This window comes from Nicotiana sylvestris, chromosome 7 (genome assembly GCF_000393655.2).
Source record: "Nicotiana sylvestris chromosome 7, ASM39365v2, whole genome shotgun sequence".
Classification (NCBI taxonomy): domain Eukaryota; kingdom Viridiplantae; phylum Streptophyta; class Magnoliopsida; order Solanales; family Solanaceae; genus Nicotiana; species Nicotiana sylvestris.
Window position 1 is genome coordinate 158,474,004 of NC_091063.1, and position 72,089 is coordinate 158,546,092.

At 39.0% G+C, this 72,089-nt stretch overlaps 4 protein-coding genes across 5 annotated transcripts; 2 read left to right on the forward strand and 2 right to left on the reverse strand.

Annotated features, from left to right (window-relative positions):
• The first annotated feature begins 2,855 nt into the window (after positions 1 to 2,855).
• Positions 2,856 to 8,765, forward strand: LOC104219034 (nuclear transcription factor Y subunit B-10-like). 2 transcript variants are annotated; one of them, XR_011400883.1, is made up of 6 exons: positions 2,856 to 3,050; positions 3,201 to 3,441; positions 4,168 to 4,297; positions 4,414 to 4,590; positions 4,706 to 4,756; positions 8,484 to 8,765. XR_011400883.1 is itself a non-coding variant. In XM_070150588.1 (6 exons), exons 2-6 carry the CDS (start codon positions 3,203 to 3,205, stop codon positions 8,520 to 8,522), a joined length of 537 nt encoding a protein of 178 aa, XP_070006689.1. In that variant the 5' UTR covers positions 2,856 to 3,050; positions 3,201 to 3,202; the 3' UTR covers positions 8,523 to 8,765. The 2 variants fall into 2 exon arrangements, 1 of the variants encoding a protein (XP_070006689.1); XM_070150588.1 differs by having other exon boundaries at positions 4,513 to 4,590.
• Positions 8,766 to 10,553: 1,788 nt separating this feature from the next.
• On the reverse strand, positions 10,554 to 38,587 carry LOC104219033 (subtilisin-like protease SBT6.1). The gene is made up of 11 exons (XM_009769668.2): positions 38,298 to 38,587; positions 36,145 to 37,049; positions 34,598 to 34,726; positions 32,439 to 32,591; positions 15,413 to 15,529; positions 14,259 to 14,443; positions 13,506 to 13,769; positions 12,357 to 13,425; positions 11,279 to 11,773; positions 10,980 to 11,040; positions 10,554 to 10,890 (listed from the first exon to the last, which is right to left on the reverse strand). The coding sequence occupies exons 2-11, from the start codon at positions 36,757 to 36,759 to the stop codon at positions 10,808 to 10,810; spliced, it is 3,171 nt and encodes a 1,056-aa protein (XP_009767970.1). The 5' UTR covers positions 36,760 to 37,049; positions 38,298 to 38,587; the 3' UTR covers positions 10,554 to 10,807.
• Positions 38,588 to 51,835: 13,248 nt separating this feature from the next.
• On the reverse strand, positions 51,836 to 52,489 carry LOC138874017 (uncharacterized). Its single transcript, XM_070152517.1, has 2 exons — positions 52,347 to 52,489; positions 51,836 to 52,142 (listed from the first exon to the last, which is right to left on the reverse strand). The coding sequence occupies exons 1-2, from the start codon at positions 52,487 to 52,489 to the stop codon at positions 51,836 to 51,838; spliced, it is 450 nt and encodes a 149-aa protein (XP_070008618.1).
• A 6,330-nt stretch (positions 52,490 to 58,819) lies between these two features.
• LOC104219035 (uncharacterized) lies at positions 58,820 to 59,795 on the forward strand. The gene is made up of 3 exons (XM_009769671.1): positions 58,820 to 59,131; positions 59,234 to 59,305; positions 59,415 to 59,795. Exons 1-3 carry the CDS (start codon positions 58,820 to 58,822, stop codon positions 59,793 to 59,795), a joined length of 765 nt encoding a protein of 254 aa, XP_009767973.1.
• Positions 59,796 to 72,089: the final 12,294 nt, after the last annotated feature.

A 72,089-nucleotide genomic window follows, 5' to 3' on the forward strand; every position in this document is an offset into this window, starting at 1 on the left:
CATCTATTGGATTAGTCCTTGTTGTATTCTCTAAGTTCAGTAACTATCTCTAAGCAAGTAATAAGACATTTTCAATGATCAAATTTATTCATTTATGCACCGTTTTCTCTCTATGGATTAATACTTGCTATTTTTGGACAAAGATTTTATCAACGTTAATATTCAAGCCGAACAAATCGAAGTTATCGTACCGAATAAACCGAAACTGGGAGAAAAGTCGAACTAAATCGAATTGAATTAAATACGGTATTGGTATATCACTCTAAGAAACTGAATATTGTAAATACTGAACCGAAATATCTAATTATCGTACCGTACCGTACCGATGAACACCCTTAGTGTTAGGTGATAAACAACAACAACAACAACAACAACAACAACAACAACAACAACAACAACAACAACAACAACAACAACAACAACAACAACAACCTAGTATAATCCCACTTATTAGGGTCTGGGAAGGGTAGTGTGTACGCAGACCTTACCCCTACCCTGGGGTAGAGAGGTTGTTTCCAAATAGACCCTCGGCATCCTTCCCTCCAAGAACTTCTCAACTTGCTCTTGGGTAGACTCGAACTCACAACCTCTTGGTTGGAAGTGGAGGTTGCTTACCATCGGAACAACTCCTCTTGTCTGTTAGGTGATAAAATAAGGCAAAAATGTATAACTATCAACCACGATTATATGATAAAAGTTCTAATATTTGTTTAGTGCAAACACTAAGTACGATGGTGAATATACAAATACTATATATGTTAAGTATTTATTTGTATTTTTTTATATTTTACTCAGGTCTAATACCTATTTTGGGACTCGATTAATTTGAATTCGCATGAGCACATTTATAACTGCCTCATCCAACCGCTTAACTAAAATAAATCGTATATATGAATCGATGGACTATTTGGGTAAAGATCCTAATTCTTTTTGAGGAATTTTCAGAAATGACTATTGTTTAGTTGCTATTAACTTCCTATAGCTATCATATACATAATTACTTTTCGTAGCTACCTTCCAGTTGTTATGGTAATGTATTCGATTTATTTGAGTTACTGTATTCATGAATACAGTAGAAAAAATCGGCTAAAAAATAGGACAGTCCAGTTGTCAGCCGCTATATTCACATGTATTCATACCATGTATTCATGAATACAACTTAATAATAGGTCTCTCAAGTTGTTTAATAATGGAAAGCTGCTAATTTGACGGGATAGACTCCCAATATAACTCACCTAAATCAATTATAACAGATAATATTATTAATCCAATTAATGAGAAGATTTATCATATGCTAAACACCAAAAAACTGAGCATTCTTCAGAGTTTCAGTTCCTCTTTTTCTTTCTAATACAGTTCGATTTTTTTTTCCTAACATTGTTTGAGGTTCTGCTCGGAATTGATACAAGTATCTACAGAAATATTTTGAAATTCATTTTTCTGTATACGAATACATCATGTATTTATGCCAGATACAACCTGTGATAGTAACCTACTGCCTGCATATTTCATAATAAACCTAGTGCTTATATTCTGTTGTATCTAACAATTGTGTTCAATATATTCAAGTTTATTTTTGTATTCATAATATTTTATTTATTCCTAATACATGGTATTACTGCTTTATTGAGTATATTTTATTGGTTGTATTCATTGATTTTCTATTTGTATTGAGAATATTTTACCGTATTGTTGTTTTAAATACAGATGAATACAGTTAGGTTTAAAATACAGATGAATACAGTTAGATTGAATGCATAACTAATTGATGAATAACATCAAAATGATAGAACTAACAATGTATTTAAAAACGTTGTCATAAGAGCTCAAATACATACATATATATATATATATATAAACACACACACACACACGCAACACACGCACATCTAAATACAACAATCAAAAATTACTGTACAAAATAAAAGAACACTGTATGCCTTATCGAATACATATAAATACAAGAAGAGAGAATCACTGTATAAACTAAAAATCAATTTCTGCGGACTCGAATACATATAAATACATTTACAATTAGGGTCATTACATATTTTTGTTCTCCTTTCAGCTTCAATGGTTGCTGATGAACCTGCAAATACAGGTTCCTCTTGAGTGATATACAAATTGGAAGATTGCCCTTCGAAAAGTGCTTTAGTGGGTATTCCGCAGAAACTCAATAATGGTGAATATTTAAAAAAAACGTCGAAGAGAAAAAGAAAAACTTTAACCGTCCAAAAACTCAAAAACTTTAGTGGAGAGTGGTGAAAACATGTGTTGATGCTTTACTACTTGCACAATTTCATAGTTCTCGATAGAAGCAAGAAATCATAAATCACAAGGGAAAAAATTTGGTGTCACGCCTCCACGTCCTATGGAATTGGGAAAGAACAATTTTTAAAAGATGTTAAGAAAGCTTGCAGGAAATCATGAAAAAGCTCACTATTTTCATGGCCGAAGAGTAGTGACAACCATGGAAATCATGGAAAAGCTCACCCTTTATCAGAGGAAATAAGTTTTGTGGTTCATATAGGAAAGAATGAGTGAGAGATCGTGAGAGAGAAATAAGATACTATGCGTGATTTTGGGAGAGAATAAACTGAAAGAATGAGAGAGAAAAATATTAGATAACGTATTTAATGGCTTAACAGTAGGATATGATCATAAATACATATTTTGCTATAAAACTAAAAGGTAGCTATAAAAAATAATATTTTAAAAGAATTTTTATTTATAATAAATAGAATAAAATTTCCATTCTTTTTCCAACCATGTGACCCGAATGGGACCGACCCAGCAGACCACAGAATGTAGAAGAATCCGAATACATGTGGAAGAGTGGAGACGTGTCTACTTTCCCTTTTATTAATAAGCGAAAAACCAAAAGGGAAAGGAGTTAGAACCAAACCAACGGTGTTGATAGGGCAAACTCAAAAACTCTGCCTTCATCTCAGTCGTCTCCCTTTTTCCCACTTTCTCCAGCGTCCGATCCTCCCTTTTCTCCCTCAATCCTTTCATTCTCCTCTCCTCGCGCCCAAATTACAAATCCCCAGGTTTTAATTTTATTTTTCAAAAATTCCCCCTCTCTTTTTCTCTCTCTACATTTCAATGGCTGAATTAGGGTTTTTTTTTCTTCTCTTTCTTTTTCCTGTTCTTCATCTTCAGCTTACTTACTGTGTTTTTTTGTGTGTTTTGTTTATAAGGTATGGCGGATGGACAAGGATCGTCAAGGTCACCGGCGAGTCCAAACGGAGGAGGAAGTCATGAGAGTGGTGGAGACCAAAGCCCTAGGTCTAATGTACGTGAACAGGATAGGTTTCTTCCTATAGCTAATATTAGTCGAATCATGAAAAAGGCGCTTCCTGCTAATGGAAAAATTGCAAAGGATGCTAAGGAGACTGTTCAGGAATGTGTTTCCGAGTTCATTAGCTTCATTACCAGCGAGTATGTTTTTCGATTTCCTTAATTTCCTAATTACGTATTGATTTGATCGTAACTGATTCGAATTGAGATGTTTTTTTTTTTGATATATTCATATATGCTACTTGCTGTGTTAAAATGTACCCTTTTACTTTGCTTAGACGGTAAAAGATTCATTTAATTGATTATGATCTCTTTTCTTTCGTGGCTTCTAGAGATTTACTTTATATGGTAGAAATTTGTCTTGTTTTCTTTTGTAAGTGAACCTCTCATTTTGAAGGGTGTGACAGAATGATTAACGAACTGAGCGGAGAAATATGGTATCTTAGGTTCAAGTCTCAGCGGAAGACAAAAATATTTGGTGATTTGTTTCTACCTACCTAAGCCTTGGTGGGCCTAGTACATCTGCTGGTGGGGTAGCAGTTATCAGGTGGATTAGTAGAGGTGCACAAGCGGGCTCTTCCACCACCATCATAAAAAAACATCTCAGTCTCAACTATTACTTACTTTATTAAAAAATGCATCTTATTTTTAACTTTGTGAGTTAGTATTACTGCGTCATACACAATTTTTCCATCTTCCTTTATTGTAATGTGTTGTGTCTGGATATGCTATATGCTATGGATATCAACCATTTCTTTTCTGTTTTGTCATTTTTGGAGAAAATTTTCTGGTTGATAAGTTGCATTTTTATTGTAAAATAGTTGATTTCCTTAACAACATTGTTATATTCCTGTTGGAATTGTCTAGGGCAAGTGACAAGTGCCAGAAAGAGAAAAGAAAGACTATTAATGGTGACGATTTGCTATGGGCAATGGCAACTCTAGGTTTTGAAGATTATATTGAGCCACTCAAGGTGTACCTCGCTCGGTACAGAGAGGTAATGATTACTACGTTCTTTATGTCAGCTTTCTCCTGTGACCCTTTTCAAACAGAGTATAAATTGACGGATTTGTCTTTTTGTGGTGTACCTGCTCGATGAATGGGTTGTTGCAGATGGAGGTAAGTGAATGTCTAATACAGTGTCTTTATAGTCATTTCCATTTTCTTCCCTTTTTTTTGTTTTGCTTTGGGAGCAACTGATTCATTTGGTAGGGTGATACAAAGGGATCTGCCAAGACTGCTGATGGGTCTGCTAAAAGAGAAGGGATGCAACCTAGTCCTAGTTCACAGGTACTCTTTTGTGTTCTCAGCTTTTTTGTTCTTTTATCAGATTGGTGTCTCAAATTACAAAAGGAAATTGTTGAGTAAAATTCCATTAATTTGCTGTTGCATCATCTTGTTACAGCTTGCACATCAAGGTTCATTCTCGCAAGGAATGAATTATGGAAACTCTCAGGTAACTTTTTCTCTGTGTGTATACATGAAATTTAACTGCTGTATGTCATCTTTCAAAACACGTTATCATGCCTCAAAGTTTCAATCTTCACCTGTTATATAGGGGAAAGATGTTTCAGTCTTAACCACAAAAAGGGTTGCTTTGATGCATCAAGTTGGTTACTAGCCTTATCAATATGCAACTATAGCTTTCAGGAATTAGTCAGAGAATTTGCTTGATAGAACAAACCATTTCTGCTCATGGGATCGACATAGATATTATTCAACTTGTAACTAGATCTTTTATTCATCAATTGTTTCTCCCTGATCATTTTGCTAGCTTAGTGCTTTTCTTGCTTTTATATATCTCCTTATTACTGATTTAAAAAAACTGTTGCTCTTTGATGATCTATTTGAATGAAGTTATATTTTGTAAATTGAGAGAATCATGTGGGGAGGGGTGTTAAGGTTTGGTTGCAAATGTCGTTAGAGGAGAAAGAACTAGAATTTTCCGTACATCAGTGTGTTTGGATAGAGTTACAATACCACGACTTATGGAATTGGGATGGACTATAGCTACATTAGGAGAAAACATGTAAAAGTGCACCCACGGACTTGACATAGCGGTCAATGAAGTGAGAAAGGCCCTCAGAGGCCAAGCTACCGACAAGACAAAAATACCAGGTTATCTTTCCTGCCTGCTTAAGGCTTGGTTGGTGGAGTTTCTTGTATGTGTGCTAGTTGGGAGGTAACATGTATGCAAGTTGTTCCAAACACCACCATTATAAAATATCATGTAAAAGTTGAACATTAGAAGAGTATTTTGAAGATTTTGCAATTTATCAAGTTCTTTCCCGTCTTAAGAAAATAGACCCTATAGAACTTTTGTGGAGAACCGTTAGTGAGAAATGCTATTGCTAATTTCAACCTAACGAAATAAATAAAAGCAGAGAGTGTGATTTCCTAATTTAAATCCAAGTATTTTGTGCCTTTATTTTAATCATCCAATGATTGGTAAAGTTATGTAAGGCCTTTGAAAGACTCTGCTGGGGAGGTTTGTGTATATATTCTTTCGAGACTCGGGGCCTTGATGTAATTGATAACTTTAGAAGATGCCACAATTTGGCCGAACTGCAAAAGGTATTATCATAATTTATTCATTATGGTGCTGAATTGAAAATATACTTCTTGAAGAGTAAAGAGTAAAAGGAGAAAAATAGGAGGCAAATCCATATATGATTTATAGTACCTCATGGTACTCAACTAATGAAATTTACCTTATCTTATCCAACAAAAAAGAGAAGGCAAATCCTTAGATGATGTAAAACAAAGGGTGATAAGATATAGCATTTTTGCACTTACCTTTTTTTTTTTTTGAGAATGAAACTTAGGTATCTGTATTTGTCTTATTAAAACCATTGCAAGTAAATAGTTCAAAGTTGAGCTCATTATTTCTTCCGGCTTTAATGGTGACCATGTTGCTCGGATGGATAAAGGATGAGGGTTGTGGTAGGCTGGTAACCAGTTTAAACTAGCTAAATCACGGTGAATCCTCACAGTAATGTTGGTCTGAGGTGATTTTAAATGGAGAATAATGGTCTTTGAGGACTCATAAAGCCTGCTCCTACTTGTTTGGGATTGTTATGTAGTAGTTGTTTTTTATGTCAGAATTTGCTGAATAGCTGGAGGTTTGGACATGTGTAACTGTCATATGAGTGTCAAGTGCATTGTGGACATAAGTGGGAAAGTACAATGCTTATTGAATAGTTATCCTAGATATATGTTATGATTTGAAGATGTTACTTTGCAACACTTGTATTGTTGATTATCTGATAATTGATAGATCGAATACATTGTTCACATGTTTCTTGAGAACTTAATTGGCGGTAACATTTGAGACTTTTAAGTATGAAATAAATCCTTCCAAAGGTATGAAGGTGGGTGATACCGTTGGAAGCAAGTGTGGTCCTAATTGAACATTACGTCGGAGGTGCACTAAGCTCGTCAACGTTGATCAAAGTACATAAACTAACTAGCCTGGCCCTCAAATCATTTACGTTTTGAGTATTTTTCTAAATGTAAATAGATACAATGTATCGTTTTGAGATGGTTTGGTCATGTCCTCTGTAGGCCTACAGATGCACCGGTCAATAAGTGTAATAAGTGTGAAACTATGGTGAGTGATGGTGTTAAAAAGGGACGGGGTAGACCAAAAAATCACATGGAAGGAAGTTGTCCTGGAAAGACCTATATATCCTTGGAAACAACGCACAAACTTAGCTAAAGATTGAACTTCCAGGATGCATATGGCGGACCATTTAGAAAGAAAAACAATAGGTGATTTGAAGGAAACAACAATTCCTTACAGAAGATCACGATGGAATATCCTTTTCTTTCTTTTGGTCTCACTTTTGGTGTAAGGAAGATTAAGTACATGATGTTGATTTATGCTAGGTATCATAGAATTCCTTTAGTAGGTGGCAGAAGATAGGCATGTAGCTAGTTTCCTTTGAATTCTACAGATGGCTTTAGCAGTCTTTGTGCTGCACATTTATAATATTGTTGCCATTCTCAAAATCAATGGAAGAAAAAGATCCATAAAGATGATATCTACTAGCTAGGAATAGGTTTTTAGACTTTTTAAATATATATAGACACACAAACACACACTCTCATAAAATTTATTTTTCATCTTTATTTTATTTGTTATGATGATAACATGAGTTGAGCTAATATTGGAAGTGAGGATTCACATAGCCGACCTCAACTGAGGCATAGTTGTTGTGTTGCTTTGGAAGGCTCATCAGATTGCTGTTCTTTTAATTTAAACCAATAAATTATGTTGGTGTTTATCAGACTTGAGTATATAGATTGGCAAGTGGTAGGTTTCTAGAAGGAACAATTTCACAAAGGTGCAATATAATGGTCCTCATATTTAGTCTTGATGACAGCAAAAGCATCCTCTGGAGGGAAATATGAAAAGAAATGAACTTATCAGAAAAAATATGAAAAGCAGTAAAGATTTCTGGGTGTTGAGTGATTCGTATTCTTACTAAACTACTTGATCAATCCATATACCATATATTATGGTTATCTGCACTGGGAGGGACAGTTGCTTGTTATTCTCACTTTTCTTGTCTGCCTGTTGGTTTTGCAATGTTGGCCACTTTTTCGACTTTGCATGGAGTGCTCCTACCTCCACCCTTGTTTTTCTTCTTTTTTAGTATTTGTTAGCCTGGAGGGGTGAGTTGAGCCTCGCTATGACCTGCTCAGTTATAGGAGGGCCTTACTATTGTGAACTTGCTCCTTCTGAATTCTGATTGCGCAATGTCATTGATAGCTGGATGAACTAGTAAGAATAAGGAAATTTAAGTCAAAACAATTTTAAGGACCTGCAAAAATGATTTTCTCTCAGTGTCCTGACTCTTCTTTCTGAAGATTCCAGGGTTAAGTACTAAGCCTGTTGCTTAATGAGTAAATTCTACCAAGCTTTTCTCTCTTGTAGCACATGCATTGTTTTAGGATGGCAATAGAAGCCAATCTGCACAAGAGAGAGTTTTGCCTTCGTTCAACTAGGTGAAAAGGTGGGGAGGGGTTGGGTAATCTATGAACTCTAAGCAAGCATATATTTGAAGGCTATTTGGTGGCAATGTTAGACTGTTAGTCGACACATTGATTGTTGAGATTCCCCCCAAGATATTATATGTCAACCTGATGCTTATTGTATCTCTTGAAATTGCTTTTTGCAGGGTCAGCATATGATGGTCCCGATGCAAGGAACAGATTAAAATCCAATCTTCACTCTGTTTGAGATGGTAGGACTTCAAACGTGTTCTATATATAGATCCTCCCCGGTAAGCTCTGTATCATGGTTGATTTATTCAAGTCCGGGACATATGCTATTTAAGTTTGTAAATTTAGGAGATGTTCAAGTAAAGACCTGATTGTTTGTAGTAATAACAAGAACCATTACCTAGTATTTAGGATATTGTTTCTCTTTGGATGAAATTAAAATTTGCCCTTTCTTATTCTCTTTCTTTTCTTTCTGAAGCAAACAAATATGCCTTTTTTTTTACTCTGTTGGTATTTTAACCTTATGCGAGAGAGAGGGTTTCTGGAATGATATTCGTCCACGCATATGCTGTTTGGTAAATGTTGTGATATGATCACTATATAGGTCGAGATCATGTAACATCTGGCCAATTTTATTCTTGTGGAATGGGCATTTCCAGTTCCAGATACATTTGAGAGTTGAGACGGTAATTGCTAGTCAATTTCACAGCAAAAATTATCAGGCAATTCCAAGGTTTATTTAAAGACAAAGTGAACCACAACATGTTTTATCCTTTGGTCGTGGAAGAAATGCAGTGGTCCACTATTTTGTTAGGGAAAATGCACAAGTACTCCTCGTTTCATAGCCGAATTTTTAATTACACACTTTATCTTTGGAGGGATTCTATTATCTCCTTGAATTATTTTTAAATGGAATTAATATCATCTTGATACACGCGCCTGACACATGTATTTTCCACTAAAATTGTTTTTTCGTGTTTTTTTTTTCCATCTACTTCTTTTCCCAACTCACGTTCTATATTTTTAAAATTCTTTTCCCTTTTCACATATCCCACCATCTTCTATCCCACAAGTGAAGCAGCGATATTTTTTGGTTGAAGAAGCAAATCGAAAAATTGTGAGCTCGTGGATTTTTTTTTTTTTGGCAATCAACAATCAAATTCTTCCTTGTTTTCTATTTTATGTAAATTTGATTAATTAAAAAAAAGGACTCTCCTCCCCCACCTCACTACTTGAAACAGTGAAAAGCCGAAGGCCCCAATCAGGAAATGACGAGCATGGTGAGAATATTTTTGCAACTAACAATCAAAACTCTTCTTGTTCGGTCTTTTGTGGGCTTCTTCTGGGTTTACTCAAAAATTAATTTTGGGACGAGTTTTTTTTTTCATTCCTTTTGTGAGAAGCAATTGCAATTGAAATTGAAAATTTAAAAGTGGTGAGTGAAGAGATTAGAAATTGTAGTAATCCTCTATAAAATATAGTAAACATGGAGAGGAAAGAATAAAATCTTCAACTCGATCTCGTTAGAGAATATGGAGAATGCCAGAACTAACTTTCGGTTAATCTATAAGTAACAAAACTGGAGGAAAGAAAAAGAAAAGAAAAAGAAAAACAAGAGAAAAGAACAAAAAGAAAATAGTATATTTTATAAAAATATTATAAAAAATAAAATTTCAGCATTCTCTCTTTCCGCTCTCCAAGGAGGGTGGCATACACTCTCTTCTGCCACATCAGCACTAAGGGTATACTAATTCCATTTAAAAATAGTTCAAGAGATAATAAGATCCCGTAAAGACAAAGTGTGTAATTAAAAATCCAGTTAGGCTATAGATCAGAAGGTACTTATGTATTTTCCCATATTATTACGAATCTCAAAATATTTGAAGACCTCTTTTTTCCCCGGAAAAGGTTGGCTTTGCAATATTTTGTGGATTCTCCGCTGCATATACTTAGAGAAGTGAATTATTTCTTCAACTGCAATTTTCTAGTACAGTTTTTGGTTACTTTTAACTGTAAAATTTTATGATTATGGAACTTTTATGTAAAATATTAGAAATGTAAATTTACTAAAAAATTAAAAGAAAACCTAATACGTATTTGAATTTTCGACTTTATGCGTCAATCCTCACACTTGAGGCAGGACAGGAGTACCATTGAGTTTGGGAAATTTTTCTTTCCGATAATCTACTTCGAGACTGCTGTAATCACACGATAATAATGCTCTCTGTATCTAGACAGATGATAAATTATCAGGCAAACCAGTAAGCCAAAACTCCCACCAAGAGAACCAACTACAGTTCGTTTCATCTTTTCTCTAAGAGAATTTTTGTGATTTACTGTCTAGAAATCAATCTAATGAGGAAAGAAAATGTCAAATTGCTACACTACTGAATACAAAACTCACCTTTTCGGTGATCTAGGCAATGTCCTATGATATTACATAAAACAACCTACAGGAGTATAATAACCTCAAAGAACAAAACCCAATTCATGATTAGGGCTATAAATTAGTAAATCGACCCGAACCAGAACCTCTCCTCCTCCTCCGACGCTTTTGCATGCGCCAGAATAGTATCAATAGACCTGACAGTAATGGTGGTAAGTTTGTAAGAATGATGAGAAAAAACTTTTGAATTCTTCCATCAGTAGTATGCATAAATGTTCACACTCACCTGTGATGGCAATAATTGCTGGCACTAACCAGTGAGTAGCTACAAGCACGGGCATGTCAATCTGCAATCAAGTAAAATGAGATGTGTTGTTAGGATGTATACACTGACAGTTCTAAAAAGATTTAAACTATCAGTGCATTTTGACCCGTTGTAGTAATATTATCTATGGTCTATCATCTAGGTGACCTGACGATGTTAGCAGGTAGTGACATTATAGTCTTTTTCAATGCAGTGTACAGAAGTTAAACTCGTGTTATCAAATGAAGTTTCATAACAAACAACTAGCAAGAGTTTCTTACATCATCTCTGTAAAAGAAGCCCCAGTACTTGTTTCCAGGAGAGTCGTCGATGTTCTGCGTTGTGTTAGTTAATACTAAAACAGGTGTCTCTACTGTAGAATTTAAACCTCTACCCAAGTCAATAACAGGATAGCCAGGTAGTCTACGGTTCCTTCCTCTGACCTGTAAATTGTAACCCTTAGTTCCCCATACTTCAAATCTAGAATCACGCCCGCAGATCAACTCCTTTCCAACAACTCTAGAATAAGTAGAGAAATTCACATCCGTTCTACGGGTTGGTAGCTGGTTCTTATCAGCATATAATGGTTTCTCCTGCCTAACTGAATCTGAGAAAAGCATAGGATCTTTTACATTCCTGCTTGTAAAATCTAGCATTTTCTTCAGAAGCCCATAACAATTGGTAACCATATGGCTGCTGTCCAAGCAGTTAGAGTCGCCGTATACTGCAATTCGACTCCCACCAACCTCCAAAAGACCAAGAATAGGTGTATCTGTCTGCATTCATCAAAACAAATTGCAAGTTAGACCAGCAGCTCAAACACCACCTAAAATATTGAAGAAACTGTCATTAGCATAAGAGTTCTTATTGGAGTGAAATGGACTTTTCTTCCAGTAGTAAGTTGTGAAACTTAAAGTGATACCAAAAATCTATATTCTACAAATGTATTGACAAGTAAAAAACATTCCTTTACCGTAGGATCACCAGTCTCCTCTCCCACAATCCCCTAAAGTAGCAGTATATCTACACTCATTTGTATTTTCCACGTATCTTTCTTTAGTTTTTAAGTGAAATGTTTATCATAATAAGTAGACGATTAGAAGAGCTATGATATTGCAGTATAGAGTATACTCTTCCTCATGTTTCATTATAGAGATTACACTTTGTGCTATATTAGACTACCATATCTCTCCTATTCTTTAAGTTCTAGGAATCAGAGATACTCAGCATTCAGGAATACGCGAAAAGAGAAAAGCTCAAAAGTCGACTTTCTGCTTTTAGTAAAGATCTTGTTTTTATGAATTTAAAGAAGTTCAGTAGGTGGAAACAAAACTAAATTATGACAGCCTTCCAACTAACCTTGGTCATGCCAGACAAAAGGATATTCTGTGTGGCCCCACTCTCTGAGCTATCCATGAAGGGGAAGCTGTGCAAGTATCCACCTCTTGGGAACTTTAGAATATCAGTTCCAGATGCATACCGACTCTGTTCACCGTTGAGGACAAAATCGCCATTCAGAATTTTATTCCCAAATGCAATCCCAAAGGATGCCAAAAGATCATTTAAGGCAGGAATATTGGCACCTCCAGTGACCGGAGTCCACCAGCTACGTGTATTGTCATCAAAGAACCTCATTTTTACCATTGTGTCCACATTGTACCAGTCAGCAAATACAACTACACTTAGACCTGAATTAATGACATCATCTCTCAGTTTCTTGATCTCTTCAGGGAAGTACTCATCCTCAAGATCCACCAGAAGAAGTGTACCATACTGGCGAGCATCAAAGCATGTAAGAGGAGAGCCAAGAGTCTCAATATAGTATCCAGCATCTCTTAGTGTGTCAAACATTATGTGAAAATTTGTGTGCAGATGATCCCCATGCCAGTCAAGAATGTCATTCCGAACATCTAAGGAGTCCCTTGGAATATAACCAGGAGGATATTTGATACTGTGAAATTGATCCCACAATATCCGCACAGATCTTGGTGGAGTAGGAACCACTTTTAATTTCAATTGAAGGACACAGGTACTACTTCGACGACTCTTTTCATCTAGAGCAGGTGGGCTGTGGATCTTGACAGTCACATTACCTTCAATTAACCCTGAAAACTGAGCTCCTTCTTCTTTGATTTGCATGTGCAGTGCAAGATAACCAGTCCAGGGCCAAATGACATCTGAATAGGTAAAATGGATGCTGAGAAGGTTGCCTTCCTCATCAAAGGGGTGCCATGTAGGCGGGCTTTCGACATAACCAATTACACCCATTCCATTTAAAATAGTGGCATTAAATATGACTGGCATGGCACCAGCATAAAGTGGTTGACGGCAAAAAGGCCAAGAGTATGGGCAGTCGGTGAAATCAAGAACACCTGGAAAAATACTTGCTCGGGGTTCATAGCTCTTCAAAATTTCAAAGGACTCCAACCTGTCATTCAAGTTAAATATTGAGTAGAACATAATACGTGTTGATTTAATGTTCAAACTATAAGGATATAAGGTACTCACAAATTAACCCTGCCTGCACCCTGCTCGTATATGTTGGGACCAGGAAGCTTTGCAGCCCCCTCAACCAGTGCTTGTTTGACACTAGCTGGATTAAGAATGTCCTTTCGCTTGTTTTCAGGTATTATGCTAACAAGCAGGCATACTATACCAGCAACCACAGGACTCGCCACGCTTGTGCCAGATAAACTTTTACAACCTGTACTAATTTTGGATCCCATTATCTCACGTCCATACGCAACAATGTCAGGCTTTACACGACCATAACTGTTAAAGAAAAATTACATGGTTACAAGTCTATGAGAAGGCTGGAAAAGCATAAATTATCACTATAACCAAAAAAAGGACAGTAGTTTTTTTCTTTCATATTTACATATCATCTTTCTCTTCATTTTTTCCCTTAGCAGAGGAAAGAATTGCATAAAATTGGCATTCCGACCTAGTTGTTTTATACCACAGTATTTATCATCAAACAGCTTTCCGTTTCTGAACTTGACTAAAAACATCAAAACCATGGACACAAAGCTCATAGACTACATATATGCTTTAGAAGAGCTGATCTTCAAGGCATATGTATTTCTTTTATTCCCTTTTCCCCATAAATGTCACTTGCACATCCAATCAGACTTCTAAATCTATTCGTGCTCACGCATAGAATGGTGAAAATAATTCCAAGAGGTGCAGGGAGGCTAATAATAAGCAAACCTATACTCCAGAGAAAATAAAAGTACAGAAAAACAAAGGAGGAACTGATACCCATGAGGAATCTCCCAGGTACTCATGCCACGAGAGGAAAAAGAAGCTATGTGATCACTGTAATCAATGCCACCAACACCAATAACATCACTTTGATCTGCTGGATTGTTTAGAGTACCATACAGTGGTCCATCATTCCCAATAGCTGAAACCATGATAATATTGTTTGCTGTAAGCTCCCAAACCTAGAGATATTTCAAATGTCATTAATATAAAACTAAAGCTTCCACCGCTAATCCTTAATCAGTATCCTGCTGAGAATATTGGTAAATTCGACAATATGACAAGCTTAACAACTCAAAATCTCTACAACTAAATTGCATGCTAAAGTAAAAATGCAACTCTCATGCTTGAGACCTCCATGAACAGATGCACTTTGCTGAACTAATAGACATGTGCACAGAATCAACTCAGGAAGAGTGCTACTCTAGCTAGTGAAGGGCCAAATATGTGAATACATAAAGGAGCATATCAATATGCAATTTGCACCTGCATTGAGGGTAACTAAATAAGACCAGAATCTACACACAAGTTATTTTTGGATCCCGGTTCTCCTTTACAGTAATGGCTATTCACTTCAGTCTTACGTGCACTATGTCAAGCAACAATGGACACATATCATTCACATGCTGACAGTTGAAACCAAACTTCTATTAATAATGAAGACTACGGATGACACAAAATCTTAAACCAGAATATTATATTGATTAATGCAACAGAAGAAAAATGCATTGATTGCCTAAGGAGAGGATAGGCACCCCGAGCATCATACACATTTACAAGTACTAGCTCCATTTGCATTTCATATGAGGTAGTTTAAGTGGGGGGAAAATTAAAGTTTAATTTTCCATGTATATCGGTTATCATATTGGTTATAGAAGAAACATTACTGTTGTTGTCTTGTTAATAACATATGATAGGGAACATTGCAGCAAAATTAAATTTGAATGGTTGGATGATTTTGAGTTATTCGCCATCAAAAGATGACTCTGAAGTATGTCCTATATCTGATTTTGAAGTCTTGATCTAAGTGAAAGTGTACAAATATTATTGTAGAAGCGTGTCAAACATTTTGAGGTGCTCCGAAATGTAATGTGCAGTATGTATTATGACGGAGAGGGGGCTAAAACAAACCAAACGATCAGTGAGCTCACCTTTTCCACAAAAGGGAGATCTAAATAATCAGGTCCACCGATACTCAAATTCAGCACATCCATGTTGGTTGCAATTGCGTAATTGAATGCATCAAGAAACCATGATGTGTAAGATACCTGCAATGAGCTGAAGACACAATTATCATAACCTTGCAAGTGAACTTTCAAATACTAGAACTAGAAGATCTATCTTTTTCTTTTTCCTAATTGATAAGTAAAAACATAATAAAATCTATCGTTTCGGCAGATTTAAGAAGTATCTAGTCAAGAAAGTGAAAATGAAGCCTTTCTCATTTTGCATATGTTAGGACTTGGCTAATTGCTTCATTTAGTTTCTCTAATTAAGTGCTCCCTCTAAATTATAAGCTTCCATTCAGCATGCAACTCTAACTAATGGAGCATAAAAATTGGCTGTAAGGTCCAATGATTCATTATCAGAATTTCCTTATGTATAGGTTCGGTTTTGAAGAGACTTTATCACAAGATTAATCAAACCCCGATAGTTGAATCTGAACCAACTTTTACCCAGTCCAGTGGAACCAACTGCTTTCACACTGGAAGAACAAGAACGGGAGCAATGACTCCATCAGTTTGGAAGATATCTTGAGAAAAGGGTTTTCGCACCGGTATATTTTTATATGTACTGAAGTTTAAATATTCCAATAGTATGATGCTGTCAACTTCTTGGATTTCTTCACTGAAGCAGGTAAGATGCTTTATAGGAACCCTCTGTAGCCCTAGTTTTTTTTTAAAAGAAACCATGGTTGAGTGATTATAGACCTTTGTTTTTTCTTTCCTTTTATATCTTTATTCTGCTTTTTATCTTTCCTTGCATATTCTCAGTTTCTGAAGGAGTAGCAGCTTGTGTCTCTGGCTCAGGGAGAAACTTTAGCAATAGTTAACCTACAAAGCTTCACTTTAAGATAGCTCAGACAGGCACCCGTTTCGGAAAAAGAGTTGCTTACCTCACCACACCAACCGCCAGCTCATCCATGCTTAGAAACAGTTTCTTGAATCCTTTTAAATTAGTTATGGTAAAGAGTTTCAGAGAAGTATATATTATTATTGAGGAAATAGATTTTTCCGTTTAAAAGCAAGCAGTCTACTCTATCTTGAATGTCCTCTATTGAAGAAAGACTTTCTCCAATCGCCATTTGTACTCATAAAATCAAAAGCTTCCGAAGAATGGAGGTGGACTACAATGATTTCGTTGTACAAGAACAACTGTGATATTCAAATTGCAACAACTATAGGGGTATCAAGCTGCTAGCCACCCTATGAATTTGGAGAGGGTGGTGGAGACGAGGACGAGGAGGAGTATGTCTATTTCCGAGAATCAATTCACATTCATGTCGGGACGATCAATTACAGAAGTTATCCACCTTATAAGGGGATTGGTAGAGCAGTATAGGGAGAGGGAGAGGGACTTGCATATGGTGTTCATTGACCTAGAAAAAATATACGACAAAGTCTCAAGGGAGGTTCTATGGAGATGTTTGGAGACTAGAGGTGTACCAGTTGCATATACTAGGACAATCCAAGACATGTTTGATGGAGCTAAGACCCGGGTTAGGACAGTTGGAGGAGACTCGAACACTTCACAGTCATGATGGGGTTGCATCAGGGATCAACTCTTAGCCCGTTCTTATTTGCCTTAGCGATAGATGAATTGACGTTGCACATTCAAAGGGAAGTACCATGATGCATGTTATTTGTGGATGACATAGTTCTGATTGACGAAACAAGAGGCAGAGTTAGTGCTAGCCTGGAGGTTTGGAGACAGACCTCGGAGTCTAAAAGTTTCAAGTTGAGCAGGACCAAAATAGAAAACTAGGAGTGCAAGTTTAGTGACGCAATTCATGAGGAAGATGTCAAAGTGAGGCTTGATACACAAGTCATTCCCAAGAGAGGAAATTTCAAGTATCTTGGGTCGGTAATCCAAGATAATGAGGAGATTGACGAGGATGTCACACATCGTATTGGGGCGGGGCGGATGAAATAGAGGCTCGCATCTGGCGTCTTGTACAATAAGCAATGTTGTGAAGAGCGTGAAGCGAGGAAAAACGACAACCCTCATTTCGCTTAAAGCGAGAAGCGAAATGCTCGCTTTTTTGAAGTGAAGCGGAATTTAAAAGAAAAAATTAAAATAAATACCGCATAGACAACACATGTAATTGTAAGCAAATGTCCAATACTTCAATGTAAAAACTAAAGAGTAGCATTAATTGAGATAGATGTATAGGCATACTAAAAAAGATAAGATTAGGAACGAAGATATTTGGGATAAGGTAGGAGTGGCCTACGTGGTGGACAAAATGCAGGAAACGAGGTTGAGATGATTCCGGCACGTGAAGAGGAGATGCACGAATGCCCCAGTGATGAGGTGTGAGAAGTTGGCTATGCTGAGTCTAAGGAGAGGCAAAAGTAGGCCTAAAAAGTTTGGGGAAAGGTGATTAGGCAGGACATGGCTCATCTTCACTTACTGATGACATAGCTTGACAAAACTTTTGACAAAAAGGTGGGGAGGTCGAGAAGTAGAGTGGAAGGTTAGTGGATAGTACAATATTTTTCCTTTCTTTATCGGTTGTTCTAGTATTATTCTCGTATTTACTTATTCTTAGACTTCTATTATTATATGATGTTTCCTCTGCATTAGTTTTGTTATTAGCCTGTCGTTGTTAACGCGTCTTTGCTCATGTCTTCTTCACTATCGTATTTCTTTTAAATTGCTATGTTTTTGTTCCCCTTGAGCCGAGGGTCAATCGAAAACAGTCTCTCTATCTGCACAAGGTAGGGGTAAAGTCTGCATACATACTATCCTCCCCAAAACCCCACTTGTGAGATTACATTGGCATGTTATTGTTTGTTGTTGTAAAATCAAAAGCTTGCACAGGGATTACCAGGCGAGTTCCTAGCTTTTGTAGCCATAAAATAAGAAAATATCCCCCCAACACCCCAAGGAGCTGGAAGTCATCATAACATCCTAGAAGAAATAATATTATCCCACTAAACAAGCCAACGGTGCCCTGAAATTCAGCTTTTGAACAAAACTATTTTTGGAAATTCTGATTTTTACCAAAAAATAGACTACTCTTTTTTTTGAATTGATAACTTTTGTATATATTAATAACATCAGTACATAGGTTGTACTGAAAACCAAATTTACAAGTAGGTGGTAAGTAGATGTGCTGGTGTGCAACCTCGCAAGATCCTAGTATGTCTACGATTGTCAATGTATCTTCTGTGTAAATCTGTTTACACTAAAAACAAAAAAGAAGAATACAATTGAGTTTGATCTTCTGTACTGGGTTGCTTCTATCTTCAAAACATCTAGCATTCCTTTCCCTCCAAACTGTCCACCAGATACAAGTCGGGACAGTCCTCCATCTATCTCTGTTAGTTGCTTCAGCACCAGCTTCTTCCCAACTATAAAGAACTTCATTATCCTGCATGGCATTGTCCATGAAATACCCCTAAGACTAATAAAGATTTTCCATAGTTGGTCTGTTGTCTTGCAATGTAGAAATAAATGGCTAACAGTCTCAGCGTTTTCCCCACATAGGAAACATCTTGAACACAGAGAAATTCCTCTTTTTATGAGATTATCCTGGGTTAATACAGCCTCCTTTGCTAGTAGCCAAGAGAAACATGCTACCTTATATGGAATCTTTGTTCTCCATATATGCTTCCATGGCCAAGCATGCATCTATCTGAAGATCATTTTGATTCAAAATCTTATATGCATCCTTCACCTGATAGACCCCTCTGTTGTGCCTCTGCCACCAAAGTGAATCCACCCCTTCCTGTAATCCTTTAAATGCCTCCAACTCTTTGTAGATGTCAGCTAATCTTGTTATCTCCCAGTCATTCAACTATCTTCTAAGAGTGAGTTCCCATCCTTGATAACTCCACATATCAACTATTGTTTTATGCTGGTTTTGTGCCAAACCAAACATATCGGGGTATCTTTCCTTTAGGCATCCATGTCCCAACCAATTATCGTTCCAGAATGATGTGTTCCTTCCATTGTTCACTCTTATGGAAGAGTGAATCTTCATTATAGGCCAAAGTTCTCTGATGGATTTCCACACACTAACTCCATATGATGTGCTGACTTTGTTTGACACCCAGTTATTTTCCTCACCGTACTTAGCTTTGATCACTTTGCTCCATAAAGTTTGAGGTTCTTGAGAATATTTCCATAGCCATTTCATTCTAAGAGCCTTGCTTTGATTCTTCAAATTTCTTATTCCTAAACCACCTTGTTTTTTGGCCATTATGATGGTCTTCCATTTAACTAAATGGAAGACCTTTTTCTCCTTGTTCCCTTGCCAAAGGAAGGATCTTCGGAGTTTGTCCAGTCTTTGTATGATTCCGGCAGGAATTGGGAACAAAGACATCAGGTAAGTAGGAAGTGAGTCTAATACTAAGTTGATTAAAACTAGCCTACCCCCCACTGATAGGTATTGCAATTTCCATCTTGACAGCTTCTTCTCACACTTTTCAATAACTGAATTCCAGATCTCTTTGGATTTGGATCTTGCACCAAGAGGCATCCCAAGGTATACAGTAGGTAGGGACCCTACTTCTACTCCCATTATCTATGTCAGTTGCTCCATGTTATTAACTTCATTAATGAGATAAATATGGCTCTTTCTCCAGTTGATGTGTAGTCCCGAAATTCCCTCGAATAAGACCAAGATGATCCTTAGAAACCTAAGTTTCTCCTCTTCAGCGTCACAGAAGACTAGAGTATCATCAACATACTGAAGATGTGTGATCTCTAGACTGTTTGCCCCATTCCTGTGAACCTCGAAACCCTTAACCCATCCATTGACTTTGACCGTTTTAATCATGTTGTTCAGTCCTTCCATGGCTATAATGAATAGAAAAGGAGATAAAGGATCACCTTGTCTTAGACCTTTGTGTGCATGGAAGAAACTTTCGGGAGATCCATTTATGAGAATGGAGAATGTAACAGTAGATATGCAAAATTTCATCCAACTGATTCATTTCTGCCCAAAACCCATTTGTTCTAACAATTTCAGTAGAAAGCTCCAGTTGACATGATCATAAGCCTTCTCAATATCTAGTTTGCATAGGATTCCAGGTTCTTTCTTTTTGATTCTTGAATCCACAACTTCATTAGCAATCAACACTGCATCTATTATTTGTCTTCCTTTGATGAAAGCCATTTGTTGAACATCTACTAGTTTTCCTACCACCCTCTTAAGTCTTTCCGTCAAGACTTTTAAGAGCAGTTTGTAGAAACTCCCTATCAGACTGATTGGCCTGAAATCTCTTAATTTTTTCGCACCTGTCTTCTTTTAAATCAAGGCTATGTATGTTGCATTGAAGCTTTTCTCAAACATATCCTGGGAATGGAAGTTGTTGAAGGCCTCCATGATGTCGTGCTTCAAAATATCCCAACACTTAATGAAAAAACCCATTGTGTATCCATTTGGACCTGGGGCCTTGTCAGTTGCACACATCTTCAGACAGCTCAGGACTTCTTGTTCCTCAAATTTACTCTGTAAAAACTCCTCCTCTGATTCAGAGATTTTGGGATTGTTTTCGAAATTGACTGTCGGTCTCCACTCTTCAGGTTCTGTGTATAACCCCTTGTAGAATTCAATGATCACATTCTTTATTCTGTCTGGCTCATCTACTGCTTCATCTTGAATCATTAGTTGATCAATATTGTTGTTTCTCTTGTGTGCATTGGCAGTACGATGGAAAAACTTTGCATTCCTATCCCCTTCTTTGAGCCACAGAGCTTTTGATTTCTGTCTCCATGTACTTTCTTCGTTCTTGAGGTGATCCTCAAACTCCATGAGGGTAGCTGCCTTCCTCACTGATTCCTCCTCTGTCAGAGCTCTTAATTGTTGTGTTGCCTCAAAACCTGCCAATTGACTCAGCAATTTTGATTTTTGCAATCCCAGATTTCCTTTACAACTTTTGCTCCATTTTTTTTAGCTTGCCTTTGAGAGCTTTTAATTTGCAAGCTAAAATATAGTCTGGTCTTCCTGAAAATTCAAAAGATGTCCATCAGTTTCTAATTCTGTCATCAAAACCTTCCACGTTCAGCCACCATAGCTTGTTCCCAGGTACCACAGCATAAAGCCACTGGTGAATGTTCAGAAATCAACCTTTGTTGAAAAGTTTGCTTGATATTTCTGAAGCTTTCATCCCATTCTTCTGAAATGAGAAATCTATCAATTCTAGAAGCGGTTGTATGATTATCCCCTTTGAACCAAGTATAGTAGCCTCCTTCGAGTTGAAGATCCATCAACTCCATGTCTTCTATAAAATCCGAGAATGCCACCATCTTTCTGGACCTCCTCGAGCATTCCCGTTTTTCAGAAGGGTACCTTGTGACGTTAAAATCACCACAGACTACCCAAGGGCCTTCCATCAATCCCCTCACTGCACCAATTTCTCTCCATATTGTTCTTCTTTCTATTCTGCAATTTGGAGCATACACTCCTGTTATATAACATTGAAAATTTTGTAAAAGAGCCTCGAACTTGCATGTCAAAGTGTATGCACCCGTCTGTAACACCTCCCCTTTCCATACTCTGCAATCCCATAGTAACAAAATCCCCCCTCTCGTGCCGCTAGCTTCTAAACATGCGTACCTCACCCATCTTCCACCCCAAATTTGATTGACTATTTCCTTGATATCCCCCTCCACTTTTGTTTCCTGCATACAAATAATGCTGCCTTCCAATTCAGCACTTGACTTTTTATGATCTCCCTTTTCTTCTTGTCATTTAATCCCCTTACATTCCATGAAATTAAATTGATCTTCATATTGCAATAATAGATAGATCTCTTCCCTACTCCTTTTCCCATCACTCTTGAATTTGACATCAAAGAAGGTTAATCCTTTTAATTCCAGTGAGCCTTTGAACTCTTCTAACTTGTCTGCAACTGTCAATTTGCATTAGTAACTACAATGCTTCTTCTTTATGGCCTTGAAAATCTATCATGTGACTGAGCGAGAAACCAAAATCGAGGGCCCAAAACCGAAAGAGTTTAGGGGTGAACGAAATGCTCAAGATGTAGATAACTTCCTTTGGAAGATGGAGGACTACTTTGAGCACCTTAACATCGTTGATGAGGCTGCCAAGATCCGTGCAGCAACGATGTATCTTACCGACACCGCCATGTTATGGTGGAGACGGAAGAAAGCTGATATGGAGAAGGGCATTTGCACCATAAAATGCTGGGAGCAGTTCAAGTTCGAACTGGAGCGCCAGTTTTACCCACAAAGCGTTGTCAATGAGGCTCGTCGAAAATTGAGAGAGCTCAAGTAGACAACTTCTATCTGGGAGTATGTGAAAGAGTTCACCAAACTCATTCTTCAGATTCCCAACATGGCAAGCGATGACTGCTATTCTATTTCATAGACGGCCTTCAAAATTGGGCCAAACAAGAATTGCAGCGCTTGTGGCCCCTTAGGCGGGAAAATCAATAGTGAATTGAACGGGTCGGCACACACTCCCCCACTTGAAATGGTGATGTCCTCGTCGCCACAAAGTTTTAAGGAATTGGGAACTTGATCTTTGAACTGCCTTCTCTCCATAACACCCTTGTCTCCAAAGGGTTCCTTTGATGGATTGACATGCCCCACCCCAAGCAACTCTTTAGATTGCTTATTTGAATCCTCCAACTTCGGAAGTGCCATGTGTTTCAGATTCATGGCTGGCGATTTTGCTCCCAATGTAGAGTCCTTATCCTTATTAAGGACTCGTTGTTCGCCTTCACGCAAGGTGTTGTCAACCTTGGTCTCTGTCTTGTCAGCCAAAATTGTGGCGTCTTCCTTCTCGAAGCCCTTCACAATTTGCATTGCGGACAATTGACTATTAACTTGCGACACCCGAATTGTTGGTACCACACATGGACTCCTTGGATCATAAATGTAGATCTGGTCAAGATAAGGGCAAATGAATGTTTTAACCTCGGCCCCAGTACCAGATCGAACACATCGATGGGAGCGACAAAGAAGTTCACGCTCCCCAACCAAGCTCCTAAGTTGAGTTGTACATTGTGAGCAACTCCATATATGTTGGTGGGTTTGGAGTTTACTATCTTCAACACAGAACTGTTGGGACGGAACGCAAGGCCAAGTGACTTAGCTTTTGCTTTAGTCACAAAATTGTGTGTCGCACCGGTGTCCACCATAACGCGAACATGCTGTCCGTTCAGCTTTGCATCCACGAACGGGGATCCTTTCTTCCTCATCTGAGGGCCCTTGCCATTCGCCGTGTTGTCTAACGAACGACCCATTTTGGCAAGGTCAGGCTTTCTTTGGGCAACTTGCTTCAAAGTAGGTTTCTTTACCACAACTGCGCCCAATATCAAGTTGGCAAGATGAGCCAGATCCGGCTGTTGTTGAACTGCCTCCTCGTCTAGTTTCTCAACTTGGACTCTATCATCTGTTTGCCTCTGCTCGCCGCAATCAAGGCTCCAAATTTCTGTAAACTAGGGCAATCTTTGAAGCTATGACTAGGGTCCTTGCAGAGGTAGCAAGCATTGCGCGGACCAACTGCCTTCTTCCTTTGGGTGTACCGGTCGTGCCAATTATGTGCGTTGTTGCCTTCTTTGGAATTGCGGTCTGGGGGAGCAATTTGTTTGCCTTTGTCCCAATAATCGTGGTCTCTATCAGGTTTTGAAGTGGTTGTCCCTGGGTTTTGGGGCTTCCGTCCTGAAATCACTCAAGGATTCAGCCACCGCAATAGCTTCATCGACGTCTTGAACTTGATGCCGCTGCAATTCTTGTTTGGCCCAATTTTGAAGGCCGTCTATGAAATAAAATAGCAAGTCATCGCTTGCCATGTTGGGAATCTGAAGAATGAGTTTGGTGAACTCTTTCACATACTCCCGGATAGAATGGAGATAATGTTGATCTAGGCAACATTCGTGGAAGGGACGAGTCACCAACCCGGAAATCAAATCCGGCGGTAAACCAAAAAAGAGAGGAACGAGCAAGGCGCGAGATCCCGCTATAGCTACAACAAGTGAGGTACCACCCCCACAACAAGTTAGCCATGGTGCAGATAGAGGTTTGGCTGCACTTCCTTTGGAAATACGAGCAAACCTGTTCGAGGCGGTTTAAGTGCTCTAAACCAACGCCTTAAAGTTGTTGAAGAATACTTCTGCTCGCTTGAGTCTACTGCTCTAGAAGAACTGGGAGACGTCAAGGAGACTTTAGATCGTTTGATCGATGAGCACAAGGATGGACTGATCAACCTTGAGCTTAAGTTGACCGAGGTTGTATCAGCATTGCACGGGGAAATTAAAGCCCTAAAGCAACAACTGAAGGCAGTAAGGCTTGCTGGAGGCACAGATCATGTGACTGTCCGTGAAACCAAAATCGAGGGCCCAAAACCGAAAGAGTTTAGGGGCGAACGAAATGCTCAAGATGTAGAGAACTTCCTTTGGAAGATGGAGGACTACTTTGAGCACCTTAACATCGTTGATGAGGCTGCCAAGAACTGTGCAGCAACAATGTATCTTACCTACACCGCCATGTTATGGTGGAGACGGAAGAAAGCTGATATGGAGAAGGGCATTTGCTTCATCAAAAGCTGGGAGCAGTTCAAGTTCGAACTGAAGCGCCAGTTTTACTCACAAAACGTTGTCAATGAGGCTCGTCGAAAATTGAGAGAGCTCAAGCAGACAACTTCTATCCGGGATTATGTGAAAGAGTTCACCAAACTCATTCTTCTGATTCCCAACATGGCAAGCAATGACTTGCTATTCTATTTCATACACGACCTTCAAAATTGGGCCAAACAAGAATTGCAGCGGCGTCAAGTTCAAGACGTCAATGAAGCTATTGCGGTGGCTGAATCCTTGAGTGATTTCAGGACGGAAGCCCCCAAACCCAGGGACAACCACTTCAAACCTGATAGAGACCACGATTATCGGGACAAAGGAAAACAAATTGCTAACCCAGACCGCGATTCCAAAGAAGGCAATAACGCACATAATTGGCGCGACCGGTACACCCAAAGAAAGAAGGCAGTTGGTCCGCGCAATGCTTGCTACCTCTGTTAGGACCCTAGTCATAGCTTCAAAGATTGCCCTAGTTTACAGAAACTTGGAGCCTTGATTGCGGCCGAGCAGAGGCAAACAGATGATAGAGTCCAAGCTGAGAAACTAGACGAGGAGGCAGTTCAACAACAGCCGGATCTAGCTCATCTTGCCTACTTGATATTGGGCGCAGTTGTGGTAAGGGAACCTACTTTGAAGCAAGTTGCCCAAAGAAAGCCTGACCTTGCCAAAATGGGTCGTTCGTTAGACAACACGGCGATGGGCAAGGGCCCTCAAATGAGGAAGAAAGGATCCCTGTTCATGGATGCAAAGCTGAACGGACAGCATGTTCGCGTTATGGTGGACACCGGTGCGACACACAATTTTGTGACTAAAGCAAAAGCTAAGTCACTTGGCCTTGCGTTCCGTCCCAACAGTTCTGTGTTGAAGATAGTAAACTCCAAACCCACCAACATATATGGAGTTGCTCACGATGTACAGCTCAACTCGGGAGCTTGGTTGGGGAGCGTGAACTTCTTTGTCGCTCCCATGGATGTGTTCGATCTGGTACTGGGGCTAGACTATTGGGACGAGGTTAAAGCATTCATTTGCCCTTATCTTGACCAGATCTACATTTATGATCCAAGGAGTCCATGTGTGATACCAACAATTCGGGTGCCGCATATCAATAGTCAATTGTTCGCAATGCAAATTGTGAAGGGCTTCGAGAAGGAAGACGCCACAATTTTGGCTGACAAGACAGAGACCAAGAAGGACAAGGTTGACAACACCTTGTGTGAAGGCGAACAACGAGTCCTTAATAAGGATAAGGACTCTATATCGGGAGCAAAACCACCAGCCATGAATCTGAAACACATGCCATTTCAAGTGGGGGAGTGTGTGCCGACCTGCCCAATTTACTACTGATTTTCCCGCCTAAGGGGCCATAAGCCGAGTCAAACCTGGCTGCCAAATGCCAGGGAATCTTTGCACATGGAAGACACGGTCCCATGGCCCGCCAAGACAATCATGGCAGCCACTCTCTGCCAACAAGAACAAGTGTTGCACAGCTGGGTAAGACCACAATCTGTCAGCACCATCATGGGAGCCATTCTGGGCCAGCAGGAATTAGTGCACAGCAGCTGGACGGGGCCACTAGCAGAAAGTCTGCCAACATAATGATGGAAGTCACTTAGTACCAGCAGAAAGCTGTGCCACACAGATGGACGGATCCACTGCCAGCAATACCCATCAGTGGACATTTTTGTGTATAAATAGATATGCTTAGGCCTTGTTAGAAGGCAAATCTTACATACTTAGCTTGTACTTCCTTTTGTATATCAAGTAAATCCGAAAATTGGCCTTGGCCTCCAAACTCTTGTGTGTCTTCTGCTTCATTATCTTCCCAGCCTTGTGTATTGTGCGCTTGCTATTCCTTAAGCACGAATTTGTGCTTATTTCTTGGTTAGGACAAAAGCTAGGAGCAGCATAAAGGCTGTCTAGTTGTCCGCGCGTAGCTTACTGGAGTTAAGCCCATGACAAATATCTATTTATACACAAAAATATCCACTGATGAGTATTGCTGGCAGTAGACCCATCCAGCTGTGTGGCACAGCTTTCTGCTGGTACTAAGTGACTTCCATCATTATGTTGGCAGGCTTTCTGCTAGTGGCCCCGTCCAACTGTTGTGCACTAATTCCTGCTGGCCCAAAATGGCTCCCATGATGGTGCTGAGATATTGTGGTCTTACCCAGCTGTGCAGCACTTGTTCTTGTTGGCAGAGAGTGGCTGCCATGATTGTTTTGGCGGGCCGTGGGACCGTGTCTTCCATGTGTAAAGATTCCCTGGCCTTTGGCAGCCAGGTTTGACTCGGCTTGTGGCCCCTTAGGCGGGAAAATCAGTAGTGAATTGGGCGGGTCGACACACACTCCCCCACTTGAAATGGAGACGTCCTCGCCGCCACAAAGTTTCAAGGAATTGGGAACTTGACCTTTGAACTGCCTTCGCTCCAAAGGGTTCCTTAGACGGATTGACATGCCCCACCCCAAGCAACTCTTTGGATTGCTTATTTGAATCCTCTAACTTCGGAAGTGCCATGTGTTTCAGATTCATGGCAGGCGATTTTGCTCCCGATGTAGAGTCCTTATCCTTATTAAGGACTCGTTGTTCGCCTTCACGCAAGGTGTTGTCAACCTTGGTCTCTGTCTTGTCAGCCAAAATTGTGGCGTCTTCCTTCTCGAAGCCCTTCACAATTTGCATTGCGGACAATTGACTATTGACTTGCGGCACCCGAATTGTTGGTACCACACATGGACTCCTTGAATCATAAATGTAGATCTGGTCAAGATAAGGGCAAATGAATGCTTTAACCACGTCCCAATAGTCTAGCCCCAGTACCAGATCGAACACATCCATGGGAGCGACAAAGAAGTTCACGCTCCCCAACCAAGCTCCCAAGTTGAGTTGTACATTGTGAGCAACTTCATATATGTTGGTGGGTTTGGAGTTTACTATCTTCAACACAGAACTGTTGGGACTGATAGCAAAGCCAAGTGACTTAGCTTTTGCTTTAGTCACAAAATTGTGTGTCGCACCGGTGTCCACCATAACGCGAACATGTTGTCCGTTCAGCTTTGCATCCACGAACAGGGATCCTTTCTTCCTCATCTGAGGGCCCTTGCCCATCGCCGCGTTGTCTATCGAACGACCCATTTTGGCAAGGTCAGGCTTTCTTTGAGCAACCTGCTTCAAAGTAGGTTCCTTTACCACAACTGCGCCCAATATCAAGTTGGCAAGATGAGCTAGATCCGGTTGTTGTTGAACTGCCTCCTCGTCTAGTTTCTCAGCTTGGACTCTATCATTTGTTTGCCTCTGCTCGGCCGCAATCAAGGCTCCAAGTTTCTGTAAACTAGGGCAATCTTTGAAGCTATGACTAGGGTCCTAGCAGAGGTAGCGAGCATTGCGCGGACCAACTGCCTTCTTCCTTTGGGTGTACTGGTCGCGCCAATTATGTGCATTGTTGCCTTATTTGGAATCGCGGTCTAGGGTAGCAATTTGTTTGCCTTTGTCCCAATAACCGTGGTCTCTATCAGGTTTGAAGTGGTTGTCCCTGGGTTTTGGGGCTTCCGTCCTGAAATCACTCAAGGATTCAACCACCGCAATAGCTTTATCGACGTCTTGAACTTGACGCCGCTGCAATTTTTGTTTGGCCCAATGTTGAAGGTCGTCTATGAAATAGAATAGCAAGTCATCGCTTGCCATGTTGGGAATCTGAAGAATGAGTTTGGTAAACTCTTTCACATATTCCCGGATAGAAGTTGTCTGCTTGAGCTCTCACAATTTTCGACGAGCCTCATTAACAATGTTTTGTGGGTAAAACTGGCGCTTCAGTTCGAACTTGAACTGCTCCCAGCTTTTGATGGAGAAAATGCTCTTTTCCATATCAGCTTTCTTCCGTATCCACCATAACATGGCGGTGTCGGTAAGATACATCGTTGCTGCATGGATCTTGGCAGCCTCATCAACGATGTTAAGGTGCTCAAAGTAGTCCTCCATCTTCCAAAGGAAGTTCTCTACATCTTGAGCATTTTGTTCGCCCCTAAACTCTTTCGGTTTTGGGCCCTCGATTTTGGTTTCACGCACAGTCACATGATCTGTGCCTCCAGCAAGCCTTACTGCCTTCAGTTGTTGTTTTAGAGCTTCAACTTCCCCGTGCAATGCCAATACAGCCTCGGTCAACTTAAGCTCAAGGTTGGTCAGTCCATCCTTGTGCTCGTCGATCAAACGATCTAAAGTCTCCTTGACGTCTCCTAGTTCTTCTAGAGCAGTAGACTCAAGCGAGCAGAAGTTGTCTTCAACAACTTCAAGGCGTTGGTTTAGAGTACTTAAACCAGCCTCGGTGAGGTCCATCCGCACGTCTAAGCGACCTGAGGATGAACCATCACCTTCCTCGCCTTGGCTAACCTGTTGTGGAGGTGGCTCATATGTCATTCCTTCACTTGTTACGCCCAAGGCAGGATCTCGCGCCTTGCTCGTCCCTCTCTTCTTTTGTTTCTGCTTTCTTGTTGGTGACTTGTCTCTCCCACGAACGTTGCCCAGAACAACATCGTCTCCCTGGTTTGCCATGTCTATCACCATGGCTTTGATACCAATTTGTCACGGGCTTAACTCCAGTAAGCTACGTGCGGACAACTAGACAACCTTTATGTTGCTCCTAGCTTCAGTCCTAATTAAGAAATAAGCACAAACTCGTGCTCAAGCTAAGGCAAACACACAAATTCTGGAAGAACAATGAAGTAAAAGACACACAAGAGTTTGGAGGCCAAGGCCAATTTTCGGATTTACTTGATATACAAAAGTAAGTGCAAGCTAAGTATGTAAGATCTGCCTTCTAACAAGGCCTAAGCATATCTATTTATACACAAAAATGTCCACTGATGGGTATTGCTGGCAGTGGACCAGTCCAGCTGTGTGGCACAACTTTCTGCTGGTACTAAGTGACTTCCATTATTATGTTGCCAGACTTTCTGCTAGTGGCCCCGTCCAGCTACTGTGCACTAATTTTCCTGCTGGCCCAGAATTTCAGCTTCTGTTAAAAATTAGTTGGATGGTATCTCAAGCCACGCCCAATTCTATTGAAATTACCAAACTAAACCGTGAGCTATTTTGGGTTTATGACATTAACGAAAAGCTTCTTATGGCCTCAGAAAAGGATACAACGCATGTGTACATAGCTAAGCCTTTCCAAATTTCAGGAGTCAAAATGTTATGAAGTTCGTCTTAGGCATCAAACAGTGAGTTATCTTCATTGGAAGAGAAGGACAAATAACGAGCCAGATAACTTCCAGGGTTTTCAAATCGAATGATGATAAGTAAGAGCTTGCAAAAAACTAAGCTCTCATTTATACGCCTGTCACAATTCAAATCTCATCTCATAGAAGTTTCAACGAGATTTTGGTGACTGAAGTTGATCTTTCAAATAGCAACACGAGTGCAAGGATTTGCAGTATAAGATTTGTCATCCATGTCCTTATGTGAAACCTTCTTTTTTTGACACCTTATACTCTCAGGAAACTACTGGGAGATCTTAAGACGGCTACGTCTGCTATATTCTAGCAACTGAATACTAAGAGGGCTTGCTTCATAGTCACGGGAAACCATTAGCAGCATCAATATCCCATGAACATAAATCCAAGTTATTAGATACATAAAAGCGTTGATATTAAGTCTCTACCTGCATAAATGGTTATAAACCTGGATAAGAGCTTTATCTTTCCTGTTAATAAGGTTGTAGGTTTGGACAGTCTTCTTGGTAATCTGGGATGTCAAGTGGGAAAATTTTCCAACTAGTTACTTGGGTTTACTTCTTGGTGCTGCAAAGAAGGCTCTTTCAATTTGGAAAAAAATCATTGAAAAGACGGAAAAGAAACTTGCTAACTGGAAGAAACAATATCTATCTTTGGGTCCGTAGTCGATAGGTTCTAATTAACACTGTTTTGGAAGCTTTGCCAACTTATATGATGTCTTTGTTTCCTATCCCAGCAATGGACACACGACCTTAGACAAAATTAGAAGAAACTTTGTATAGGAAGGAAATAAAGAAAAAGAGCATACAATAATGTTAAGAAAGGAGGATGGTGGCTTGGGCGTAGGGGTGGCAAATGGGCTATTTGGGCTATATTTGGGCTGGTCAAGATGGATGACTCATTAAATGGGTGATTGCCACCCCTACCCAAAGTTCACTAGGGTTAAGATGGGCTAAACAATAGGTTATAACCCAACCCGCCCAAATTGACCCAAATCTTTGCAATAATCTCAACTTTTAAACAAGCATACATAAAAATTATCTTATGTTTTGGAATAAATGTCAATTCATGCCGAATTATTTCCTTCCTCAATTTGAATTTAGAATTTTATTTGATAGTTCTTCATCTTATAATACTAACAAAGATCAAAATAATTAGAAAATAGTAAAATTAGAACCAATATTTGGCATGATGTATGGATTGGAAATTCCTCTAAAGTTGAGAGCTCCTGATTTAATCAGTTTTGGTGTGGACAAAGAAGCTACAGTTGCACCGCTAAGAAGAGGTAATGATTGGTCTTTCAGTTTTAGAAGGGGTGTTTTGATTGGGAAGTCGAAGGTTCGCTACTAACTCTGGTTTCACTGGATGCTGATAAAATTGATCTCTTGGTCTGGAATGGACAGAGAAATGGTATGTTCTCTATCCATCTTGCTATAAATTTCTGGTATCAGTGGATCGTTTCCATTTGGCCTTGGAAGATGGGGATCCAAAGTGCCTTGTGAAGTTGCTTGTTGGATATTGGCTCATAATGAGTGCCAGGCACAAACAAATGTGCAGAAGAGAGATCTGCAACTATGCAGCAGATGCTTTCTTTGCGGGAAAGGAGTTGAGGATATGTCATGTACCATGGCACTTGTTTTTGCACTGTGACGTTGCTGGTCATCTATGGCAGCTCTTTCTAAACATTTTTGGAATCAAATGTGTCATCCCAGCAACCATAAAACAATTCCTTCACAGCTGGATGTTCTTCAGAGGAACCAAGAAGTTGAAACACATACGGAGCACCATTCGGGTTTTTTTCCGTATCCTCCAGCAAAAGGAATTTGAGGTGCTTTGAGGGAAAAGCTATTTCTCTCTATCTATATACATGGTAAACATATATATAAAAGGACTCTGTTACACAATTTGGATGTTTAAAAGATAAATATCCAACCCTCAAGGGTTGGCCTGGTGGCAATTGACTTGAGCCTTGGGGTTTGCTCCCTTTCAAGGTCTCAAGTTCGAAACCCACTGGGTGCAAACAATTTCTGAGGGCCATCGGACTGGATAAAACCTGAATTAACCGTGGTGCACTAGCGGGAAACTCCTTGCCGAGGGCTTGTGCACCCCCGGGATTAGTCGGGGCTCTTAGAGACTCGGACACCCGGTGCAAATAAAAAAAAAAGATAAATATCCATTACCTGAGCATCTGTGAAAACACGGAAAGCATATATCTCCGTGTCAGGAGCAAAACCAAGACATTCTTCATCCTGACCAGCAATGACACCAGCTACAAATGTCCCATGGCCTAGATTGTCGTTCAGCGTATCTTCGTTGGTCCAATTCGTGCGTTCCTGAAATATAACAGGTATCAACCCCAACCTATGCTAGAAATAGGGTATCAAAATCAACCCGTGTATGCTGGTGATAGGGGAAAGATGGCACCCAAAGATGTACATTAAAATGTACTCCCTCTGTTTCATTTTATGCACATTCTTTTCCTTTTTTAGTTTGTGCCAAAAATAATGACACCTTTCTAATTTCGAGAACTCTTTAACTTTAAACTTCCCATATTACCCTTATTGATATGCTCTTCTAGCCAAAGAAATGTCATGGCATGTTTAAGACCCACAAGTTCTAAGAATACTTCTGCTATGTGTCAAAAGTCTTTTCTTTCTTTTGATTGAAGTGTATGACCATCTCATCTAAAGATTAAGCTGTAAGAAAGAGCACACTTTTATTTACATAATAATGTCTTCAAAACGCCCCCTCATATGCAAGCTTGATTCTTTCTTCTTTTTTACGAGCCTAGTAAGTGGAAATTCTTATGATTAATAGGTGGTGGTGAGACTCAAACTTATACCATATGCCTGCTTCTGATACCATGTTGAAGTGTGTGACCATCTCATGCAAAAGCTTAAGTCGTTGGATAGCACAATTTTATTTACTTAAAGCAAAATAGCCTGATAGACACCTCTATTTGTTCGGTTATCCCGGCGCCCCCTACTTTATGAAGTTTCAACTAGACACCTCAACTTGATCAACATGAGAATTAAACTCCTTCGACTGTTGATCAAGTTTATGTGGCATTTATGTGCCTAAGTTGGACAAAATATGTGATAACTGCTATATATGCACACAATGGGCGTGAATCAATTTAAATACCATAATAAAATAAAAAAATAAAAAGGCAAAAGAAAGGAACCTTCCAACAACAGAAAAAAGGAAAAACCACTCCTTCCTTCTTCAAGACCCAACCCACTCACCCCTTCTTGAACAAATCACGCCACCCCCACCACCACCCATCAAGGCTCCTCCACCATGACCACCACCACCTCCAATATCAATTCAGCTTTCCTTTTAATCTCACTCTCGCTCATCTTTCAAAGAGAATCACCCATCCATCAAAAATTGGACAACAAAACTTATCAGAATAGAAAGAAAAATACTTACTCTCTCTCCTAAATTGAAAGCTCAGATCAGAAAAGGATTTATGTGAAATCAAAAAGAAATAATTAAGAAGTGAAGGATTATGGCTGCTAGTGATGTCTCTTTTAATTTAACCATCATTTCAGAAGCGGAAATTGCAAAGAAATAGAGAACTACATCAGAAAATGAATCAGAACTTGAGCTCGTTCTTGATCGGAATTGTGGGTGATGCTTTCACACTCGGTCCTTATTCTCAGTTTTTCTTGAGAATCAGAGGATTTCACATTCCATTTGATAATTTTTCTTTCCTCTACTTTATTGTTCTTCTAACAGAATCTTTTCTGGTTTTGGTTTTGTTTCTAGATTTTCTTCGTTGAATTTGTTGAAAGTACAGTGAGAGATAAGGTTAGCAGAGTGTGGGGATGGGAAGGTGCGGAGATAGAGGGAGGTGATCTCCGTTTGTAGTCATGGAGTTTAGAACGTTTAGGAAGGTGGAGGAATAAGGTGAAATTCATTCTCTGTTTCTTAAAGTATTCATTATTTATTAAAATACATAGAAACTCACTGTTGTTATTAAATTAATGAGATAATTAAGATGGGGCATTAATTTTTCTACGTGGATACGACGTGTCATTGATGTCAGAGTGAGCGAGGAACACACAGTTCCGGAGGCGTTTAAAATTCATGTTTTGATTGAGTTGAGGAGTTTGCTTGAAACTCCATAGAGTAGGGGACGGGGATGTCAAAACCGAACAAGTGTGTCAGGATATTTTGTCTTTACTTAATAATGTCTTCAACACTTTCTTAAACTCCATGTCACTACCATTTAAATAAATGTAAATGATTTCACTCAAACAACATTGAATTAAAATAAAGCATTTCTTTGATACAAACAAATAAACAAGTAAAAAAGAAAACAAGCGGTACATACCTTAATATTGCGGAAATGAGGATGATCTGACCGTATGCCTGTGTCAAAAATAGCCATTTTAACTTTAGCACCAGTGTACCCTCTCGACCAGAGTGACTCTGCCCCAAAAAGGGATGTGACTTGAGATTTCTACAAAATGAAAATGCAAAGGAGACAAAATAAAGTTTATCAAGACACAAGCAATAACAACAGCTTAACCTCAAATAACAATCAGGAAAAAATATGCATTTAACAACTAATTCTTTACCATTGTAACCCCCCCCCCCCCCCCCCCCACACACACAAAAAAAAAAAAAAAAAAAGGAGAAGGAAAGTATCAAATGGCTTACTTCTCCCACCTAAGGTAGCCATAGAGCACAACAATCTCACCCTATCTCTGTTAAACAATTCGAGTTTGACATAAATGTTTCTATGGAGCAAGTATATGCAGCCCATGCCAATCCATTATTTTCTTGGCAAGTGTATGCGCATTACTTTATGAATAGTGCAGCCAAATTTTAATTTTCAACTTCTTCCTTACGGAAGTACCTAACTGACCTAATAATTAACTTTCCCTATCAACCACCCCAAGTTAAAAAAGTTTCTTTATAGCAAGAAGGACCAGGCACAAAGCAGTACATAACCCAAGCAACACCAACACCAACATATAGCCCCTGACGGAATACAATGCACAGGGCAACTATTCGTCTCTTATACAGCCTTATGCATGTTTTCCTAATAAGATATCCCCTTGTATTTACAACCTTAGTTTCTGCAACCAAAGGTCTTTCAAAGAGCCTAACTGGAGAAAAGACAGCAGGGTGGTGACTGTCAATAAAATAGGTATGCAAAAACATGCGCCAAAATGAAAGGAGAAAGTCTTCTTTTTTTAAACATGAACCTACACGTATATCTTAGCAAAAAACAACTTTTCACCAACGCACAAGACATATATCAGGGGACAGGGATATGCAATTATGCATAAGGAAACTATCCTTCAAGTTTTCAACAGAACTCTGAAACACACTGTCAAAAATACACTTTACGTAATGCAATAGGATAACCCAAAGCACCATTAGAATAAGGAACTTGAGCAGCAAAAAGTACTCTTCTGTAAATTTTATGATGCTTTCAACTTCAAACGTAATGCCAATTACAGAAGAACAGATCCATGATAAGACCCGAAAAAAAGATAAAGATAACATTAAAAAAATTAAGAACGAGGAGATTGATTTCCTCTGCGCATATACAATGCAACATGGTTGATCCTACCATATGTCAATGATGAGCAAAATTATGGCAGAATGTATTCCAATACCGAGGGCTAGCCTTGACGCAAACGGCATAGCTGCTCTATTGGTGAACCTTTAGGTCACAATTTCGAGGTATAAAAATAGCCTATTTGCTGAATTGCAAGAGGAAAGCTGCGTACATATACACCCACTCTCCCTCTACCCTACATTAGTTAGGGAGTACTTCGTGCATGGCTAAGCCCTTTAATGTATTGCAACAGCCAAATCTAGCAGTAAATTCACACGTAACAAAATAGATAATCATCAAAGTCTTACCTGCATCAATAGCTCTCTTTTCCAACTAATCTTCATGTTGCTTGTGTTGGCCACTGCATAGTTTTGATCTTCGCTGAAGGACATAGCTGTAAAAATCTTTCCCGACCTCTTATTCCCATCAATAAAAGCCCCAATCTTTTCATTCTTCTCTTCAAGAACTACCCTTTGATAGCTCAAATCCAAAGAAACATCCTTTACAAGATCTAACTTTCTAAAATTTCCTAACAGAAGTTCTTTCACTGACTCCTCAATTGCCACCAATCCAAAGTCTGTAGGAAATCTTGCAGCAGGATTTTTTCTCTCAATCCATTCCCACCCCTTGAATTTCACATTGTTCTGCAGATAATTACGGAGATCTTCAGCTTCCTTATAATGATAGAATCGGACAATATAGTTTCTGCTACAGGATTCTTGCCTCCAGAGGTGTTGGTAGTCATGAGAGCCACCGTTAGTATATAGCTCAGATGCTGTTGGTGTAGGCAATGCAAGGGTTTGGTTTTGAGGGCTATTCAAGAGGGGAAAGGAAATAGATGGATACAAGCGGAGGAGAGTATATGAGATAAGGAGGGAGATAAGAGAGAACGTGAATACAGATCTTTGAGGAATTTGGGGCATGTTACAAGAATGAAATATCCCTCATCAAAGCACGGAGGGGACGTTTAAAGATTTTTCCCCTGTACTTAAACACAATCAAAATCCTCCGTTCGAGTAGCAATTGTACCGAATCAAAATTGTTTGCTTCAATGGAGATCTACAGATCCTAATTGACTGAAACCTATGATGCTCTGCACATGATCAGCCTTTAACTGACAGTAAAATGTCCACTTCAACCAGTAATCACAACCATATGATAAATACAAGCTGATTTCCTGTCTAACAAACTTGAGATCCTGCCCTCTTTTAGCCTGAAAAGATATATAGCATTAATTTGAGACAAATTCAACAACGAAAATAAAAGGCATGCAGTAATGGACTGCAAATTAAGACAAAGTGATTAATCGAAAAGAAGAAACATAATTGTGGCCGTAAAGTGTATCCAACTGACCTTTTTCATGCGTAAGGATATCAAACTGACTTGGTGCATGTGAAAAGCTTACTTTTTAGCATTATAATGCAACAAGATTCACTAACTAACATTTCTTAGAACGTGATTCAACATAAATGTCTCCGATATTTCAAACTTCCACCACAATGACAGTTGAAAACCAAAGCCATAAGACATGTAATATCACGAAACCTTTTGATTTCTTTACCAATAAAGTGCTCTCAAATAAGTGCCCTGGATGCTCATAAAAGCTCGAGCATTTGAGTCCAACATAAGAAAAAAGACTGTTTTACATTATAATCCATCATTAGATATATGGACTAGTTTGGATAATTAACAATACAACCAATAAACCAAATGTTTATAAGATTTCCTTAATCATGTTTTGTCACCCCAACTCTTGACAGCTCTCGAGCTCTCAGTCTCTCCATTTTACTTTCCTAGAGCAAAGGCCAGTATTTTACTCAATAACCGACTCTGAAATTATTAATTGCCACAATTATCAGACAAGAAATGAAGCTAATAGAAACAATTTAGTAACAGCAAGCTGATATATTCAAGAAGAACTCGCTAGTGTCAATCATCTATGCTCGATCGCAAACTAGTTGAGCTCCGTTATTTGAAATCGTCTATTTGTATTCCACTTGATTCAAGCCCATTTTTTGGATTGGAGTTAGCTATCCCTCCATCCCAATTTATGTGATACTTTTTCCTTGTCCGTCTGTCCAAATAACATACATTTCTATATTTAGAAACAGTTAGAGTTAGCTACTCGCTCCGTCCCAATTTATGTGATACTCTTTCCTTGTACGTTTGTCCCAAAAACCATGCACTTTAATATTTAGAAACAATTTAACTTTAAACTTCTAATGATTTGTAGCCGGGCCCCGCTAAACAACATCAGTATATGAATTCTCCGTATCCATTTCATTCCCAAAAAGGCAATTTGTGATTTCACTCCCAAAGAGTAAACTTTCAGAATCTAATCAATTGTTCCAAAAACAAATATAGTAAAAATATGCATATAACAAGCATAATACAATCTGATCAAGAAAACCTAAAAAGAAATAGTAATTAAAATGAGATTTAAAAGGGTGATGAAAGAAACCTGAAGAAACAAATCAGTTTGTATTGTAAATCAAATGCTATCGATTTCCACAACAGTCCAATTCCATCAAATTTTCTCGAGAAGTTTTGTATTTCCAGATTTTTCCGGTGACCGGAAACTGTGACGGAATATTGGGAACCGGCAGAGTAAAACGTCCGGAAATTATAATGGAGATTTGAATCGCTGTTTTGCTTTGCAGTTTGCTCTCTGCTCTATTTTCCTATGTTGTCTTTCCCCTTCCGAGCTTTGACTCTTATGATTGCCGGACCTATAAATTAGTAACTTTTTAAATTGTGTGATGCTTGTTTGGGTGGTCGTTGCCCGTTCTATTTATATTGTATTGTTAGTTTAAATATAATCTTTGTTTTGATTGTTACTTAAATTTTATTGTATCATATCGTTATATAACGACGAAATGTGCCACTTTATATAACTACCGATTTGGTGTGGACGCGTCATTACATTGTCTTTTCTCTCAATCTCACCATTCATTATTATTAAATTATTTTATTTTATCATTTACCCTACCTTTATATAATATTTTTACCATGTATCATAATTTTTCTTTATAATATTGCAAATTTATTCTTCATATTGCTGGTGCGTGATATCATGAAATGATGGCAAATGACACAATCTATCCAAACATTGTATTTATCAAACGATACAATACAATACAATACGATGTGATATATTATGAAACGATTCGTAACAATCATCCAAACAAGTTGTTAGTAATTATAGTTTGATAGTATTCGTTGCACCAACGAAGGAGAAATACAGAATACAGAACTTATTGCGAGTTGAATTGCCACACCCCGAACCATGGCCTGGGCATAACACGGCACTCGGTGCCTGCATGTGACCGAGCGAACCAATTGTATGGTTGGATCAACATGTGGTCTAACTGTAAGCTAGATGTAAATATATAACATGATGATCTACTAAAGAGTCTGACTGAAATATCATAGATATGGAAAATACTGAATAGTTTGCAAGTATAAACGAGTATCCGACAAGGCTAACACATAAAAGCCTGTTAATATCTGACTGATTGGGTTATAGCCTACGAAACCTCTAAAGAATACTAAAAATGCTAACTGTTTACCTGGACAAGGTCCCCGGTATACCTTATTAACTGAAATACTATAAGGATAGAATGAGAGAGGGATAATGCCCCGAAAGATTGGGGCTCACCAATAGCTGATACGAGATGTCCTAGCAAGCAGAATCGTCAACCTGTAAATCGTTACCTGCATCGCGAGATGCAGGCCCCGGGCAAAAAAGGACGTTAGTACATTTGAATTGCACGGGTATGTAAAACAATTGAAGGAAAGAATTGTAAATACTAAAACTGAAACTGAACTTCTAACTAATAACTAAACAAGGAAGTAAGGATATGAATACTCCCTCTTATGAATGATGAACAACCTGTTTATCTGATAAACTACGGCCTCATGCCCAATATATATATGTGCACAAGCTATGGCCTCGGACCCAAGTATACGTATACATAACTACGGCCTCAGGCTCAATGATGCATAAAGCATAAACTACGGCCTCAGGCCCAAATACAGATGTTCGAGATTTAGGATTTAAAATAAGGAACTGATAATCATGATGCAATACATGATACTAAAATACCGAAACATACTGACTTACATAATACTGAACTGCCGAATAAGAATCAACTGGAATGTGTATTCGTAATAAAATGATATGTCATAACTGAGACTCATGGGATATTGAATGAATTATGAAACCACATCATCTAGAGAATAGAAGTTCTACAACTATTATGGAACTGAGGCATAATTACTTTTTAAGGAAATTTGTAATAGTCATAATAATGAGACATAGGGAGAAACATAAACATTCCCAAACGTAGAGAGTTAGGCCCACATATCTTAACTTCCTGCTCTTGAGCGTAATACAACGTTTGTCAACTCTTTCAGCTTTAATCTATAGTAATACAAGTCAAAGGGATTCCATATTAGCTATGATACTCATGTTTTGGTCACTTAAGCATTTTATCAAATACTTGGTGAGAATAAAGATTCATAGTCCTTATTAATGGTGTTTCTACACCTAATAACCCATTCTCTTTCTCATAGATAAATTCTAAAGTCTTAAATAGTTATAATCAACATCATTCTTCATCACCCATAAGGTGAACAACACTCTTAACCAATAATCAACAATAAACAACCCAAACCTATAGCCGTTCATGCTTTTATATCAAACTCATCAACTCATATCTCAATGAACTAGAGTCTATAATCATTAATCCAATGCTAGAATCAATTATAGGGTGAAGACATTACCTTTTTGAAGTTCAATCCCCTTGAATTCTAGTTTTAAGGTTCATCATCTCAACAATGATGTCCTAATCGAATATCGAATGATATGGAGGGTTTACCCATGTTAATAAGATGTTGGGAAGTTGAAATTAACTTAGAATCGCCATTAGAACTTATCTTGGATGGTGGAGGGACCTTTAAGGAGTTAGGTTATTGAGAGCTTCCCTTTCTAGAGCAAGTTTTTGTGTTTTGGGGTTGTGGGGGACAAAGTCGGGCTTTAAAATGGCCCCCCGAGTGCTCCCCCGCGCACCTGAAGGCCTGACCGCGCAAAATGGCAGTAGCACTGCCATAGTGTTCTCTTTGCTCCTTTGTTTCACCCTCGTACACATCAACATTGTGGACCCGCCCCTATTTCCAGCAAAGGCTTCCCTCCGACATACGTTTGTTCTTAATTTTTCTCGTATATGACTGAACTGAAGGAAGCCTACAGTGTTCTGTTTGATGTGTCTTCCTCTTTAAGTGGCATGCTCGGAGTTAAAACTTAAAAAATTATAGGTAGATTGTTATTTTTTTTTCAACCAAAATATTTCTAACTACTTAGCAAAGGAAAGAACTGCTTGCACGTTAAGTGGCATGTTGAGGAGTTAAAACTAAAAAATTTATAGGCAAATTATTTTTCTTCTTTCTTCTTTTGTTTTTCTTCTTTTTCTTATTCTTCTTTGGCAATTTATCGAATCGAGTTGCTGGCTGATTTCCTCATAATGTTGAATTATTATTCTTGCAAGACTCATAAGATTTATTTCACAAGTCTTAATTAACTAAAATACTAAAATATTTAATAGATACAACTGATTCTTATGTTACTGATGAGAGGGGTTATCAAGACTAAATCTTTTGTTCAAATGCTATGTTTAGTTCTCTTCATATCCATAGTTAGTGTTCTGACCTTGACACTGATAAGGCATTCTTTAGTTTCTCTCCTAAAAGTAGGAAGAGTCTATTGTAGTAGCATGTTTTTCCTTCCAATAAAATTTTCACAGAGTATACAAACTACTTGCTGTCATTGCTAAGCTAGCTAGTTGCACTAGCAATACAAACACATGAACTGCGATGAATGAAAAACTGAATTATGATTATAGTTTAATTTTCTTGGAAGTTTTGTCTATTTGTTAAATCTTGTCGATGGACAATTTCGAAATGTAACTTTCTGAAAGTAAACCATTGCATATTGATAATAATTGATGTGTATCTTTTTTTTATATATGAAAATATTGTCATTTCTTAGTCATTTCTAGCAATGGAAAAAGTTTCGGATTGATTTTGTGTTACAAATAAGTGTACATATCTCTATGTGTGTTGTTTGTGTGGGCCTTTACATACTATGTACTTGCTCTATATGTAGGCTCAATTATTAGTAGAGACTTCGTATATATTACCAATTTGCATTTAGTCCTCTATGTTGAGTCTGTCTACTTGAGACCAGCTGCAGATGTGTATAATGTAACTGCACTCTGCACATCCCTACTGCTAGTCTCTGATTTTGGTTGCCTAAATAAGGAGATTCAGCTGATTGAATAGCTGCATAATATTAAAGTTGAAAGTTGAAAGTTTGGGAGAACTTGGAGTTTGGATCCGCAGTGTTTTAGCTTCTAGCACTTTGTACCTTTATTTCTGGTTATTAGCATTGCACAATCTAAATTATTTTGGGAGTAAGCTTGCATTTGGTTATGTGTATGACCTTCAATGAATCTTTCTTGTGGAGTGAGTACTGATATACATGTCGGTTAATCTTCAACAAAGTTTTCATGTCCTTGAGTTGCTAATCTTAGCCTGACATGATGTGGCCAAGTAGATTGTACATGTATAAATTCAACGCCCTTATTTAATTCAAATATCGACCACCACCTGGAATATGAGCTGCTCATCTAGTGTAGGAACTAGTGTTCTAGTTTATATTGCAGACAATCGACTAATTGCAGATAAATAAGGAGGCTTATCTAGTGTGTAAACATTTGACAAATTTGCTTTTGAACATAAACCAAGAAATTAAAATTCTGCTTGCGTGCTATAATTTCCATGGTGATGTATTGCACTGCTTTCAGTTGTTATGTTGGTTGGTGAGATGAAATAAATGTCTGAATGTTAAATGAATGTTTGGTTGCTACCGAAATCATCACGACTTGTTCCTTTGAATGTCAAGTTGAATATCGTGTTTTTTTTCTTTTTTTTCTTGATTCTTTGGACTATGAGCATTATTAGATTGGATTCTCTTGAAGTGTACTGACTTTATTTATCCTCTTTTGTAGGTGGAGCAGATGAAGAAAGTGAAGATGGAGGCAATGATGAAGATCTTAACCTTATTGAAGAAGAATTTTATGTTTATTCTAGGAATCTTTTGTTATCAACATTTTGAAACTTACTCTAACTCTTGAACTGTAAACTACTGCACTTGGGGTAGAACATTTTGCTTTTATGTATGGATGTTATTAGCTTGTTGGACAATTAAATTATGAATAGTTTCATTTTGTGATTTATATAAATTTTAGTGTATTATAATTATTAATATATGTAAATATTTATTTATAACCAGGGCTATATTTTTATCTCAATTAAATTGTTATAATAGCCTAGCAAAACCGTTACAATAGATCCTTAAATGTTCCATAAACTGTTGCCATAGATGGTTCAAACCGATGCAATCGCTCTTTGCTGATTGTCATAGCCTACAAAAAACCGTTGCAATAGACATAAAACCGTTACAATAGGCTAAAGAAACCGTTGTAATATCCCTAAATAGGCGTAACAATAGCTTGCACAACCGTTGCTTAAATGATATGGTAACGGTTATTAACTATTGTATTAAACACTATGGTAAGGGGTTTCAACCGTTGCACTTGAAAAGAATAATCGTCGCGATAGAGGGGGGAAACCGTTGCCATAGATGGTCTATAGCAACGGTTACGTTAACCGTTGCAGAAACCATTGCTCTAGCTCTATTGGCACGCGAGCTGGTGGAACGGGTGGTAAACCGTTACAATAGCTCTATGGCAACGGGTTTCCTATCTATTGCAATGGTTTTACCTACATTGCCATAGGACCATTTTCCAGTAGTGGGCGAACGTGACCCTCCGGGCATGCACCTAGGCGCACATATTGTGCACTATTATGTAAAACGCTCATAAGTTTTTGCAAAAAGATCCGTTCGGGCCTATTTCAAAGGCCTATAACTTTAATGTTTTGAGTTTTCCCATATACCTTACACATTTTCACTAAATACTGTTGCAAGACAAACCTTTTGTAGACTTAGTAGATTTTATCGAATCTTATACACCTCGCTCTTCGTCTTGATTCTAAAATAATTATTTCCACCCATACTCATACCAATAGAACTTCACATGTCCAAGATATAATATTACTACTCATTTAACGCATTCATACCTAAGTCGAATTTACGGGGTGTTACATTATCTCCCCCTTGGAATCATTCGTCCTTGAATTATGGTCCTGACTGCAATTATGACTATCTATGGACATTAAACGGGTGTGATGGTGACATGTGAATACTAAACTGTCATGAATACATGTATATCAAACTGAACGAATACGTGATTATTGAATACTGAGCTGAGTAAATACTGAAAGACATGGAGATTATGATATAAGGTCTAAATAGAAAGGTTAATTACCTTCCACTTTTTTCGTTTGCTCTTAAAAAAGATGGGGATACCTAGACTTCATGTCTTCTTCGGCTTCCCACATAGCCTCTTCAATCTTTTGATTCCTCCAAAGCACTTTTACTGAAGCAATTTCCTTAGTTCCGAGCTTGCGAATTTGACGATCAAGAATAGCCACTAGAATTTCTTCGTAAGTTAGGCTGTCTTTAACCCCTATAATCTCTGTAGGAACCACAAGTGATGGGTCTCCCATGAATTTCTTCAACATGGACACATGAAACACTGGGTGTACAATGGTTAATTCTTTTGACAATTCTAACTCATAAGCCACCTGCCCGATCCTTCGTAGGATTCTATATGGCCCGATATAGCAGGGACTAAGCTTTCCCTTCTTCCCAAATCTCATAACGCCTTTCATAAGCGAAACTTTCAGAAACACCCAATCATCAACTTGGAACTCTAAATCTCTACGCCGCACATCCGAATAGGACTTTTGGCGACTTTGAGCCATCTTCAAATGCTCTTGTATCAAGTTGACTTTTTCCATAGCCTGATAGACCAAATCGGGTCCTAATAACTCCGTTTCTCTAAGTTCGAAACAACCAATTGGTGATCTACACCTTCGCCCATACAAAGGTTCATACGGTGCCATCTTGATACTAGAGTGATACCTGTTAGTATAAGCAAACTCAATGAGAGGTAGATGATCATCCCAATTACCTTTAAAATTGATAACACATGCCCTCAACATATCCTCAAGAGTCTGAATGGTGCATTATGCATGTCCATCTATCTGAGGATGAAAAACGGTGCTGAGGTTCACCCTTGTGCTCATTCCCTTCTGAAAGGATTTCCAAAAGTTCGTTGTGAACTAAGAACCACGATATAAGATGATGGACAAAGGAGTCCCATGAAATCGGATAATTTCTTGGATATACAACTTGGCATAATCCTCGGCCGAATCTGTAGTCTTCACTGGCAAGAAGTGAGATGACTTGGTAAGTCGGTCTACAATCACACAAATCGAATCATGCTTCCGAAACGAGCGAGGTAGACCTGTTATGAAGTCCATGTTTATCATCTCCCACTTCCAAACGGGAATTTCTATACTCTGAGTTAAACCACCAGGTCTATGGTGTTCGACTTTCACCTGCTGACAATTTGGACACTTAGCCACAAAATCTGCTATGTTCTTTTTCATACCGTTCCACCAATAAATCTCCTTAAAATCATGATACATCTTTGTGGAACCTGGGTGAATAAACTACCTGGAATTGTGGGCTTCTGACATAATCCGCCCTCTGAGCCCATCTACGTCTATAACGCATAATCTGCCTATATACCTCAAAGTACTATCATCTTCCCCTTTTTCAAAAGTCGTAGTCTTGTGTTTGTGAATTCCCTCCTTCAGCTGCAATAAGTAGGGATCACTGAACTGTTTTTCCTTCACTTACCATCTTCGGAGTCCAAAAGTCAAACTCCTAGACTTGCTAAGCGGTGGAATTCCTTCATCATAGTTCGCTTGCCTGCCTCAACACGAGCTAAGCTTCCCAAAGAACGCCGACTAAGAGCATCGGCTACAACATTTGCTTTCCCCGAATGATAGATAATATCAACATCATAATCTTTAAGTAATTCGAGCCACCTTCTCTGATGTAGATTCAATTTTCTTTGCTTGAAGATGTACTTGAGACTCTTATAACAACAACAACAACCCAGTAAAATCCCACCAGTGGGGTCTGGGGAGGGTATAGTGTATGCAGACCTTACCCCTAGCCTAGAGGGAGTAGAGAGGCTGTTTCCAGGAGACCCTCGACTCATAGACAATAGATACGTAACAACAAAACCCGAAAAATATTATCAGCAACGTGAGAGAAGAAAATAAATGAAAAATCAGTAACGCAAATATTATGCAAAAGTGTGAAACACAATATAAATCGCTAGCAGAGCTAGATACTGCAGACTCTTGTGATCTGTAAAAATATCAACATGCACCCCATACAAATAATGGTGCCAGATCTTAAGCGCAAACACCACAATGGCTAACTCAAGATTATGAGTTGGATAATTCTTCTCGTGAGCCTTGAGTTGTCTCTATGCGTAGCCTATGACTTTACCATGCTGCATTAATACACATCCAAGACCAACCCTTGAAGAATCACAATAAACAACGAACCCTTCGGTTACTTCCGGTAATGTCAAGACTGGAGCTTAAGTCAACCTCTTCTTTAGCTCCTTAAAACTTTTCTCGCAAGCGTCCGACCATTGAAACTAGACTTTTTTCTGAGTTAATTTAGTCAAAGGGGAAGAGGTAGAAAAAAACCCCTCCACAAAACGCGTATAATAGCCTGCTATACCCAAGAAACTTCTTATATCGGATATTGAGGTGGGTCTAGGCTAATTCTTCACTGCCTTTATTTTCTGAAAGTCCACCTTCACGCCCTCCTCTGAGATGACATGGCCTAAAAACGCTATTGATTTCAACCAGAATTCACACTTAGAAAATTTCGCATATAGCTTGTGATCCTGCAATAAATGCAACACAATTCTGAGATGTTCTGCATGGTCAGTCTCGCTACGGGAATAAATCAAGATATCATCAATAAACATAATAACGAACAAATAAATATATGGCTTGACGAACCTATTCATAAGGTCCGTGAAATCTGCTAGTGTATTCGTTAAACCAAATAACATTACCAAAAATTTGAAATGCCCATACCGAGTCCTGAAAGCTGTTTTTGGAATATCAACTTCCTTAACCTTCAACTGATGGTATCCCAATCTGAGGTCAATCTTGGAATAACACTGGGCACCATGAAGTTGATCAAATAAATTATTGGGAAGAGGGTACTTGTTCTTGATGGTTGTCACACCTCTTTTTTTACTACCCCGAGGGTATATAAGGGAGTTTTTCCAATTTAAGTGACATTATTCGAAATAGGATTATTTATTTAATCAGAGTCACCACTTGGAATAAATTATCTGGTATCCCAAGTCACCGGTTTATTTTAAATCCCAAATCGAGGAAATTTTTTTATTTTTAAAGTCTGCGAACCAGAAATTCTAGATAAGGAATTCTGTTAACCCGGGAGAAGGTGTTAGACATTTCCGGGTTCTGTGGTTCTAGCACGGTCGCTTAGCAATTATTACTTGGCTTAAGTTGTTTAACTACTCATTTTTATGACCTATGTCCGTTTATCTTTTTACCGCTTTTAAATCACTTGAATTATGCGTAATTAAAGAATTCAGTTACGCGTACGTATACTCTTTTCTTTTGGCGCGTCAAAATCATGTCATGCGAATGTGTCCACGATTAATAACACTTTTGTTGATTTATTAAGAAAGTTTGGTTGAAGTTGCGCGAACGCATCCCTCGAGTCTTTTTAGAGTTAAATTTGCAATTATATTACGCGAACGTATATATAATCGCAATACTAATCTAAATCGGGCCTAAAGAAAACTACGATGGTTTAAATTACAAAGAGGTTTGCGAGGGCCATGGAAAATTTAATAATGGCACACTTCGATCTTAAAGAGTTATTACTAATTATACGAGGGCCATGGGTTATCTAATTTTTGCTTATGGTACACCTCAAGTCTAATTGTTCGGATGAATTCTTAGTTTAGAATTATGAGGGCCATAAACTATTGGTGTTATTTAATATGGCACACCTCAACCTAAGTAAACGAATTATTTTAAAACAACGTAATTGAAACTATTGTTTGCACGACTACTAGTTACAGGGGAGCATTGGGCTTCTGGGCTGAACTCAGCCCAAGAGAATGAACGGGTAAAGGGCAGTCCAGATGATTGAGTCCTTTCACCGACTGGGCCAGCATTAGACCCAACTCTCAGAACAAAAATTTATACAAAGTCATTTAAACACATATCAACTAAGGCTTCATGAAATCTGAAATTGAATTAACATTTTAAAGATGAACTTTTATTAAAATCCTTTTCTTGTCGAACCAAGCAAACTCTCTTAGGAGAATGAGCATATACTGAAGGCCATGGGGACCCAGGTCGAGCTCTCAATAGAGCCAAACTTTATGGCTATGGACTAATTTCTCTGGGCCTCACGTTAAGCCCAACAGTCCTTGAAGCTTTGCGCTTTAGCACGTATTGGGAAAACAATAGCCTTTTGGGCATTAAACACTTAACTATTGAAATTACACAACCTACCTTTAATAAAAATACAAAAACATGCTTCTTCTCATTTTCAAAACAAAACAGAACCCTTCATGTTCAAAGAACACATAAACCATATGTATTTGAAAATTAAAACTACTACTAATCATAGTTGAACTCACATACTTAGTGAATCTAATAGTAGAGTATTTTAACCATTAAAATTAGATATAAAAAATGCAATATCATGTTACTGAATTTGTTCAGATACCCAAACCAACATCTAAAAGAGGTAGAAACCACAAATTAGTTAACTGTAGCCTTGTAATTACTACCAGCTTGAACCAATACGATTAAAAACCTAACAAAGAGAGTTTTTCATCTCACCTAGGACCATCTTATGACAATCCACACCAAACACATGACAGAAAGATTCAACCCCAAATGAAATCAAAATGACAAAACCTAAAGTCTAGATACAAACTCAATACACATTTTAACATTCATGGCATAAGTAAATACAATGAGTGATGTAATGAAACATAAACTGATGCATAACTAAGACAGGTTTAGTAATACACATAGGTATTCAGCTAGACTAAGATCTACATCTCCAAACAATGCTTCAAATTCAAGTGTCATATATTGATAAAAAGTCCAAAGAGGTACCTGGTTACAGCAACAAAACAACAAGAAAATGAGCTAGAGATTAAGAAGAAGACAGCAGGAGTGTATCATCAATCAACAACACAACCCACAGTCAGTTTTATACCATTTTTTGCTCCTAGATTAACGCAATTCTGTCGAGTTTTCAATAGAATCTGACTAACAGAGGAAGTCTAAAAGCCAAACCAAGCAAATTTCAATATTTTCAGAATCTCAAAAATGCTTAGCCGTTTCTAAGTTTTTCAGCTTTTTTAATCTCTCTCCCCTGACTTGAGAAGAAAGAAACAACCCTTTTATAGAGACCTCTAGGGCAGCAGAAATGATTCTATTATTTTCCAATTACCCCTTCTTGCAAGTTAATCCCCAATTTTAAATTTTGTTTATTAGACTAGCCCCAAACCCACCTTCCTAGCAGCTTCATATTCAGTTACAAGAGTTTCTTCTTACCCAAACTCCCCACATTACCTTTTAGGCTTCTATTATTTACCCTCAGAATCAGATATGGGTCAAGTTGACCCAACAATCAACCCAAAACCTATGCTTATAAACCCGGACTGACCCCCTTCTTTGGGCCTCTGTTGGTAGAGCCCAATTAGTAAATCAAACCCAACAGAAAACCCAAGAAAATGTCCAATCAGAGTTATATGAACTCCTGAAGCCAGGGATTCCAAATAAAACAAAATAGGAGGGAACTTGAGCGAAATCAAACAATAAAATCAAACACACTAACAAAATGCTGACCAAAAATAACCTAAAATTAATAGGCATGCAGAAATGATTTAAGAAACAGAAAAATAAGAAAGCAAAGGAGAGAAACAGAAGAAGATGAAAATGAAAACGAAAAAATGAAAGAAAGAGAAGATTGAAACACCTAATAGAGGCAGAAAGACAACGAGCTTGACCTGGCTTCATAACCTTCGATTTTGAGCCGAAATTGGCCTTAATCGTGTGTTCTTTTTAAGAATAGACGAACAAAGCCAGTTTCGACCTTAATCATTCGTTGAACTTGACGATTTGGGGAGATTTGGGGTTTTTAGGGTTTTGGCCGAATTGTTTCAATTGAAGATTCGAGATGCTCTAGAGTGATTCGAGAGAAACTGGTCAGATATCGGGAAAGGGGAGGTCATGAGGATTTTGTGGTGTAAATTTGGTGGGGTTTTGAGGCGCCGCCGCCACCGGAGACGGCAAGGATTTGAGGGCGGCGCTAGGGTTCTTGAGTCTTTGATGGAGGAGATGAAGTGAAGAAGTACAAGGGGTTCTGAAAGGATTCAGACAGTTTTAAATGAAGATGGGGGAAGGGTTTCAGCCGTTGGATAAGATGGAATGGAGGGCTCAGATCGATTTAACTTAAATGAACTCCAAACGGTATCATTTGGTCAGGCTAAAAGTTGGGACCGGGTTCAGGTAGAGCTTGGGCCAGGTATGAGACGGGTATGGGGGGAAACTGTTTGGGCTAGTACGAGTTTGGCCCAAAAGAAAGACAGCCTTTCTTATTGATTATTTTCTTTTTCTTTTAATTTTCAATTTTTTTTTCCTTTTCAAGTTAATTAAAACCTAAATTGATTTCTAAACTAAATTAACTTACCAAATTAGATTAATTACTAGTCATAATATTTATAAAAATTAAATAACTCCTAAATTAAAAAGAAAAACTATAAAATTCAAAATTAAAAAGTTAAAATGCAAAGTGAGTATGTTTCGTGATTATTTTTCATTTTTGTAAAACAACTAATTTACTAATTAACCTAAAAATGTAAAAATAAATGCTAAATACAAATGCAATGTATTTTTGTATTTTCATAAATTAAATAAAATTAAACATGCACAGAAAAATGTAAATAATTAAGAAAATTCTACAATAATTCCTAAAATAACAAACAATTAAAATAAAAAAATATAATTCTTTGAAATTCTGTAGGAGTAATTCATGTGGGGCAAAAATCACGTGCTCACAATGGTGACTTTATTCAAATGATGATAGCCAATGCACATGCACAAAGACCCATCCTTCTTTCGGACAAACAACACCGGTGCGCCCCAAGGTGAGACACTTGGCCTTATAAATCCCTTATCTAGAAGATCTTTCAACCAGACTTTTAGCTCTTTCAACTCCGTTGGAGCCATTCTATAAGGCGGGACAGATATCGGCTTAGTGCCTGGAAGTAGATCAATTCCAAAGTCAATCTCTCTATCTGGAGAGATTCCAGGAAGATCTTCGGGAAACAGTTCTAGGAACTCATTTACAATTGGTATCGACTAGAGAGTGGGAATCTAAGCATCTACATCCTTAACTCGAACCAGGTGATATATATACCATTTGGAGATCATCTTTCTGGCTTTAAGATAAGAAATAAACCTACCCCTAGGTGTTACTGCATCACTCTTCCATTCTAAGACTGGTTCACCGGGAAATTCAAAACTTACTATTTTGGTTCTACAACCCACTATGGCATAACGGGACTCTAACCAATCCATGCCCATGATCACATCAAAGTCTACCATCTCCAATTCTACTAAGTCTGCTATAGTAAGACGATGATACACTTTGACTGGACATATCCTATAGATTCATCTTGATATAACTGATTCTCCAACTGGAGTGGACACTTCAAAAGGTTCACACAACTTTTCTGGTTCTATCCCAAATTTCTTAGGAATATTTGGGGTTACATAAGATAGGGTGGATCCTGGATCTATAAGAGCGTAGACATCAAAAGTGAATATGGTTAGCATACCTGTGACAACATCTCCACGAGCCTCCGTATCCTAACGGCCTGCCAGTGCATACAAACGGTTTTGACCACCGCCTGCATTACTAGACTTTGCTGCACCACGCCCTTGATGGGCCTGAGAGTTATGAGGGGCTGCTGAATTAGTGGACTGAGCTACATTGCCTCCATTGTTCTGCTTTATTGATGGACAATCCCTAAAGAAGTGGCCTTGATGACTGCACCCAAAGCAACCATTTGTGCCCAAACGACACACCCCTGGATGCTTCTTACCACACGTGTTGCAAGTAGGGTACTCACCGTCTCTGTAGCCCACACTAGCCTGTGACTGTGAGCCTGTTGCTCTGAAATTTTGGTTTTTCTTGTTAAAATTGGACCTCTGAACTGGTGCACTAGCTGAAGATGGAGCAGGTCCTGATTTTTATTTCCTGAAGAACTGGCGATTGCCTCCTGCTTGAGATACCCCATGGCTGAAATTTCCTGCAGACTTAGCTCTCTTACTGAATTCCCTGTCCTTCTCTCTCTATAGTCGTTCTTCTTCTTTCAACCTGTCTTCGTTCCCTTGAACAAAGGTAACCATCTTAGTAATGGTCATGTAATTGTTCTGAGCAGCTATATTAGTATCAGAAAACAAGTCATCTGAAAGCCCCAATACAAACCGCCTAACTCTAGCCCTCATATCACGTACCATTTCCGGAGCATACTTAGCCAGAGAGACGAACTTGAGTAGTACTCATTCACACTCATATCATTCTATCTGAGTCTCTCAAACTCCAAAGCCTTAGCTTCCAAGACCTCAATGAGTAGAAAATGCTCAAGAAACGCATCTACAAACTCCTTCCAAGTTGCAGGAGCCACATCCTCCCCTCGGGACTCTTCCCATATTTCATACCAAGTGTTGGCAACATCCTTCAGCTGGTACGCATCAAGCTCTACTGCCTTAGTGTCTGTAGCATACATCACTCGAAATATCTTCTGAACCTCATCAATGAAGTTTTGCAGATCCTCATCCTTTTTGGACCCTGTGAAGACTAGAGGTTTCATGTTGAGGAATTCCTTAGACCTGGAACTACTTGTCTCATGAACAAGACTTGTTCCCTGCCTTTGAGCTTGAGTAGCAACAATCTAGGTGAGCAACTGGATAGCTCCTCTAACATCCATGTCTGAAGCACTGGGCACTAGCCCGATGCAACCCCATGGGCCGGAGTGTCCTCCTCCTGAGCAGCATTAGTCGTAACCCCCTGGCTAGTAGTTGAGGCCCTCCTAGTGTACTTTCTTTTTGCAGGCATTTATCTGAAATACACAATTCGCACGAGTTAGAAAGATTCCTGAAAGCATAGCTCTAACTGCACAATCTAGAGTATGAAAGAAATGAAACAATCCTTAATGTCTTGGTGGTCAATTGTTTACACATGTGGCGCGCGCACACACACATAAAAGTGACCCCACTAGACACGACTTCATAGACTCCCTAAGACTCCTAAACCTAGGGCTCTGATATCAAGCTTTATCACGCCCCAAACCATGGCATAGGCGTAACACGACACTCGGTGCCTGGCTTTATGCGACCGAGCGAACCAACTGTATGGATGGATCAACATGTGGTATAAATGTAAGCTAGATGTAAATATATAACATGATGATCTACTAAAGAGCCTGACTGAAATATCATAGATACGGAGAATACTGAAAAAGTTTGCAAGTATAAATGAGTAGCCGACAAGGCTAACACATAAAGCCTATTAATATCTGACTGACTGGGTTATAGCCTACGAAGCCGCTAAATAATACTGAAAATGCTAACTGTTTACGGGGATAAGGTCCCCGATATACCTTATTAATTGAAATACTATAAGGACTGAAAGAGAGAGGGATAATGCCCCGAAAGACTAGGGCTCACCAATAGCTGATACGAGATGTCCTAGCAAGCAGAATCGTCAACCTGTAAATCGCTACCTGCATCGCGAGATGCAAGACCCGGGCAAAAAAGGACGTTAGTACATTTGAATTGCACTGGTATGTAAAACAACTGAAGGAAAGAATTGTAAATACTGAAACTGAAACTGAACTGCTAACTGATAAACTGAACAAGGAAGTAAGGATATGAATACTCCCTCTTATGAATGATGAACAACCTGTTTTTCTGATAAACTACGGCCTCAGGCCCAATATATATATATGTGCACAAGCTACGACCTCGGGCCTAAGTATACGTATACATAACTACGGCCTCATGCCCAATGATGCATAAAACATAAACTAGTCTCAGGCCCAAATACAGGTATTCGACATTCAGGATTTAAAATAAGGAAGTGATAATCATGATGCAATACATGATACTGAAATATTGAAACATACGGACTTACATAATACTGAACTGCTGGATAGGAATCAACTGGAATGTGTATTCGTAATAAAATGATATGTCATAACTGAGACTCATGGGATATTGAATGAATTATGAAACCACATCATCTAGAGACTTGAAGTTCTACAACTATTCATGGAACTGAGGCATAATTACTTTCTGAGGAAATTTGTAATAGTCATAATAATGAGACATAAGTAGAAACATAAACATTCCCAAATGTAGAGAGTTAGGCTCACATACCTTAACTTCCTGCTCCTGAGCGTAATACAATGTTTGTCAACCCTTTCAGCTTTAATCTATAGTAATACAAGTCAAAGGGATTCCATATTAGCTATGATACTCATGTTTTGGTCACTTAAGCATTTTATCAAATACTTGGTGAGAATAAAGCTTCATACTCTTTATTAATGGTGTTTCTACACCCAATAACCCATTAATGATGTTTCTAAAGTCTCGAATAGTTATAATCAACATCATTCTTTATCACCCATAAGGTAAACAATACCCTTAACCAATAATCAACAATAAACAACCCAAACCTATAGCCATGCTATTCTATCAAACTCATCAACTCATATCTCAATGAACTAGAGTCTATAATCATTAATCCAATGCTAGAATCAATTATAGGGTGAAGCCATTACCTTTTTGAAGTTCAATCCCTTGGATTCTAGTTTTAAGGTTCCTCCTCTCAACAATGATGTCCTAATCGAATATCTAATGATATGGAGGGTTTACCCATGTTAATAAGATGTTGGGAAGTTGAAATTAACTTAGAATCACTATTAGAACTTACCTTGGATGGTGGTGAGACCTTTAAGGAGTTAGGTTATTGAGAGCTTCCCTTTCTAGAGCAAGTGTTTGTGTTTTGGGGTTGTGGGGGACAAAGTAGGGCTTTAAAATGCCCCCCAAGTGCTCCCCCTCGTGCACCTGAAGGCCTGACCGCGCACCTGACCGCACAAAATTGCAGTAGCACTGCTACAAGTGCGCGGTCACGCACGTAAGATTTGCTGTAAAATTCAAATATAGCTACGAATGATAAATTTGTTGAAAGTATATCAACGAATGATAAATACAGTGTATATATTTGATGTGTCGCTTAGTTTTCCCTTCAAATTAATAGCACCCACATTGTTAGTCAATATCTTGCGGATAAAAATTTATATGTACTGTATGTTTACATCAATTTAATGAATATAAGATTTGCACATATTTTTATATATATGATTATCACTAAACTATAGTTAATTAAAATATTCTCACTCTAATTTATTATTTAATCATGGTAGTATGTAATCATTAGTAAAAGCCATTAGGGTGATCCATTATACATCTTCCAAAAGGTTCTAACTCGTTCACATTGAGTGTTGTTAAAGTGACACCATTATGTGAATATATTTTAGAGTGCACTAACGTATCATTTTACCAACTATATTATCTGGCATTATTGAGATTATTGATTATTTTTAAATACAAAAAGTTCTCTATAGCCTCTAGGGGTTTAATATATGTGTTTGATGTTTATATCAAATTATATTAATTTATCATGATTAAGTGGTAAATTGGGTTATGAATGTGTATTAATTGATTATCGTTTAGTGATAACATATGTAAAGACAAGCATTATACATTCATTAGATTATAAAATCCGATACTATTAAGTTTTTTTCCCGTGTTTACACGGTCACATTTCAATGTACAAATAGTGTAAAAAATGCTCACTATCATTTGAAGTTTTCTATTACAATGACAATTATTTTGTTTGGTTTCTTTTTAAGGAAAAGTACAGAAATAGACAATTCAAACACAAACTTACCAACCTCGAGCCCAAAATTACACACTTACCAAAAGTATCCCAAAATTAGAGATACGCGCAAGGAAGGATTCTTCCATCCAAGAATCACGCTAAAGATCTTCCTTCCTTTCCCGTTTTTCAAGCGTATCAATTTACCAGATCACGATATTCTCTCCCTCTGTATATCACGACATTATCTCCCAAAAAATTCTCCAAAAGAGCTCCAAATTTCACTCAAAATCGATCAATACATCTTTCGCGGTTCTGTGTAGAAGGAACTGCGCACTACAATCAAAATCAATCAAGGAATTAATGATGTTTGACCTAATTTCAGCTACTTCAATGGCAAATTTACCAATTTTTATCCGGTATGGTGGCTGATGGAATGTTGACAACAACTTTGTAGATCACAATGCAGATGTTGTAATAGTTACTCCAAATATAAGTTTTGAAGATTTTGTAGACATAATTTCGAAACAACTTATGATAGAGACTTCATTGAATGTTATTGAAATCAAATACACTGTTCAAAATAGTTCTCTACCAATAGTGATACACAATAGTATGGGTGTATGTGTATATCTTGAGCTAAAAAAAAGCTCGGAATTTACAATGTATCCCGTTTCTATAACATTGAGTGAAAGGGATATGGACATAATCTGCTACAATTCAAATTCTACTGTGATTTCCTCAGAATGTGGACAAAGCTCAATTAGAGAGGAGAGATACAATGGCGATACAATTAATATTATCGAGTTTGGGGATGGAGAAGACTGGCAGGATTAGGGGTGTTCGTCGATCGGTACAGTATGGTATTTAGACATTTCGGTTCGGTATTTTCGGTATTCGGTTTCTTAAAATCCTATACCAATACCGTACCTAATTAAATTCGGTATGGTTCACTTTTTCTCCTTCCGATTTTGGTTTATTCGGTTCGGTAACTTCGATTTATTCAGTTTGAATACTAACTAGTGCATAGAGCGATAAACTCTAATACTCTTTGTTAAAGTACTCAAAAATACAAAACTGGAAATGTTTGTTGACAAAATTTTTGTCCTAAACTAGCAAATATCGATCCAAATAGAGAAAATTGTACATAAAAGAATATTTGATCATTAGAAATATCTTGTTACTTGTTTAGAGTTAATTGATGAACTTAGAAAATAAAGGAAAGTAAAATTTTAGATTTTTTATATTTATATTATAATTGATAATATATATGTTTTATGTAATATAATATATATTTCGTTACGGTATCGGTATTTCGGTATTTTATTTTAAAATACCAAATACCATACCTAATACCAGTTTTTTTAAAACTTAAACCAAATACCATACCAAATGCCAAAATATCGTATACCAAATACCAAAATTTTCAGTTTCGGTATGGTAATTCGGTATTTACCAAATTATGCACAACCCTAGACAGGATACATAATCTGATGAAAATACAATATTAACTGACCCTCAATACATAGATGTAGAAGAAGGTCAAATTTATAAAGACAAGGCTACGATAGTCAAAGTCTTGAAGCACTTGGCAGTAAAGGAAAATTTTCAGTTTAAGGTGCATAGATCAAGTGAAAGCATGTATCAAAATATTTACTGTATAATTATGTATCTCAATGTATATAATAGTGGATGTTAGAAGCATAATTATGCAGAAAATTAGTTGTTGCTTGTAAGTCTGTGGCTGTACACTTTTAAGTTGTGGTTGTCACCATCTAGTACTGTATAGTCATTGTATTTTTTCATCTGGTATTGTTGATGGCAGTGTGTATCACTATATATCATTGTATTTCATGTCGCGCTATTTATTAATGGAAAAGTTTATATCTTTGTCGCAGGTACTGCCTAGTATGCATCAACAACAACTGTGATTGGTATTTTAAGTCTTCGAGCCTGAAAAAAGCAAAACTTTTCAAGGTCAGAAATTTCAGCAAACTGCACTCATGCCCGCTGAAAGACAGATCTTACGTACAACATCAAGCTACTGCAAAACTCATCGGCAGTTTTCTGATAGACAAATATAAAGACCCCAAAATAATATACACTCCTAGTGACATAATTGGAGACATGAACAAGCAGTATGGTCTTCAAATGACATATATGAAATTATGGAGATCGAAAGAATATGCAATTCAACTACTGAGAGGGAACCCGAGCGAATCATATGAAAAGCTGCCAAGCTACTTTTATACGCTGGTTCTTACAAATCTTATGTTGGTGGTAAGTTTGAAAAAACAGAGGAAGACCTGTTCATATATGCTTTTATTGCACTATATCCGTCTATAAAAGGATGGTAGTATTGCAAATCGGTTGTTGTTGTAGATGGAACCTTTCTCAAATTGACATACAGAGAAACATTATTGATAACATCCACACAAGATCCAGCAAGTAAGCATAAGCATATATATATATATATATATATATATATATATGTGTGTGTGTGTGTGTGTGTATGTGTGTGTGTGTGTATGTGTGTATATGTGTGTGTGTATATGTATATATTATTCATGTATATACTCACACATGTTTATATGATTCAATTTATTAGGTAGTATCCTACCACTCGCATATGCCATAGTAGATTCAGAGAATAATGCTTCCTGGGACTGTTTTTTCGCGAGGTTCAAGGATGCATTTGGGGAAAGGGAGGGAATGTGCATAGTCTTGGACAAGAATGAAGGCATTAAAAATGCAGTGGCAACATTGTATCCACAAGTACCTCACTGTGTCTTCATATTGCACCTATGGAATAATGTAAAAAAAATTACAACAAGAACCATTTGCAGCTCAAAGACATATTCTTTTCTATAGCCAAAGCATACACAATTGAGAAGTTTGATTACCACATGGCAGAGGTAGAGAAAATTGATAAGTGGGTCAAAGATTACTTAATGAACGTTGGGTATGAAAGATGGTCCATAGCACATTCCATTGTCAACAGAACATTGATAATGACTTCAAACATTGTGAAGTCGATTAATGCAGCGCTCAAGGTTGCTAGGGAACTCCCAGTATTGCCTTTGCTGGAGTACATAAGGCAATTGATCGGACGATGGAATGTTACAAACAAAAAGAATAAAATAGAGTCATTTACTGATCTTGGGAAAAGATATGATACAATGCTGATGGACAATCTCGAATTGTCACATCGGATGAAGGTATGACTGGAATCTGTAGATACTTGTGCATATAATATGTAATCATGTCGAATTCACAGATTTGTTATATCTTGAACTCTTTGTGTGATTCTGTTAAACTAGTGTCCACATGTACAAAAGCAAAGGTTTTCAATTTACTGTAGCATCTATGTCTATCCCACTGTTGAAATATTGGTTGGTTTGACATGATATTACGCTATTTTAAATCTTGTAGGCTCTCTAGTATATGTATTTTGAGGGCATCTGTTTTGTCACCACTGATGATAGTTGATAAATTTTGTAGGTGACCCCTTTGGCGAGTTACTTATATTCAGTACTAGATAAGGGTAAGCAGAGAATGGTGTTCCTAAAAGATCGTACTTGCAGCTGTAGAAGGTTTCACTTGGGTGAGTTGTCATGTGCACATGCTCGGGCAATATTAAAATACAAATACATTGATCATACTGAGTATTGCTCGGTGTACTACCCCAGGAAGTACCTATTGAAGACCTATGAAATTCTAATTTATCTGGTTCCTGATAAAAGCACATGGAAAATTCCCGCAGAAGTTCTAGATGAAAAGGTCTTGCCACCATACGTGACTAAAAGAATAGGAAGGCCAAGGAAGGGGATGTGCAAGCCAATATCTGAAAGGGAACAAAAAATGTCGATTTCATGTGGATAGTGGGGAGAAGAAGGTCACAACAGGAAACTTGTAGAAATAATCCAAAGAGAGAATGAAATATATCAAACTTAAAATTACTTGTTATTTTATTTTGCTGAATATCATAGAGATTTAGAAAAATCCAATATATCAAGAACTATATCAATGCAGAATGTCATTTGAATTTTAGATATAAATAAATATTTGATCTATCATTTAAAATTGTGACGACCCGGCCAGTCATCTCATGAGTTATCGCTCTATTTTCTCCATTTCTGCTTCTTATTGCTTTGTCTATCGGTTCTAGGTATGATTGGGTTGGTTGGCTCGGGTTCGGAAAGGTTTTGGTGAGGTTTGAGACACTTAGTCTCTTTTGAGAAGCTTAAGTTGGAAAAGTCAACTGGATGTTGACTTATATGTTATAGGCTTAGATGTGAGTTCCGAGGGTTTGTATAGCTTCGGGAGGTGATTTGAGACTTAGGAGCGTGATCGACATGTGTTTTGGAGGTCCGGAGTAGATTTAGGCTTGAATTAGCGAAATTGAAATTTTGGCGTATTCCGATTGATAGGTGAGATTTAGATATAGGTGTTAGAATGAAATTCTAAGAGTTGTAGTAGTTCCATTGGGTCATTTGTATGTGTGTGCAAAATTTTAGGTCATTCGGACGTGGTTTGGAATACTTTTTGATCAAAAGCGTAATTTGGAAGATTTTGGAAGCTTAGGCTTAAATCTTGTGTGTTTTGGTTGATTCGATGTTGTTTGAAGTATTTTGAAGATTGGTATAAGTTTGGGTGGTAATTTATGATGTGTTTGTACTTTTGGTTGAGGTCCCGAGGGCCTCGGGATGATTTCGGATGGTTGACGGAAGATTGAAGTTGGGTTGTGGCAACTAAAGTTTTCCCATTTGCTATCATAACCACACCTACAGCTAGGGGACCGTAGGTGCAGTCTCGCAGAAGCGAAGTAGGAGTTGCAGAAGTGGAAAGGGCCTAGGAAGGCTGGAGCTGCAGAAGCGGCTGAGGAGCCGCACCTGCGATGGCGCAGGTGCGGGCAATGCATCGCAGATGCGGCGTTTGGGGCATAAGTCAAAAACTGCATAAGCTGTTCATTGACCGCAAAAGCGGTATCGCAGAAGCAGGGAATTGGCCACATGTGCGGAATACCTGGGCCATAAGGTATAGAAGAAATCCTTCGCAATTTTTGAGTTGTTCTTCACATTTTCAAGTCGGTTTTGGAGCTTTTGGGGAGATTTTGAAGAGGGAATCAAGGGATATCGTCTGGAGGTAAGATTTTTGAGTCTAATAATCAATCCTATGGTATTATTTCACGGATTAGATCTGTAATTAATGGAATTTAAGGGTTAAAAATTTGGGAAACTAGGGCTTGGTATTGGAGACCTAGACTTGAGGATTTGAGGGGTCATTTGTGGTCGGATTTGGTACTTTTGATATGTATAAACTCGTGGGGAGATAAGGAATCTATTGATGTGAATTTTATCGAATTCCGAGACGTGGGCCCGGGGGTCAGGTTTGGTAATTTCGGGATTTATGTCGTAAATTGATTATTTTCGGGCCCGGGGGTCAGGTTTGGTAATTTCGGGATTTATGTCATAAATTGATTATTTTCGCTTGGGCTTCGTTCCCTTAGCATATTTTGACGCTGTGATTCTGATTTTGGATAGATTCGACACGAGGGGAGGCCGATTCGAGGGGCAAAGGCATAGCAGGCTAGAGTTTGGACAGGATTGAGGTGAGTGATGATTTTAAATGTTGTCCCGAGGGTATGAAACCCCGGATTTCACATCATGGTGCTATATTGAGGTGACGCACATGCTAGATGACGAGCGTGGGGTCGGGAACCATTAGGGATTGTGACTTAGTCCATCCTGAATGATTGTTTTATCGCGTATTTGATTGAAAACTATTTGTTATCATCATGTTTTGGGCTGAATGCCATATTTGGGCCTCGTGCCAACTATTTGGACCCTTAGGGGATTATTACTGATATTTTCCCACTATTTTGACTTTATACTTGAACTCAGTCATGCTATATTCTACTATTTTCATAACTCAACCATGTTTACTCTGCTTTAATACTTAAAATGATATTGTAAATGACATTTTGGGCTGAGCATCATGTTTTACTGTTGCCCGAGTGGCTTGTGAGATTCTGACTGAGTAAGGCCGAGGGCCTACGATGTGAGGAATACCTGATTATGATTATAACACCGAGGGCCTGAGATTTGTATGCCATGAGGTGGCTTATTGATATGAGGCCGAGAGCCTATGTGATTATGCCACGAGATGGCTTGATATTGCGTTTGGACCGTTAGGGGCCCCTCTAGGAGTCTGCACACCCCCAGTGAGCGCGGGTACCCATTGTGATATGAGATAGAGCCCGAGGGGCTGGTATTGTTCCATGTGTTGCCCGAGGGGCTGATTCTGTTGGTATTGTGCCCGAGGGGCAGTTCTTTATGTGTTTACCTTTATTAGTTGCCTATTTTTTTACTTGCTTAACTGTTTAAAAAGGCAAATTTTAAGAAGCTTAAACTGAACTTAAGTGACTTTACATATTTTCACTGTTTCATTGCTTTTACTGGCTTTTACTGCTTCTTTATAGCCTGCTGATGTGCCTTTACGTGATTTCTTATTTCTCAGTCTGCATTTATTATTATTATACACTGAGTTGGAGTACTCACTTTACTCCTTATACCCCGTGTGCAGATTCAGGCGCTTCAGGTCCTGCTTGCGAGGGTTGAGAGCTTCCAATAGATTCGGAGTTACACTAGGTAGTTGCTCGGTGTTCCCAGCCTAGTGCTTCTCCCTCTATCTTATTTTCTTTCATTTTAGTTATGTAATAGTTGAGTAAACTATTTCAGACTTGTAGTATTACTATAGATGCTCATGACTGGTGACACCCCGATGTCGGGCTATGTCTATTCCTCAACTATAGTGTTCACCTTATTTGGGGATTTTATTATGTTAAAGTCTTAATATTTATTATTATAATTGCTTAAAAATGAATTGGAAGTGTGTCGACTGGCCTTGTCTTCACGAGAGGCGCCATCATGACCGGGTCCGGGTTTAGGGTCGTGACAAGTTAGTGTCAGAGCTTAGGTTACATAGGTCTTATGAGTCATGAGCATGTTTAGTAGAGTCTCACGGATCGGTACGGAGACATCTGTATTTATCCTCGAGAGGCTGCAAAACCTTTAGAAAAAACTTCATATTCTTGAAATTCTTGTTGTGCGAATGTGTTGATCCGAGTACTAAACTTCTGTTATTCTATTCTCTCACAGATGGTAAGGACACGCGCTACCGGTCAGGATAGACGACCACTAGTACCACCAGCTGTGGGCACTAGAGGCAAAGGACGTGGTCATGATCGCGGTAGGGGCAATGGTATGTCCCGCATAATATCTAGGGCAGCACCTACAGATCCTCCACCCGCCCCAGTTCAGGATCAGGTCCTAGTTGCGGACGCTCCAGCAGCACCAACTCAGGCACCAGCTGTGCCCATTGTGATTCCGGGTCTTTAGGAGGCCTTGGCTCAGATTCTATCAATATGCACTGGCCTAGCTCAGGCGGTCTCAGTTACTACAGATGTAGCAACTTCTCAGGCCGGGGGAGGCAATCAGACTCCCGCTGCACGCATACCTAAGCAGGTCGTGCAGGGCCTTCAGACACTGGGGGCACTTCTAGCCCAGCCGATTGCAGCTGCTTAGGACTATGTAGTTCCTGCCATGCCAAAGGAAGAGCAACGTAGGTTGGAGAGGTTTGGTAGACTTCAGCCTCCGACTTTTGGCGGTGAAGAGGGCGAGGATGCCTAGGGTTTCTTGGATAAGTTTCAGAGGATACTTCGTACAACGGGTATTCTGGAGACCAGCGGGGTCGCTTTCACTACTTATCAGTTTTCTGGAGCTGCCTTCACTTGGTGGAAGGCTTTTGAGAGGTGTAGGCCCATTGGTGCAGCACCCCTTACCTGGCAGCAGTTCTCCGTTCTCTTTTTGGAGAAGTATGTGCCATAGTCTCGTAGAGAGGAGCTGCGTAGGCAGTTTGAGTGGTTGCATCAGGGAGAGATGATTGTGATGCAGTATGAGATGAGGTTCTCCGAGTTAGCTCGTCATGCGATTTGGTTGGTTTCGACAGATAGAGAGAGGATTAGGAGGTTTGTTAATGGCCTCACTTATTAGCTTCGTATTCTCATGACCAGAGAGGGTGACTGGTGCTACTTTTGAGGAGGTTGTAGACATTGCTCATCAGATTGATTCATTTCATCGCCAGGAGCAAGAGGAGAGGGAGGCCAAGAGGCCTCTAGGATCTGGTAGTTATAGTGGTGCTCCTTTGAGAGATCAGTTTCAGCACGGCCGAGGCCGTCCATTTAGGCATGCTCAGCCAGCTCGCCCAGGTTATCGTGGGGCATCATCAAGTCATGGTTCTCACAGTTCTCATCAGGGCCAATCATCACTTAGTGCCCTTCCAACTCAGAGTTCGTCCCGTGCTCCATTAGTTCAAGGCTATTCTATGCCAGGTGTATCTGCTACTCATTCCGATGCTAGGGGTTCCCTTCAATCCCCGTCTCCAGCACCCGGGAGTTGCTATGAGTGTGGAAAGATGGGTCATATGTGGAGGCAGTGTCCTCGTCATCTTGTGGGTTCATCTCAGCAAAGGAGTCAACCATCGGCTTCAGCGCCAGCTACTTCATTACCACCCACCCACCCAGCTAGGGGTGAAGATCAGTCAGCTAGGGGTCGCCTTAGAGGGAGAGGTCGATCAGGTGGCGGTCAGGCCCATTTCTATGCACTTATAGCTAGACCCATGCTATTGCTTTCGATGTTGTTATTACAGTTATTGTTTCAGTCTTCCACAGAGATGCCTTTGTATTATTTGATCGCGGTTCCACCTTTTCTTATGTGTCATCATACTTTGCTCGTTATTTGGATACGCCCCATGAGTCTCTTATTTCACATGTTTATGTATCTACTCCGATAGACGATACTATTATTGTAGACCGTGTGTACTGGTCATGTGTGGTGACTATTGGGGGTCTGGAGACCAAAGTGGATCTTTTATTATTATGTATGGTGGATTTCGATGTTATTTTGGGCATGGATTGGCTATCTTCGTGTCGTGCTATCTTAGGCTGTCATGTTAAGACAGTCACATTGGCTATACCGGGTGTGCCACGGATTGAGTGCCGAGGTTTGACTGATTATGTTCCCAGTATGCTAATCTCGTTCTTGAAGGCCCAACGCATGATTGGGAAGGGTTGTCTTTTGTATCTAGCCTCTGTGAGGGATGTCAGTGTAGAGACTCCCATTATTGATTCTGTTCCAGTTGTGAGGGATTTTCCCGACGTGTTTCCTGCAGACCTACCGGACATGCCACCAAACAGGGATACTAATTTTGGTATTGACCTGGTGCCGGGCACTCAACCCATTTCTATTCCGCCGTATCGTATGGCACCAGCGGAGTTAAAGGAGTTAAATGAGCAGCTTCAGGAACTCCTTGATAAGGAATTCATTCAGCCTAGTGTGTCGCCTTGGGGTGCACCGGTTCTATTTGTGAAGAAGAAGGATAGCACAATGAGGATGTGCATTGATTATAGACAGTTGAACAAAGTAATAGTTAAGAACAAGTATCCTTTGCCTCGCATTGATGATTTATTCGACCAGTTTCAGGGAGAGAGAGAGTGTTCTCCATGATTGATCTCCATTCAGGTTATCACCAGCTGAAGATCAGGGACTCGAATATTCTTAAGACGGCTTTCAGGACCTAATATGGTCATTATGAGTTCTTGGTAATGTCTTTTGGATTGACCAATGCCCCAACAATATTTATGCATTTGATGAACAACGTGTTTCGGCCTTATCTCAACTCGTTTGTTATAGTCTTCATTGATGATATTCTGGTGTATTCGTGTAGTCAGGAAGAGCACGCGGAGCATTTGAGAGTGGTGTTACAGAGATTGAGGGAGGAGAAACTTTATGCAAAATTCTCCAAGTGTGAGTTTTGGCTCAGTTCAATGGCTTTCTTGGGCACGTGGTGTCCGGTAAGGGAAATTAGGTTGATCCGAAGAAGATAGAGGTGGTTCAGAGTTGGCCCAAACCGTCCTCAGCCACAAAGATTCGCAGCTTTCTTGATTTGGTAGGCTATTATTGCCGGTGTGTTCAGGGATTCTCTCTATTGCGTCGCCCCTGACCAAGTTGACTCAGAAGGGTGCTTCATTTGTATGGTTGGATAAGTGTGAGGAGAGCTTTTAGAAGCTCAAGACAGCCTTGACCACAACTACAGTGTTAGTTTTGCCATCAACTTCAGGTTCATATACCGTGTATTGTGATGCTTCGAGAGTTGGTATTGGGTGTGTATTGATGCAGGAGGGTATAGTTATTGCTTATGCTTCTCGCCAGTTGAAGCCCCATGAGAAGAACTACCCCGTTCATAATTTGGAATTGGCTGCCATTGTTCACGCGTTGAAGATTTGGAGGCATTATTTGTATGGTGTGTTTTGTGAGGTGTTTACTGATCATCGTAGCCTCCAGCGCGCATTCAAACAGAAGGATCTCAATTTGAGGCAGTAGAGATGGTTAGAGTTTCTAAAGGATTATGATATCACTCTATTGTACCATCCGGGGAAGGCCAATGTGGTGTCCGATACTTTGAGCCGAAAGCCGGTGAGTATAGGGAGTTTGGAATAGTTGATGTGTCCGATAGTTGATGTTCAGGCTTTGGCTAATCGGTTCGTGGGGTTAGATATTTCGGAGCCCAGTCGGGTATTGGCGTGTGTGATTTCTTGATCTTCCTTATATGATCGCATCAAAGAGCGCCAATATGATGATTCGTATTTGCTTGTCCTTAAGGACAGAGTTCAACACGATGATGCCAGAGATGTGACTATTGGTGATGATGGGGTGTTGAGGATGCATGGACAGATATGTGTGCCTAATGTGGATGGGCTTCGAGACTTGATTCTGGAGGAGGCCCATAGCTCGCGGTATTCCATTCATCCGGGTGTCGCGAAGATGTATCAGGATTTGAGGTAGCATTATTGGTGGAGGAGAATGAAGAAGGACATTGTGGGATTTGTGGCTCGGTGTCTCAATTGTACGTGAAATATGAGCATCCGAGACCGGGTGGCTTGCTTCAGCAGATGAATATTCTGGAGTGGAAGTGGGAGAGGATCACTATGGATTTTGTAGTTGGACTCCCACGGACTTTGAAGAAATTTGATGCTATTTGGGTGATTGTGGATCGGCTGGCCAAGTCCGCGTACTTCATTCCTGTGTGTACTACCTACTCTTCAGAGCGGTTGGCAGAGATCTATATCCGGGAAATTGTCTGTTTGCATGGTGTCCCAATTTCCATCATTTCAGATAGGGGCACTCAGTTTACATTGCAGTTTTAGAGGTGTGTGCAACGGGAGTTGGGTACTCAGGTTGAGTTGAGCACAACTTTTCACCCTCAGATGGACGGGCAGTCCGAGCACATTATTCAGATATTAGATGACATATTGCGTGCTTGTGTCATTGATTTCGGAGGCTCATGGGATCAGTTTCTACCGCTTGTAGAGTTTGCTTATAACAACAGCTACCATTCGAGTATTCAGATGGCTCCATATGAGGCTTTATATGAGAGGTGGTGTAGATCTCCAGTTGGTTGGTTCGAGCCGGGTGAGGCTAGGCTATTGGGGATAGACTTGGTGCCAGATGCATTAGAAAAGGTGAAGGTAATTCAGGTAGGCTTCGTTCAGCGCAGTCGAGATAAAAGAGTTATGCTGACGGGAAGGTTCGAGATGTGTCCTACATGGTTGGTGAGAAGGTTCTGTTGAAGGTTTCGCCCATGAAGGGTGTTATGAGGTTTGGGAAGAAGGGTAAATTGAGTCCTCAGTTCATTGGGCCTTTTGAGGTGCTTCGGAGGATTGGGGATGTGGCTTATGAGCTTGCTTTGCCACCCAGCTTGTCAAGTGTGCATCTGGTATTTCATGTTTCTATGCTCCAGAAGTATATTGGGGATCCGTCTCATGTTTTGGATTTCAGCACAGTGTATTTAGATGATGATTTGACTTATGATGTGGAGCCAGTAACTGTTTTGGGGCGTCAGGTTCGAAAGTTAAGGTCAAAGAATATAGCTTTAGTGAAAGTGCAGTGGAGAGGTCGGGTCGTAGAGGAGGCTACCTGGGAGACCGAGCGGGAGATACAGAGCCAATATCCTTACCTGTTTGAGGCTTCAGTTATGTTTCTTGACTCGTTCGAGGACAAACATTTGTTTAAGAGGGGGAGGATGTGACGACCAACCAGTTGTCTCATGAGTTACCGCTCCGTTTTCCCCATTTCTGCTTCTTATTGCTTTGTCTATCAGTTCTGGTGTGATTGGGTTGGTTGGCTCGGGTTCGAAAAGGTTTTGGTGAGGTTTGAGACACTTAGTCTCTTTTGAGAAAGCTTAAGTTGGAAAATTCAACTAGATGTTGACTTATGTGTTATAGGCTCGGATGTGAGTTCCGAGGGTTTGGATAGCTTCGGGAGGTGATTTGAGACTTAGGAGTGTGATCGACATGTTTTTTAGAGGTCCGGAGTAGATTTAGGCTTGAATTGGCAAAATTGAAATTTTGGCGTATTCCAATTGATAGGTGAGATTTAGATATAGGAGTTGGAATGGAATTCTGAGAGTTGTAGTAGTTCCATTGGGTCATTTGGTATGTGTGCGCAAAATTTTAGATCATTCAGACGTGGTTTGGAATACTTTTTGATCAAAAGTGTAATTTGGAAGATTTTGGAAGCTTAGGCTTGAAACCGATGTGTTTTGGTTGATTCGATGTTGTTTGAAGTGTTTTGAAGATTGTTATAAGTTTGGGTGGTGGTTTATGATGTGTTTGTACTTTTGGTTGAGGTCCTGGGGGCCTCGGGGTGATTTCGGATGGTTGACGGAAGATTGGAGTTGGGTTGTGGCAGTTGAAGTTTTCCCATTTGCTATTATAACCGCACATGCGGCTAGGGGACCACAGGTACGGTCTCGCAGAAGCAAATTAGGAGTCACAGAAGCAGAAAGGGCCTAGGAAGGCTACAGCCGTAGAAGCGGATGTGGAGCCGCACCTGCGATGGCGCAGGTGCGGGCAGTGCATCACAGATGCGACATCTGGGGCTTAAGTGAAAAATCGCAGAAGCGGTTCATTGACCGCAAAAGCGGTACCGCAAAAACGGGGAATTGGCCGCAGGTGCGAAATCCCTGGGCCAGAAGGTATAAAAGAAATACTTTGCAATTTTGAGTAGTCTTCACCATTTGAAGTCCTTTTTGAGCTTTTTGGGAGATTTTGAAGAGGGAATCAAGGGATATCATCTGGAGGTAAGATTTTTGAGTCTAATAATCGATCTTATGGTATTATTTCACGGATTAGAGCTGTAATTAATGGAATTTAAGGGTTAAAAATTGGGGAAACTAGGGCTTGGTATTGGAGACCTAGACTTGAGCATTTGAGGGGCCATTTGTGGTCGAATTTGGTACTTTTGATATATATAAACTCGTGGGAAGATAAAGAATCTATTGATGTGAATTTTATCGAATTCCGAGACGTGGGCCCCGGGGTCGGGTTTTGGTAATTTCGGGATTTATGTCGTAAATTGATTATTTTCGCTTGGGCTTCGTTCTCCTAGCATATTTTGACGTCGTGATTCTGATTTTGGATAAATTTGACGCAAGGGGAGGCCGATTCGAAGGGCAAAGGCATCGCGGGCTAGAGTTTGGACCAGATTGAGGTGAGTAATGATTTTAAATGTTGTCCTGAGGGTATGAAACCCCGAATTGCATATCGTGGTGCTATATTGAGGTGACACACACGCTAGATGACGAGCGTGGGGTCAGGCACCATTGGAGATTGTGACTTAGTCCATCCCGAATGACTGTTTTATCGCGTATTTGATTGAAAACTATTTGCTATCATCATGTTTTGGTCTGAATGCCATATTTGGGCCTCGTGCTAACTATTTTTACCCTTAGGGAATTTTTACTGATATTTCCTCATTATTTTAAACTTTATACTTGAACTCAGTCATGCTATATTCTACTTTTTCATAACTCAGTCATGTTTACTCTGCTTTAACACTTAAAATGATATTTTAAATGACACTTTGGGCTGAGCATCATATTTTACTTTTGCCCGAGTGGCTTGTGAGATTCTGACTTAATAAGGCCAAGGGCCTATGTTGTGAGGAAATACTTGATTATGATTATGAGGCCGAGGGCCTGAGATTTGTACGTCACAAGGTGGATTGTTGATATGAGGCCGAGAGCCTATGTGATTATGCCACGAGATGGCTTGATATTGCTCTTGGGCCGTAAGGGGCCCCTCCAGGAGTCTGTATACCCCCAGTGAGCACGGGTACCCATTGTGATATGAGATAGAGCCCGAGGGGCTGGTATTTTTTCATGTGTTGCCCGAGGGGCTGATTCTGTTGGTATTGTGCTCAAAGGGCGGTTCTTTATGTGTTTACCTTTTTTATTTGCCTGTTTTTTACTTTCTTAACTATTTAAAAAGGAAAATTTTAAGAAGCTTAAACTGAAGTTAAGTGACTTTACATATTTTCACTGTTTCATTGCTTTTACTGGCTTTTACTGCTTCTTTATAGCCTGTTGATGTGCCTTTATGTGATTTCTTATTGCTCAGTCTGCATTTATTATTATTACTCACTGAGTTGGAGTACTCACTTTACTCCCTGCACCCCGTGTGTAGATTCAGACATTTCAGGTCCTGCTTGCGAGGGTTGAGAGCTTCTAGTAGATTCAGAGTTACACTAGATAGCTGATCGGCGTTCGCAGCCTAGTGCTTCTCCCTCTATCTTATTTTCTTCTGTTTTAGTTATGTAATAGTTGAGTATACTCTTTCAGACTTGTAGTATTATTATAGATGCTCATGACTGGTGACATCCCGATGTCGGGCTATGTCTATTCCGCAACTGTAATATTCACCTTATTTTGGGATTTTATTATGTTAAAGTCTTAATATTTATAATTATAATTGCTTAAAAATTAATTGGAAGTGTGTCAACTGGCCTTGTCCTCACGAGAGACGCCATCATGACCGGGTCCGGATTTAGGGTCGTGACAAAAATCATATTGCTAGTGTATTTTTTAAATTATACATCTGTTTGATTAAAAAGAAGTTGTATCAGCTATATATCATATTTGTATCTCTTGTGTATCATCTATGTATCCCTGTGTATCAATAAATTATATATCTGTTTGATTAAAAAGATGTTATATCAGCTATGTATCACATTTATATCATCTATGTATCTCTTGTGTATCATCTATCTATCTCTATATATCGGCTCTTAGTCATGTCTATCTTTGTGTAGTAACAAAGCTAACTAAAGGAAAACAGTCGTAGCAGCTAGAAAACTATGCAAATAGTTTTAGAGATTTGCGAATAAGAGTGTGGCTTCATCAATACATATTTCAAAACCAAACAAACTGCAGAACTCATTATTAAGAAACTAACTATGCAGCAATCCAAAATGACTGTATCATCTATGTATCATGTGTGTATCATATGTGTATCATATCTGTATCATGCATGTATCTGTAAGAGATAATGTATCACAAACTACCGTATATTTTTTCATATTTTTAATTCACAACACAAAATCAAGGGAGAAAATACCAAAATAAACTAAACTGCAACACTCCAATATCGCACTAAAACTCATTAAACCTTTATAATGGTTCAAACATCTCATTTGCCATACAACTCTTAAAAGTATTCATAAAACTCAAACACAAACAAATCTGATTCGTCTTACAACAATGACAACATAACAGAACACAATACAAAACAAAATTATTGAGCTCATCCTACAACAATAACAAAAGTAACTACTTCTTCCACTTCCGCGACTTATTTTGTCGATCAATAATCTCATCATCGCTTTGCACGTCCGGTTCCATCTTCTTTCTAGCATAATCCCACAAGAGAGCACCAAATCTGCGTCGGTGTGCATAGACATTGAATTTTTTAGGAGGCAGCCCTCAATGAAATACTCGGAAAATAATGTCGTAAATACACCGCAATCAGTGCAAAAATAAAAAGAAGAACAATTATCAAACTGCAGAATCTAAAAACAAAACAGATTGTGTTGAAAGAAATTCATACACTTTGACTTGTTGAGGCAGTCCTTCAACCAGTTTTACATTAAAGGGGGTAATCAAGTCCTTTGATTTGTAGACACCAGTGCGCCAATTGATATCTTTTTTGTTTAAATAGAAACGTGTGTGCACGAAAAGATAAGACAACAACACTGAATACTTGGCCATGGTCTTATGAAC

Excerpts from the sequence above, each read along its gene's own strand:
- LOC104219034 (XM_070150588.1), top strand. The coding sequence starts at position 3,203 with ATGGCGGATGGACAAGGATCGTCAAGGTCACCGGCGAGTCCAAACGGA. Across the intron at positions 3,442-4,167 it reads ATTAGCTTCATTACCAGCGA|GGCAAGTGACAAGTGCCAGA; the intron begins GTATGTTTTTCG and ends GGAATTGTCTAG. Across the intron at positions 4,591-4,705 it reads AACCTAGTCCTAGTTCACAG|CTTGCACATCAAGGTTCATT; the intron begins GTACTCTTTTGT and ends ATCTTGTTACAG.
- LOC104219033 (XM_009769668.2), bottom strand. The coding sequence starts at position 36,759 with ATGCCCCAAATTCCTCAAAGATCTGTATTCACGTTCTCTCTTATCTCC. Across the intron at positions 14,444-15,412 it reads ATCTCCCTTTTGTGGAAAAG|GTTTGGGAGCTTACAGCAAA; the intron begins GTGAGCTCACTG and ends AAATATCTCTAG. Across the intron at positions 10,891-10,979 it reads AGCAATTATTGCCATCACAG|GTCTATTGATACTATTCTGG; the intron begins GTGAGTGTGAAC and ends CATTACTGTCAG.
- LOC138874017 (XM_070152517.1), bottom strand. The coding sequence starts at position 52,489 with ATGGTACGTGATATGAGGGCTAGAGTTAGGCGGTTTGTATTGGGGCTT. Across the intron at positions 52,143-52,346 it reads GTTCAAGGGAACGAAGACAG|AGCAACAGGCTCACAGTCAC; the intron begins GTTGAAAGAAGA and ends CCAAAATTTCAG.
- LOC104219035 (XM_009769671.1), top strand. The coding sequence starts at position 58,820 with ATGGCAGAGGTAGAGAAAATTGATAAGTGGGTCAAAGATTACTTAATG. Across the intron at positions 59,132-59,233 it reads AATTGTCACATCGGATGAAG|TGTCCACATGTACAAAAGCA; the intron begins GTATGACTGGAA and ends CTGTTAAACTAG. Across the intron at positions 59,306-59,414 it reads ATCCCACTGTTGAAATATTG|GTGACCCCTTTGGCGAGTTA; the intron begins GTTGGTTTGACA and ends TAAATTTTGTAG.